This window comes from Bos indicus, chromosome 5 (assembly GCF_029378745.1).
Source record: "Bos indicus isolate NIAB-ARS_2022 breed Sahiwal x Tharparkar chromosome 5, NIAB-ARS_B.indTharparkar_mat_pri_1.0, whole genome shotgun sequence".
NCBI lineage: Eukaryota > Metazoa > Chordata > Mammalia > Artiodactyla > Bovidae > Bos > Bos indicus.
The window spans coordinates 31,421,174-31,493,262 of NC_091764.1; the positions used below are offsets into that span (position 1 = coordinate 31,421,174).

At 39.0% G+C, this 72,089-nt stretch overlaps 3 protein-coding genes across 3 annotated transcripts; all 3 read right to left on the reverse strand.

The window, feature by feature from the left end:
* Window positions 1-7,888: 7,888 nt before the first annotated feature.
* LOC109558364 (olfactory receptor 8S1-like) lies at window positions 7,889-8,827 on the reverse strand. The gene has a single exon (XM_019959804.2). The coding sequence runs from the start codon at window positions 8,825-8,827 to the stop codon at window positions 7,889-7,891; it is 939 nt and encodes a 312-aa protein (XP_019815363.2).
* A 28,492-nt stretch (window positions 8,828-37,319) lies between these two features.
* Window positions 37,320-38,258, reverse strand: LOC109558365 (olfactory receptor 8S1-like). Its single transcript, XM_019959806.2, has one exon. It carries the CDS (start codon window positions 38,256-38,258, stop codon window positions 37,320-37,322), a length of 939 nt encoding a protein of 312 aa, XP_019815365.2.
* A 17,794-nt stretch (window positions 38,259-56,052) lies between these two features.
* Window positions 56,053-56,976, reverse strand: LOC109558700 (olfactory receptor 8S1-like). The gene has a single exon (XM_019960039.2). It carries the CDS (start codon window positions 56,974-56,976, stop codon window positions 56,053-56,055), a length of 924 nt encoding a protein of 307 aa, XP_019815598.2.
* Between the last annotated feature and the right edge of the window lie 15,113 nt (window positions 56,977-72,089).

Below are 72,089 nucleotides of genomic sequence, written 5' to 3' on the forward strand. Positions count from 1 at the left end.
TGATGGACATCTAGGTTGCTTCCATGTCTTGGCTATTATAAACAGTGCTGTGCAGGCAGATTCTTTACCAACTGAGCTATGAGGGAAAGCACAGACATTACTTTGTCCTCAAAAGTCTGTCTAGTCAAGGCTATGGTTTTTCCAGTGGTCATGTATGGATGTGAGAGCTGGACTATAAAGAAAGCTGAGCACCGAAGAATTAATGCTTTTGAACTGAGTTTGGGTAAACTCTGGGAGCTGGTGATGGACAGGGAGGCCTGGTGTGCTGCGGTCCATGTGGTCGCAAGGAGTCGGACCAGACTGAGTGACGGAACTGAATTGAACTGAACTGCACTGATTTGTTGTTGTTGTTGTTCAGTCGCTCACTCACGTCTTACTCTGCAACCCATGGACTGCAGCACACCAGGCTTCCCTGTCCTTCATCACATCTCTGAGCTTGCTCAAACTCCATTTGAGTCAATGATGCTATCCAACCATCTTGTCCTTTGTCGTCCCCTTCTACTCCTGCCTTCAATCTTTCCCAGGACCAGGGAGGGTCTTTTCTAATCAATCATTTCTTTACATCAGGTGGCCAAAGTATTGGAGCTCCAGCTTTAGCATCAGTCCTCGCAATGAATAATCAGGATTGATATCCTTTAGGATTGACTTGTTTGATCTCCTTGCGTCCAAGGGACTCTCAAGAGTCTTCTCCAACACCACAGTTCAAAAGCATCAATTCTTTAGTGCTCAGCCTTCTTTATGGTCCAACTCTCACATGCGTACATGACTATTGGAAAAAACATAGCTTTGACTAGACAGACCTTTGTTGGCAAAGTAATGTCTCTGCTTTTGAATATGCTGTCTAGTTTGGTCATAGCTTTTCTTCCAAGGAGCAAGTGTATTTAAATTTCATGGCTGCAGTCACAATCTGCAGTGATTTTGGAGCCTAAGAAAATAAAGTCTATCTTTGCATTCACTTTTTCCCCATCTATTTGCCATGAAGTGATGGGACTGGATGCCCTGATCTTTGTTTTTTCAATGTTGAGTTTTAAGCCAGCTTTTTCACACTCCTCTTTCACTTTCATCAAGAGTCTCTTTAGTTCCTCTTCACTTTCTGCCATAACGGTGGTGTCATCTGCATATCTGAGGTTATAGATAGTTCTTCTGGCAATCTTGATTCCAGCTTGTGCTTCATCTAGCCCAGCATTTTGCAAGATGCACTCCACATATAAATTAAGTAAGCAGGGTGGCAATATACAGCTTTGATGTACTCCTTTCCCAATTTGGAACCAGTCTGTTGTTCCATGGCTGGTTCTGTTGCTTCTTAACCTGTATACAGGTTTTTTAGGAGGAAGGTAAGGTGATCTGGTATTCCCATCTCTTTAAGATTTTTCCACAGTTTGTTGTGATCCACATAGTCAAAGGCTTTCATGTAGTCAGTGAAGGACAAGTAGATACTTTTCTGGAATTCTCTAACTTTTTCTGTGATACAGTGGATGTTGGCAATTTGATCACTAGTTCCTCTGCCTTTTCTAAACCCAACTTGTACACCTGGAAGTTCTAGGTACACTTACTGTTGAAGCCCAGCTTGAAGGATTCTGAGCATTACCTTGCTAGCATATGAATGAGTGCAATTGTGTAGTAGCTTGAACATTCTTTGGCATTGCCCTTCTTTGGGACTGGAATGAAAACAGACCTTTTCCTGTCCTGTGGCCCCTGCTGAATTTTCCAAATTTGCTGGCATATTGAGTGCAGCACGTTCACAGCCTCATCTTTTAGGATTTGAAATAACTCAGCTGGAATTGCATCATCTCCACTAACTTTGTTGTAGTAATGTTCCTTAAGGCCTGCTTGACTTCACACTCTAGAATGTCTGGCTGTAAGTGAGTGATCACACCATCGTGGTTATCCAGGTCAATAAGATCATTTTCGTATAGTTCTTCTGTGTATTATTGGCACTACTTAACATCTTCTGCTTTTGTTAGGTCCATACCATTTGTATCCTTTATTGTGCCCATCTTTGCATGATATGTTCCCTTTGTATCTCTGATTTTCTTATAGAAATCTTAGTCTTTCTCATTCTATTATTTTCCTCTTTTTCTTTGCACTGTTCACTTAGGAAGTCTTTCTTATTCTCTCCTTGCTATTCTTTGGAACTCTGCATTCGGATGGGTATATCTTTGCTTTTCTTCTTTGCCTCTTGCTTCTGTCCTTTTCTCTGCTATTTGTAAGGCCACCTCAGACAACCATTTTGTCTTGTTACATTTCTTTTTCTTGGGGATAGTTTGGTAACTGCCACCTGTATAGTGTTATGAACCTCTGTCCATAGTTCTTTAGGAACTCTATCAGATATAATCCCTTGATTCTATTTTTGACTTCCACTGTATAATCATAAGGGATTTGATTTAGTTCATACCTGAATGGCATAGTGGATTTCCCTACTTTCTTCAATTTAGGTCTGAATTTTGCAGTAAGGCGTTCTTGATGTGAGTCACAGTCAGCATCCAGTCTTGTTTTTGGTGACTCTGTAAAGTTTCCCCATCTTTGGTTGTAAAGAATATAATCAATCTGATTTTTGTATTGACCTTCTGTTGATGTTGTGTGTAGAGTTATCTCTTGTGTTGTTGGAAGAGCATATAAGCCATGATCAATGTGTTCTCTAGGGAAGACTCTCTTAGCCTTTGCTCTCCTTAATTTTGTACTGCAAGGCCAAAGGTGCCTATTACCCAGGTATATCCTGACTTCCTACTTTTGCTTTCCAGTCCCCTATGATGTAAAGGACATATTTTTTGTTTTATTTCTAGAATGTCTTATAGGTCTTCATAGAACCGTTCAACTTTATTTTCTTTGGTGTTAGTGTCTGGGGCATAAACTTGGATTGCTGTGATATTGAATGGTTTGCCTCCAAAAAGAGCCAAAATCATTCTGTCATTTTTGAGATTGTACTCAAGTACTGCATTTTGGACTGCTTTGTTTACTCTGAGGTCTACTCCATTTCTTCTAAGGGATTCTTGCCCACAGTAGTAGATATAAAGGTCATTTGAATTAAATTCTCCTATTCCTGTCCATTTTGTGTGATGTGCTTAGTTGCTCGGTTGTGACCCACCAGGCTTTTCTGTCCTTGGGAATTCTCCAAGCAAGAATACTGGAGTGGGTCTCCATGCCCTCCTCCAGGGGATCTTCCAAATCCAGGGATCAAATCCAGGTCTCCCAGATTGCAGGTAGATTCTTTACTGACTGAGCCACAGGGGCATCCCCAAACTACTAGAGTGGGTAGCCTATCTTTTTTCCAGGGGGTCTTCCCAACTCAGGAATAGAACTGGGGTCTCCTGCATTGCAGGCGGAGTCTTTGCCATCTGAGCTACCAGGGAAGCCCTTGTCCATTTCAGTTCACTGATTCCTAAAATGTCAATGTTCACTCTTGTCATCTCCTATTTGACCACTTCCAATTTACCTTGATTCACGGACCTAACATTCCAGATTCCTGTGCAATATTCTTCTTTACATCATTGGACTTGACTTTACCTGCAGACATACCTACAACTGGGGGTCATTTCCACTTTGGTTCAGCCTCTTCATTCCTCTGGTGCTATTTCTCTAATCTTCTCCAGTAGCATATTGGACACCTACTGACCTGGAGGGTTCAGCTTTCAGTGTCATATCTTTCTGCCTTTTCATACTGTTCATGGGATTCTCAAGGCAAGAATGCTGAAGTGGTTTGCCATTCCCTTCTCCAGTGGACCCCGTTTTATTAGAACTCTCCACCATGACCTGTCCGTCTTGGGTGGCCCTACATGGCATGGCTCATAGTTTCATTCAGTTACACAAAGCTGTGATCCATGTGACCAAACATATCTAACCTGTGGTGAATGGGAAGAGAAACTTGTATAAGGGAATGCATTGGCATATGCAAATTGAAGTAGAAGGGCACAATGTCAAGCACAGGAAGTGTGCAGGTACTTTGCCGTTGTGATGTCGTTGGTATATTAAAGAAATAAAATGAGACTTGTGTTAGGCACATACCATCTCAAGGCCAGAATCTTTATGGCATTATTATTATTTATTAATGGCTTTATTAAAGGACATATCTCCTTCACCAAGTAGGTAAATTGTGCCAAAAACCAGGCCCAGGTTATGAGTATGACAGAAACTGAATTACGAAGAAGGCTAAATTCATGCAACTCCTATGTTAAGTTCAGGGTCCCACTAGGAAAAGACTAGGACCACAACACTTGGGATGAGGATACCTGGGCAGATATGCTTGAGACACTGAATCCCTGAAGGGGACCACAGAACTAATCTACTAATGCTTGCTGGAAAAAACCAGTTTCTCTTTGCTCAGAGGCTGTAGTGGTTAGTTTTGTGTCAATTTAACTGGTATATGGATCCCAGCTGTTTAATCAAACATCAGTCTAGATGCTCCTGTGAAAGTATTTTTTAGATATGACATTTAAACTGTTGATTTTGACTAAAGCAGATTACCCTCCATAGTGTGGACAGGCCTCAAAAAACTGAAGACTGTAAGAGCAAAGACTGAGGTTTCCCAAAGAGGAAGGAATTCTCAGGACTGGAACATAGAAACCCTGTCTGAAATTCCAGCCTGCTGGCCTGCCCTGTGGATTTTGGCCTCAAAATTACAACATGAAGCCTTACCTGAATCGAATACGCCAGCTTGCTCTACAAATTTCAGATTTGTCAGGCCACACAAGTGTGTGAGTCAGTGCCTTAGAATTCACCATGTCTATGTCCGTCTCTCCTATTGGCTGTTTCTTTGGAGACCCATTGCTAATGCAGAGACCAAGCAAAGCTTTGCTTTGAGTAGATGCCTTGGAAGATGTTACCTGTCCTCTGCCACCTCCCCCATGGCTTTGAGACTTATAAATGGCTGGTTGCTCAGTTGTGTCCAACTCTTTGCAGTCCCCTGGACTATGGCCTGCCAGGCTCCTCTGTCCACGGGATTCTCCAGACAAGAATACTGGAGTGAACTGCCATTCCCTTCTCCAGAGGGTTTTCCTGACCTAGGGATTGAACTCAGATCTCCTGCATTGCAAGCAGATTCTTTACCATCTGAGCTACGGGCAAGATCCTTGAGACTTATAGCTGGTGTTAATTCCCATCATGACTGGAGTGGGGGAGATACTGCCTTGATATGAAAGGAAGGGAATTATTCACTAAAGTATTTGCAGGACATGGGTGATATGGACCTGTAAGAAGTATGAGAACATTCATGAAACAAATGTTTTTGGTTGTTTAGTTTTCCTATTGATTTCAGTTTAAAATACATATGTAAAGTGATTAAGTGCAACCATTTGAAAGGGACAGCTTGGTGAATTTTGATAAGTGTACACTTTGTAAACACTACAGAGACCAAGTCCAAAACCTTTCATCTGCCTGAAAAGATTCCTCTTGATACTTCCTGGTCAATCCATTCTCTATAGGAAACTGCTGTTCTGATTTCATCGTGAATGAATTTATGAAATTATTACTTTTCCTGACTATTTTAAAATGTAAGTTTTATTATTAGTCAGTATGGTAAAGCCAACAGAAAGGAGACAATTTTTTATTGAAAAGATAATTTATTACTTATAGGACTACACGGGGAGCCCTTGGACTGGTCAGGAGGCAGAGAGAGTGAGAGGAAAATGTAGGCAACAGGCTTTATTGTGTTTTCTGTAGGAAGAGATGAATGAGGCAGTGTAAGCAAGTTTAGAATGGAATAATTTGAATGATTTCAGTAGAATCTGGGTTTAAGGGGCTGTCTCTTGTTGTCTGGTACCTGGCCCTGAGGTGATTAGAGCATGTGGATAGTGGCCTGCAGGTGATTGCTGAATAAAGGAGGCAATTGAGGGTATGGGTTCTTGATTAATTAGATTACATCTGAAAAATGTGTTGATCAGATGAGTTGTTTGTTGTCCCTAGGACCTAGCTAGCCCTGGGTGGACAGTCTCTCCAGGGTCAGCAAGATTTGAAGATGTCAAAGTATCAGGAAAAATAAAATGTAATGTCCAGTTATAAGATGAGTAAGTTTTGGGAATCTAGATGTATGGCAAAACCAATACAATATTGTAAAGTGAAAAAATAAATAAATAAAATAGAAGACAGCATGGTGATTATAGTTAATAATACTATATTTTATACTTGGTTGCTAATAAAATGTATCTCAAATACTCTGACCTCAAAAAATGAATGATAAGGATGTGAATTGATGGAGATGGTAAACATTTTGCAACATGTAAGTGTATCAAATCAGCACATTGTACACATTTAACTTATACAAAATTATATGTCAATTATATCTCAGTAAAGCTGAGGAAAAGAAATTTAGAACATAGAAACACGATCAATTCACTGTCTTTAACCTCATATAAATAAACTCATAAATAAGTACCCATTGTATCTGGCTTCTGTTACATAGTGTCTGTGAGATTTATTCACTTACTGTTTGCAGTTTTAAAATTTTGCTGTATTATGTTTCATTGTATAAATATACTACATGTATGAATTTTTATCTGTTCTCCAGGTGATGGACATTTAGGTTTATTATACATTTTGGCTGTGATAATAAAGTGTTATGACTATTCTATTAATGTCCTTTCTGGATATGTTTACTCATTTCTCTTCATATTTACCTAAAAATATAATTAATGAATCTTAGAGTAGACATATAGTGTGCAATTAGTAAATACTGCCCAATATTTTTCTGAAGTGATTGAACCTATTTACCATTCCACTACCAATATATGTGAGTCTGATTGCTCCCTGCCTCATCAAGTCTTGAATACATCCAGTATTTTAATTTTAGGATTAGAATCATTCCATTTATATAAAGTTCAAGAACAGAATATACAAATAGCTCTACAAAAAACAGAAAGCTATGTTATAAAAAACATAATGCCTAGAGTAAAACCCAATATATGAAGACAACATATTCAATAGGAGGAAAAAGACGGAATCACTAATGGTTCTATGGAATCAAGTCTAGAACTATGGATTTCCAGATTGCTTGTAAATTCAATGTTTTTCTTTTGTTGATTGCATAAAACTGGAAGGGGAGAGTATATCTAAAAATACATCCTATATTAATTTAAGCATCTTTTATATCATTTAGTTAATTATTTTACTGTATTCTTATTTGCTCTAAGTACTTATCAAGTTCAATCCTGAGGATTTTCTATTTATCTTCTAGTAGTAAATGTATCTTTTTCTGCCTGAAGCATATTTTTTGTTTACTTAACAGTGGCTAGTATATAGAAATAGTACTGATTGTATTAATATTAGTTTTTTGCCTATTAAATTCTTTAGAGTGCCAATAAGTTTATTGGAGGAGTTTTTAGGCTTTCCATAGAATTATGTCATCTTCAAATATTCATATGTTTTACTTCTTCCTATGGATATTTAAATATCGGATCTAATCTTCATATAAATACATTGTATAGAAATTGCATAATTCTGATAAGTAATATGAGCTATAATAACTTTTTTCTGGTTATTTCAAATGTCATTCTCCCAATCTGACATTTTATTATGAAGCATTTATCAAATATAGGAAGAATGATCTGAATCTTTTTTTATGAAGCATTTTAAGTAGAAATTCTTGTGACTTCTGTGCCTTTTGAGAAATCAAATAATCTCTGTTTTTTTCTCCCTAATAATCATGTTGTATTATTGATGGGCTTTGTGTAAGTGTTTCTTCACATTGTGTCCCACTTCAGTACAGCATAGAATTTCCAAATAGGGTCTCAAAAGTGAGGGTTCCTTTGTAATCATTACCTGGGATGTTCAGGGAAGCTGTGGGTTCTTTCCTGAATCCTACTTGACTCTGTGTAGGGGGAGAGGTTGGAAACAAAACAGGACGGAACATAAGAAGAAATTTAGTCTTTCCAGGTATGCTGGGTAAATGTGACTTAGTTCAACCTGTGCAATAGTGCAGATATTTCCCCAAAGTCCTTTTCACAGCTCCCTTTACCTCCTTGTTTTTGAAGCTGTAGATAAGGGGATTCAGCATGGGTGTGATCACACTGTATTGTAAGGAAGAGAGCAAATCCAGGAAGGAACCAGAGGAAGGCATGAGATAGCGAAGCATACCTGAGCCAAAGAACAGGATCACTGCGATGAGGTGGGAGGAGCAGGTGGAGAAGGCCTTGCTTCTGCCTGTGATGGAACTGATGCTCAGGATAGTGGAGACAATGCGAGCATAGGAGAAGATTATTGGGAGGAAGGTTCCAAATCCATGGAGTAAGATTGAGCAGATCAAGATACTGATATTGATGGAGGTATCAGAGCAAGACAGAGGGAAGAGGGAGGGCAGCTCAGAGGTGTAGTGGTGGATGGTTTGGGCCTCACAGAAATCCAGGTTAACAGCCAAAAGCACAATGATGACTGCATCAAGAGAGGCCAGACCCCATGAGATCAACACAAGCCTCACACAGAGCTGGTTGCTCATCACCTGGCTATAGAGCAGCGGGTGGCAGACTGCGGCATAGCGGTCATAGGCCATGGCAGAGAGCAGACAGACTTCGGTTCCTGGAGTGATAAACACAAAGAAGACCTGAGCCAGACAGCCCTCTATGGAGATGGTCTTCTTCTCAGACAGCAGGTCCTTCAGGAGCTTGGGCAGAGTAACACAAGAGAAGCAGAGGTCTAGGAATGATAGATTACTCAAGAAGAAGTACATGGGCGTGTGGAGGTGGGAGTCAGCCCTGATCACCAGCAGCATCGTCAGGTTCCCCATCACAGTCAGGAGGTAAATCACCAGGAAGAGCACAAAGAGCAGAGCCTGGATGTGGGGGTCGTCTGACAGCCCAGTGAGGATAAACTCGGTGATGGTGCTGTGGTTCCTCAAGGCCATTTGTGGAGGCTGTTTCCTTGAAGGACAATAGAAAGAGAAATGAGATCACTTGTAATTGTCCCTTTCCTTTATGTCATCATCACTTTTCCTCACCATCCCTCCCTGCTCTCCCCGAATACTGTGTTACAACATCTCAAACTTGTCCTCACTGTGTGTCACTGTATCTTGATTTTTTTATTTTTGCTTTTATGTCAAAGTCTTCACATACTTCAGAGAATCCTATTCTTTTTCCATAGGGTTTTAACTGAAAAAAATGATTGTATCTGGTTCATCTACTTATATCTAGTATTTCATTTCAGTTCAATTTTCTTATAGTTTAGAAATCCTTATAATCATTTAGTTTTGAGAACCATTATCTGCAGCAGTTGTTCTAAATCTTCTCTCCTTGTTCCCCAATCATTATTTCTTTGCTCATTGTCATCTCAGTTCAGTTCAGTTCAGTTCAGTTGCTCAGTCGTGTCCTACTCTTTGTGACCCCATGAATCCCAGCATGCCAGGCCTCCCTGTCCATCACCAACTCACGGAGTTCACTCAGACTCACATCCATCGAGTCAGTGATGCCATCCAGCCATCTCATCCTTTGTTGTCCCCTTCCCCTCCTGCCCTCAATCCCTCCCAGCATCAGAGTCTTTTCCAATGAGTCAACTCTTCACATGAGGTGGCCAAAGTACTGGAGTTTCAGCTTTAGCATCATTCCTTCCAAAGAACACCCAGGACTGATCTCCTTTAGAATGGACTGGTTGGATCTCCTTGCAGTCCAAGGGACTCTCAAGAGTCTTCTCCAACACCACAGTTCAAAAGCATCAATTCTTTGGTGCTCAGCTTTCTCCACAGTCCAACTCTCACATCCATACATGACCACAGGAAAAACCATAGCCTTGACTAGACGGACCTTTGTTGGCAAAGTAATGTCTCTGCTTTTTAATATGCTATCTAGGTTGGTCATAACTTTCCTTCCAAGGAGTAAGCGTCTTTTAATTTCATGGCTGCAATCACCATCTGCAGTGATTTAGTAGCTTTTAAATTTAATAGGATATTAATTTTTAATGAGATTTTTATGTATAGGGTCTCTACTTAATCGCTTTCAATTTATTCTCACTGTGATTTTGTCATTTATTTTGGCAGTCACTCATGTCCATTTTATTCATGATGAAACTGATATTCATGAAGATTTTATAATGCCACGTTGAGAAACAGTATAAGAACCAGGAAATAAATTCATTTATTTTGGCTAAGTCAGATCTAATTTTAGTGCATAGCATTACAGACTGTTTTCCTACTCTTATAGTTGGAGTTCATCTATGTTTTCCCTTAACTTTTCAAAGTTTTAAGTTACTTTTGATATCAGATTGGTTTGTATTTTCCTCTGTCTATGCTTATACTACTTTTCTCCACTTCAAATGTCCTCCTTTTAAATTTAGTTGATCTATGTTCTGATGGCCCTTCCAGCCTGAGCTTTTCTCTTGTAGCCGGTCTTGATTGCTCCCTTCTGCTCTCTGTTCGAATACTAGGTTCCCTGTGTTATGTCAGAATCTGAAATCTTTTCTCATTTGATGTTTAACACGCATCTCAGTTTTCCCCTCCAGACTGTGAACCCCTTGTGAACATGGATCCCATCATAATAGCAGCAATCATAAGCCACCAGTTCTTATACTTCATTTCCATTCTGTATTAGCTTCAGTTATGCCTTTTGTATGAGTCTAGAAACTTCTATATGGTATTTCATGGGTGCCTCAGACAAGACTCCCACACCTCCAACCATAATTTCCTTCCCTTTTTTTCCAAATGTCCAGATAGCACTAATGCCTGGCAGAAGTTCTGCTACTGAATTTCAAGGATGCTGTTATCAACATGGATCATGTTATCTCATGTCACTGCAAAATTCCTGATGATATATCACTCTTTAGAGGGCACAGACCTTTTGCAATAATGGAAGAAGCTCCTTCAAGTTTTGATATGGGTGATTATTTCTTTATTGCTCTTTTAGAGTTGGGTGAAATGTTACTACAGTTTTTTCTTAACCATAACTTTCATCCTCTTGCCCTTAGTCTCACTTAGTTGTTCATGAGGACCAGGATGGTGAGCAGTACATTTGGGAAGGGATGCTATACTCTGGATAATTTTGAATCCTAATTCATAGTTCTATGTACTAGGGCATGTCTCGAATATGAAGATTCCTGCCTGTCTTGGTCATTTTAGGCTGACTGACCAGTTTTCTTCTTTTGTTTAGCACTCTACCATCTAACTCAAGGTAACTTTCTGAATTCACAAAAATGTTAAAATTGCCTTTTTTTTTTTTTTCACAGAGCACCTGTTTTTGGTCACTCTGTCCTTGCCAGCAATCTATGATCATAAACTGAATAATCAGGAGAAGCTTAAATTCTGATCACATTAACAAAGCTATTAGCTTAAGCCCATCTTAAATTAGTGAAAGTTATCTGGGGATCTGGACAAACAGTGCAGTGCTTACCTTTGTGTATCTGTGGAACCTGGATCCAGTATTAATGAAGCATTGGCAACTAAAGAATTTACTTTTGAGGATGCTGCATGGATAAATATGTAAATATTGTTGAAAGCAAAACTTTCTCATGAAACCTATTAAAGCAAATTAAAATAATGAATTGGACTTAGTTTTTTTGTTTTTTTTTTGCAAAGCTTAACTAATTTAAAGTACCTCAATTATTTGGATATTTTCAACCTATCCTGAAAATTGTGTTCATCATTCCACCTTTATTTAGGGAGGTCAGGGAGATCTGACCACAGTGTCCATGGCAGACTCAGGGCCTCACAGTAGGTAAGAATATGTCTGGAATCTCTTGTATTTAGTCAGTGTGGTATTTCTGGAGAACTCTTCTCTCTTCTCTTGCATCCATACTTACTGTGCATGAAGACATCAGCTACTGCATGATGTGATTTAGAGGGTATCACAGAGAAAGGAGGCGACCTAAATTCCCCATCCTAGACAACACCTTACACAGAGGTAGTCAGTTTCTTTAAACCCTGATAAAGTCTTTCCATTCAATTCTGGATCAAAGCATTCAGTTACACGTTTTCATTTACTTACCAAGTGGACGATACTGGCTTCACTTCATGCTGAACTGTGAGAGGCTGAGTCTGATTTTTTACAAGAGTGAAAATATGAGAAAACTGTGGAAAGTGAAGGGTGGAGCAGTTGATCATGGTGAAGCGTAAACTTTGTGAAAAGAGAATTTCAGAGATGTTCTAGACAAGCCTTGCCCACAGTAGTTGTTTACAGACGTTTTTGGAATGAACTCATGCATTACTGGTGTGTGTGTATAGGGTCAGTCTGGACAGATTGGCTCAAGGGACCTCAAAGCTTAGGGGCAAATTCAGACTTTATGTGCACGAGGGAGGTATTTGATCAGCAGAGAAAGATAGAAATGTTAGAATTAGTCAGAGACTGAAGACAACTTCATCCACTGGAGATTGTTCTCAGAACTATCTCCTCCTATGCTCCCTCACACTATTCACACTGTCTCCAAGGGAATCAGATCTGTTTAAGTAGCAGAAAATATTTCCTGCCATCACCCTAATGGAATTCTTGCCAATTAGGGGGGAATTAGTGGCCCTAGAAATCCAGTATCTATCTGTGACACCTCATTCCAGGCGTCAGCTTTCTGCAATGAGAGGATTTATGCCCAGGTTGTAAGATATACTGGCCCTCAGTGTTATGCATGGAGGGAAGAGAGACCTTTCTGATAAGCTGTGCAAGGCAGCGGAACAATTGGAACAATTGCACCTTTGGGAGAATAGTGATACCTGGGTACCCTCCAAGGAAGGTACCATTCCAAGGAGTGGGAAGTTACCATCTCTAGCTCAGCAGCCAGGGATGGGCATAGTAGGAACCTCAGACTTTTAAATGAATGGAATGTGTCATCAAGTGACTGGTTAGGAGTGGAGGAGAGGATCATCAGCAGATTAAAACTCATAGAGAACTTTCCAGGAATGAAAATATGGGACCATCAGGAAATGAAGGAGGATATTACTGGGTTTTTGATATTTTGGGTGGGAATAGCTCCAGAGTTTTCTGTCTTTCCTTTCACAGGCTGACACATCTGTGGTAAAGTCTCTCCATAGGAGAACTGTCACAGGAGTTTGATACTTGATATACCAGATGGCCTTTTCTTTTTTCTTTTTGTTGCCAATGAATAATGGGCATTTGAGTAGTTCAACTTCTCAATATTGGAAATATCACAGATTCTGGATTATTTTTCTGTATATCTTAAAGAAGTATCATTCTGCAATACTGGCCACTATATGAAAGGAGAAAAACAATCTCACTAAAGAAGCTCAAATTCTGTACAACTCACATACATTTCTTGAAAATCTTCTCTTATGACATCAAGTGCAGTAATGTGCCTTCTTTTCATTTATTTCCTTTGTGATTCTGAATGCTATTCTAAGGGCACCACTTAAAGAACTTTTTATGGAACCAATCAGAAGGCCATCTGTGCTCATGCAGTCACAGAGGGGTTGGGTCAGGCACCCAGGGGAAGCTAGGCCACTGCCCTGTATTCTCTGAAGTCTCGGTCTGATGCCAAACTTTGGACTCACTAAGCTCACAGTTTTCAGTTAACCAGAAAGTCAACTTTATTAGGAGACACACAGGATGCTCTTCAGGGCCATGGTTGAAATTTCTCACAGAAGGCAATCATTGAAAGCCTGGACGAAGCTATTATTAGGTGTTAGTCACTAATCGTGTCTGATTCTTTTGTGACCCCATGGACTGTAGCTCACCAGGCTCCTCTGTCCATGGGATTTTCCAGAGAAGAATACTGGAGAGGGTTGCCATTTCCTTCTCCAGGGCATCTTCCCAACCCAGGGATCAAACCTGGGTCTCTCATACTGTAGGCAGCTTCTTTACCACACGAGCCACCAAGGTTAGCTGGGACTGAAAAGGGGAGAATAAGAAATGGATTAAAATAACTAATCTTCTGGAAAAGGGACATTTTCCTAATTACCACATGGGACTGTGAAGGCCCTTTCGGAATTCTCAGTGGCTTGGGGGTATGACATATCACTGAACTCCAGGTCATTTTCTAGTGTAGATGAGAGTTTTTCTTTATACATCAAGATTGTCCTTTACCTTGATTAAATGAGAGGAGATAACCCCACCTAGGAAAATTATTGGGCCTTGGTTTTGTAGAGTTTCTATAGTCCAAGCATACAATGAATTTTTAAATACTATATTCAGTTCAGTTCAGTCGCTCAGTCGGGTCCGACTATTTGCGACCCCATGAATCGCAGCACGCCATTAATAGTTCAAGAATATAATGAGTTAGTATTAATAATTTCTGTCATATGCTATTAGAATGTCTAAAGTCAATTTAGACATTTCTTTTTGATTTCTTATCTGAGATATGTTAGATCACATTATCAACATTTGAATGGATTTGCATACAACTAAAAAATACAGAGGACATACATGTCCCTTAATTTAATTAACACCATGTACAGTCAACAGGTATTTATTCATTGAGTACTTCCTCATTTTGTTGTTTTGTGCTTGGTACTGACAGATGACGGGCTTCATGATAAATAATACATATCTCTTGTCATTCATTTAAGCCCTCCTAGATGGAAAGTAGGGGCTTCCCTGATAGCTCAATTGGTAAAGAATCCGCCGGCAGTGTGCCTGGGTTCAACCCCTGGGTTGGGAAGATTCCCTGGAAAAGAGACAGGCTACCCACTCCAGTATTCTGGCCTGAAGAATTCCATGAACTGTATAGTCCATGGGTTGCAAAGAGTCAGATATGACTGAGTGACTTTCACTAACTCACTGGATGGAAATAGGCATTATTTTTGCAATTTTGTCCTTTGGGAGACATTAAATCCAGTGATAACTCATTCTTTAACATTTGACTTCGTGTTAGCAAATTGATACCTCATTTCTAAGAAGCAAACATTTCCCCTTGTAATAGCAGTCAGTTGGGCTTGAAATTTGTGTTGTTTGGAAAATGTTGCTCATGACTATTGCATCTGTAAATAAGAGGTATACATGAGATGAGAGCCTTTAATGTTTCCAACATTTTTGAACTTGATGCTATTTGTGAGAGAAGAACTCTTTCTATGTAGTTGCCAAGGAAACAGGTGGTTGAGTGATGGCAGTTTTATGTAGCCTTATTGGGAGTAGCTTCCCTGATAGCTCAGTTGGAAAAGAATCCTCCTGCAATGTGGGACACCTGGGTTCGGGAAGATCGCCTGGAGAAGGGAAAGGCTACCTACTCCAGTATTCTGACCTGGAGAATTCCATGGACTACACAGTTGCAAAACTCTATTAGTCTTTGCCCTGCTTCATTCCGTATTCCAAGGCCAAATTTGCCTGTTAAGCCAGGTGTTTCTTGACTTCCTACTTTTGCATTCCAGTCCCCTATAATGAAAAGGACATCTTTTTTGGGTGTTAGTTCTAAAAGGTCTTTTAGGTCTTCATAGAAGCATTCCACTTCAGCTTCTTCAGCGTTACTGGTTGGGGCATAGACTTGGATTACTCTGATATTGAATGGTTTGCCTTGGAAACGAACAGAGATCATTCTGTCATTTTTGAGATTGCATCTAAGTACTGCATTTCGGACTCTTTTGTTGACCATGATGGCCACTCCATTTCTTCTGAGGGATTCCTGCCCGCAGTAGTAGATATAATGGTCATCTGAGTTAAATTCACCCATTCCAGTCCATTTTAGTTTGCTGATTCCTAGAATGTCGACATTCACTCTTGCCATCTCTTGTTTGACCACTTCCAATTTGCCTTGATTCGTGGACCTGACATTCCAGGTTCCTATGCAATATTGCTCTTTACAGCACTGGACCTTGCTTCTATCACCAGTCACATCCACAGCTGGGTATTGTTTTGCTTTGGCTCCATCCCTTCATTCTTTCTGGAGTTATTTCTCCACTGATCTCCAGTAGCCTATTGGACCCCTACTGACCTGGGGAGTTCCTCTTTCAGTATCCTATCATTTTGCCTTTTCATACTGTTCATGGGGTTCTCAAGGCAAGAATCCTGAAGTGGTTTGCCATTTCCTTTTCCAGTGGACCACATTCTGTCAGATCTCTCCACCATGACCCGCCCATCTTGGGTTGCCCCACGAGCATGGCTTAGTTTCATTGAGTTATACAAGGCTGTGGTCCTAGTGTGATTAGATTGACTAGTTTTCTGTGAGTATGGTTTCAGTGTGTCTGCCCTCTGATGCCCTCTTGCAACACCTACCATCTTACTTGGGTTTCTCTTACCTTGGGCATGGGGTATCTCTTCATGGCTGCTCCAGCAAAGTCCAGCCACTGCTCCAACAACACAAGAGAAGACTCTACACATGGACATCACCAGATGGTCAACACCGAAATCAGATTGATTATGTTCTTTGAAGCCGAAGATGGAGAAGCTCTATACAGTCAACAAAAACAAGACCAGGAGCTGACTGTGGCTCAGATCATGAACTCCTTATTACCAAATTCAGACTTAAACTTAAGAAAGTAGGGAAAACCACTAGACCATTCAGGTATGACCTAAATCAAATCCCTTATGATTATACAGTGGAAGTGAGAAATAGATTTAAGGGCCTAGATCTGATAGACAGAGTGCCTGATGAACTATGGAATGAGGTTCATGACATTGTACAGGAGACAGGGATCAAGACCATCCCCATGGAAAAGAAATGCAAAAAAGCAAAATGGCTGTCTGGGGAGGCCTTACAAATAGCTGTGAAAAGAAGAGAAGCGAAAAGCAAAGGAGAAAAGGAAAGACATAAGCATCTGAATGCAGAGTTCCAAAGAATAGCAAGAAGAGATAAGAAAGCCTTCCTCAGTGATCAATGAAAAGAAATAGAGGAAAACAACAGAATGGGAAAGACTAGAGATCTCTTCAAAAAAATTAGAGATACCAAGGGGACATTTCATGCAAAGATGGGCTCAATAAAGAACAGAAATGGTATGGACCTAACAGAAGTAGAAGATATTAAGAAGAGATGGCAAGAATACACAGAAGAACTGTACAAAAAAGAACTTCATGACCCAGATAATCATGATGGTGTGATCACTGACCTAGAACCAGACATCCTGGAATGTGAAGTCAAGTGGGTCTGAGAAAACATGACTATGAACAAAGCTAGTGGAGGTGATGGAATTCCAGTTGAGCTATTTCAAATCCTGAAAGATGATGCTGTGAAAGTGCTGCACTCAATATGCCAGCAAATTTGGAAAACTCAGCAGTAGCCACAGGACTAGAAAAGGTCAGTTTTCATTCCAATCCCAAAGAAAGGCAATGCCAAAAAATGTTCAAACTACTGCACAATTGCACTCATCTCACACACTAGTAAAGTAATGCTCAAAATTCTCCAAGCTAGACTTTAGCAATACTTGAACCGTGAACTTCCAGATGTTCAAGCTGGTTTTCAAAAAGGCAGAGGAACCAGAGATAAAATTGTCAACATCCACTGGATCATGGAAAAAGCAAGAGAGTTCCAGAAAAACATCTATTTCTGCTTTATTGACTATGCCAAAGCCTTTGACTGTGTGGATCATAATAAACTTTGGAAAATTGTGAAAGAGATGGGAATACCACACCACCTGACCTGCCTCTTGAGAAATCTGTATGCAGGTCAGGAGGCAACAGTTAGAACTGGACATGGAACAACAGACTGGTTCCAAATAGAAAAAGGAGTACATCAAGGCTGTATATTATCACCCTGCTTATTTAACTTCTATGCAGAGTATATCATGAGAAACACTGGACTGGAAGAAACACAAGCTGGAATCAAGATTGCCGGGAGAAATATTAATAACCTCAGATATGCAGATGACACCATCCTTATGGCAGAAAGTGAAGAGGAACTAAAAAGCCTCTTGATGAAAGTCACAGAGGAGAGTGAAAAAGTTGGCTTAAAGCTCAACATTCAGAAAATGAAGATCATGGCATCCGGTCCCATCACTTCATGGAAAATAGATGGGGAAACAGTGGAAACAGTGTCAGACTGTATTTTCTTGGGCTCCAAAATCACTACAGATGGTGACTGCAGCCATGAAATTCAAAGACGCTTACTCCTTGGAAGGAAAGTTATGACCAACCTAGATAGCATATTGAAAAGCAGAGACATTACTTTGCCAACAAAGGTCCGTCTAGTCAAGGCTATGGTTTTTCCTGTGGTCATGTATGGATGTGAGAGTTGGACTGTAAAGAAGGCTGAGTGCTGAATAATTGATGCTTTTGAACTGTGGTGTTGGAGAAGACTCTTGAGAGTCCCTTGGACTGCAAGGAGATCCAACCAGTCCAACCTGAAGGAGATCAGCCCTGGGATTTCTTTGGAGGGAATGATGCTGAAGCTGAAACTCCAGTACTTTGGCCTCCTGATGTGAAGTGTTGACTCATTGGAAAAGACTCTGATGCTGGGAGGGATTGTGGCAGGAGGAGAAGGGGACGACAGAGGATGAGATGGCTGGATAGCATCACTGACTCGATGGACGTGAGTCTGAGTGAACTCCGGGAGTTGGTGATGGACAGGGAGGCCTGATGTGCTGCGATTCATGGGGTTGCAAAGAGTCGGACATGACTGAGCAACTGAGCGACTGAACTGAACTGAACTGATACAGTTGCAAAGAGTTGCAAAGAGTCAGACAGGACTGAGCAACTTTCACTTTCCCTTTCACTGTTGGGCATAGAAGAAAGGATCAGATCAGATCAGTGGCTCAGTCGTGTCCGACTCTTTGCGACCCCACGGACTGTAGCCCACCAGGCTCCTCTGTCAATGGGGATTCTCCAGGCCAGAATAGTAGAGTAGGTTGCCACGCTCTCCTCCAGGGTATCTTCCGAACCCAGGGATCGAACCCAGGTCTCCAGCACTGCAGGAGCATTCTTTACCATCTGAGCCACCAGGGAAGTCCAAAAATTAGTACATTTGGCCTTTTATATCCTTGGTTCCACATCAGCAGATTCAACCAAATGGGGATTGTATACTACTGTAGTAGTATCTAGTGAAAAAAATCTGCATGTAGTTCATGCAGAACCCATGTAGTTCAAACCCATATTGTTCAAGGGTCAACTGTAATACCAGGAAAGAATGAAGGGTATTAAAATAAGATTGCCAAGGACAGATACAAGGGGAATAGCATCACCTAAAGAGGTAATTTAAAAAGTGGAAACTGCGAATAGACTGGTGGAGTTGTCTTTAGAATCAGAAGAGAGAGCCAGGAGATTCAAAAAGCAAAGTCTCCGAACTTTCCTGGTGGTCCAGTTGTTAAGACTTCATCTTCCACTGTAAGGAGTGTGGGTTCAATCTCTGGTCAGGGAGCTAAGATCTGGCATGCTTTGTGGCTAAAATAGCAAAACAGAACAGAAGCAATTTTGTAGCAAATTCAAGAAAGACTTTTAAAAAGTGGTCCATATAAAAAATGTGTTTTTTTTTGAAAAAGCAAAGTTTCAAGAGAAAGACATTATCTATAGTGCCAAACTGTATCAACACAATTAGGATGGAAGAATCTAGAGGCATTAGTTGAAGAATTATCCCTTGAGACTAAGTCCATTGCTTTAAATAAGTTTTTTCTGGTGTTCCTCACCCAAATTATTTTATTATCTATCATCAACTGGCTTAAAGCTCAACATTCAGAAAACTAAGATCAAGGAGATCAGCCCGGGGATTTCTTTGGAAGGAATGATGCTGAAGCTGAAACTCCAGTACTTTGGCCACCTCATGTGAATGAGATGGCTGGATGGCATCACTGACTCGATGGATGTGAGTCTGAGTGAACTCCGGGAGTTGGTGATGGACAGGGAGGCCTGGCGTGCTGCAATTCATGGGGTCGCAAAGAGTCGGACACGACTGAGCGACTGATGTGATCTGAACATGGGCAGATGTTCAGATGTAGAAATGAAAATGTAACCAAATGCAGGTTTGTGTACCCAACACATAGTGAGGCTAAACAATATAGAAACACTGGAGTTTGGAGCAGAGAAAAGTTTATTGCAGGACTGTGCAAGGAGATTGGTGGCTCATGCTCCCCAAACCCTGAACCCTTCAAAGGCTCTCAGCAAAGCATTTTTTTTAAAAAACTTTATTTTATTTTTAAACTTTACATAATTGTATTAGTTTTGTCAAATATCAAAATGAATCCACTACAGGTATACATGTGTTCCCCATCCTGAACCCTCCTCCCTCCTCCCTCCCCATACCATCCCTCTGGGTCGTCCCAGTGCTCTAGCCCCAAGCATCCAGTATCGTGCATTGAACCTGGACTGGCATCTCATTTCATACATGATATTTTACATGTTTCAATGCCATTCTCCCACATCTTCCCACCCTCTCCCTCTCCCACAGAGTCCATAAGACTGTTCTTTTTTTTTTTTTTTTTTGCACTCTTCCAAGCCTTTACATATACTCACACAATTCACTATCCCCATTTACAGATAAGGAAACTGAGGCACAGGTGATAGCAACTTGTCCAAGGCTATCTAGTTGTAAGTGGCAGAGTCAAGTTCCAAACTCAGAAAGCTGGGCTCTAGAATTCATATCTTTTTTTTTTTTTTTCAGCAATAGTCATCATTTATTTAAAACATACAATGTGTCAGACATTGTATGTACTGGGTAGACACATTTATTTATTTATTTAATTTTTCAGCACTTTATTTATTTTTTTTTTTTTGATAAATTTTACACCTTTTATTTCCATACCTCATTTTACTGTGCTTTGCTTTAGTGAACTTTATAGATACATTTTTTTTTCCTTGTTAATTTTCTGTTTAGTTGATCTATCCGTAAGTGTGAGTGGGGTATTAAAGTCTCCCACTATTATTGTGTTATTGTTAATTTCTCCTTTCATACTTGTTAGGATTTGTCTTACATACTGCGGTGCTCCCATGTTGGGTGGATATATATTTATAATTGTTATATCTTCTTCTTGGATTGATCCTTTGATCATTATGTAGTGACCTTCTTTGTCTCTTTTCACAGCCTTTGTTTTAAAGTCTAATTTATCTGATACGAGTATTGTGACTCCTGCTTTCTTTTGGTCCCAATTTGCATGGAAAATCTTTTTCCAGCCCTTCACTTTCAGTCTGTATGTGTCCCCTGTTTTGAGGTGGGTCTCTTGTAGACAACATATGTAGGGGTCTTGTTTTTGTATCCATTCAGCCAGTCTTTGTCTTTTGGTTGGGGCATTCAACCCATTTACGTTTAAGGTAATTACTAATAAGTATGATTCTGTTGCCATTTACTTTATTGTTTTGGGTTCGAGTTTATACACCAATTTTGTGTTTCCTGTCTAGAGAATATCCTTTAGTATTTGTTGGAGAGCTGGTTTGGTGGTGCAGAATTCTCTCAGCTTTTGCTTGTCTGAAAAGCTTTTGATTTCTCCTTCATACTTGAATGAGATCCTTGCTGGGTACAATAATCTGGGCTGTAGGTTATTTTCTTTCATCATTTTAAGTATGTCTTGCCATTCCCTCCTGGCTTGAAGAGTTTCTATTGAAAGATCAGCTGTTATCCTTATGGGAATTCCCTTGTGTGTTATTTGTTGTTTTTCCCTTGCTACTTTTAATATTTGTTCTTTGTGTTTGATCTTTGTTAATTTGATTAATATGTGTCTTGGGGTGTTTCTCCTTGGGTTTATCCTGTTTGGGACTCGCTGGGTTTCTTGGACTTGGGTGATTATTTCCTTCCCCATTTTAGGGAAGTTTTCAACTATTATCTCCTCAAGTATTTTCTCATGGTCTTTCTTTTTGTCTTCTTCTTCTGGAACCCCTATGATTCGAATGTTGTAGCGTTTAATATTGTCCTGGAGGTCTCTGAGATTGTCCTCATTTCTTTTAATTCGTTTTTCTTTTATCCTCTCTGATTCATTTATTTCTACCATTCTATCTTCTAATTCACTAATCCTATCTTCTGCCTCTGTTATTCTACTATTTGTTGCCTCCAGAGTGTTTTTAATTTCATTTATTGCATTATTCATTATATATTGACTCTTTTTTATTTCTTCTAGGTCCTTGTTAAACCTTTCTTGCATCTTCTCAATCCTTGTCTCCAGGCTATTTATCTGTGATTCCATTTTAATTTCAAGATTTTGGATCAATTTCACTATCATTATTTGGAATTCTTTATCAGGTAGATTCCCTATCTCTTCCTCTTTTGTTTGGTTTGGTGGGCATTTATCCTGTTCCTTTATCTGCTGGGTATTCCTCTGTCTCTTCATCTTGTTTAAATTGCTGAGTTTGGGAGTCCTTTCTGTATTCTGGCAGTTTGTGGAGTTCTCTTTATTGTGGCGTTTCCTCGCTGTGTGTGGGTATGTAGAGGTGGCTTGTCAAGGTTTCCTGGTTAGGGAAGCTTGTGTCGGTGTTCTGGTGGGTGGAGCTGTATTTCTTCTCTTTGTTCAGTCGCGCTATGGGGAGGGAGGGAGGGATGCTGCAAACAAATGACACTGGCGTGCGCTCGCAGTGCCTCAGCCACACTGGGTCTGCCCCCGCTCACGGCGCGTGTAGCCTCCCTGCCCACACTGCTCAGGCTCTAGGTTGTTCCGCCGGGAACAATCCGAGGCTGGCCCTGGGTTGCATGCACCTCCCAGGTCCAAGCCGCTCAGGTTCAGGCACTCAGGTAGTCCTCAGAGGCGCAGACTCAGTTGGGGCTGCGTTTTGTGCTCTTCCCAGGTCCGAGCAGCTCAGGTGATGAGGTGTTTGGCGAGCGCCAATGCTGCGACTTATCGCCTCCCCGCCACTTAGTTATCTGGGTGTAAAACCGGCGCACCTTCTCAGGCAGATGTTGACCGTCCAGACCCCCAATAAGTTTTAGTTAGCAAAGAAGCCAGTTTTATAGATAATGTCTCTCTGGGGCTGAGATTGCCCCCTTCCGGCTCTGGCTGCCTGTCACCGGAGGGGAAAGGTTTGCAGCCGGCTACCTCTGTTTAGTCCTTTGTTCCGTGCGCGGGCTGGCGGTGTCTTAGGTTAGGGCTGGCTTTTCGCATGGTAGATATCCCACAGTCTGGTTTGCTAGCCCAAATTATTTCGCTCAGATAGTGCTCAGGGTATTCAGGCCTGATTCTTACTCTCAGCGATGCAGCCCGCGCCGCGCCTCCCTGCCCAGCCCCCGCTTGCTAATGGCGGATGCAGGCGTCTGCGCTGCTTCTCCGCTGGAGGAGTTACCGTAGGGCTTGCAATCTGCGAGTTTTAATTGTTTATTTATTTTTTCTCCCTGTTATGTTGTCCTCTGTGCTTCCAAAGCTCGGCACGGATTCGGCAGTGAGAAGGTTTCCTGGTGTTTGGAAACTTCTCTCTTTTTAAGACTCCCTTCCCGGGACGGAACTCTGTCCCTCCCTCTTTTGTCTCTTTTATTGTCTTTAATATTTTTTCCTACCTCCTTTCGAGGAGTTGGGTTGCTTTTCTGGGTGCCTGATGTCCTCTGCCGGCATTCAGAAGTTGTTTTGTGGAATTTACTCGACGTTTAAATGCTCTTTTGATGAATTTGTGGGGGAGAAAGTGTTTTCCCCGTCCTACTCCTCCGCCATCTTGGCGCCTTCCCCATAAGACTGTTCTATACATCAGTGTCTCTTTTGCTGTCTTGTACACAGGGTTATTGTTACCATCTTTCTAAATTCCATATATATGCGTTAGTATACTGTATTGGTGTTTTTCCTTCTGGCTTACTTCACTCTGTATAATAGGCTCCAGTTTCATCCACCTCATTAGAACTGATTCAAATGTATTCTTTTTAATGGCTGAGTAATACTCCATTGTGTATATGTACCACAGCTTTCTTATCCATTCATCTGCTGATGGACATCTAGGTTGCATTTTTAAAGGCAAGGTGAAGGAGAGGCATGGTGGTAGCTGCAAACTTCTTGGTGCAGGAATCGTTTGTTCTTTCATCTGTCCACGTAAGTCAAGTCCTGTAAATAGTAAAAAAACGAATCTTATTCTCTATTCTGCAGCTTTTTATCTCTATATGAATGTGATCTTGGAGAGGCAGAAATGAGCAGTGAGCAGTGGCTTGAAGTGAGATCATAATTCCCTCCCAGGAATTGGACCTAGGTAGCTGGATGAAAACCAGAAATCCTAGCTTAGCCAGACCACCAGGGGCTAGAGGCTAGAAGCAAAGTTGCCCCCATTGAAAAATGCATTTCTCAAGAAGGAAAACTGTAAAAGCAAGTATAAAGTTTGTTATTAGGGACATAGCACAACAAGTGGGAGAGCACATAGAGAAACATTTTGTTTAGTTAAGACAGAAGCAAGGCAGAGATACACACTCTGGAGAGTAAGGATGTGGGCTTCCCCACTAATGAGGAGGAGCACAGTAAAGAGGCAGTTAAGTCACTTACATAGGGCAGTTCTTCCGGGTCTTTGTTTATCTTTGGCCAATTATCTAGTTTCTTTTTCCACCCCTAACTGTCTCTAGGGCCCTCTCCAATATGTGTGCACAACTTTTTTCCAAGATGGATTCCAGCCCAGGGGCCTTTGGTCATGGCTTGCCATCACTGACTCTGGGTGATGCCCCCCTCTTTAATACACAGAACTGTACAAAAAAGATCTTCATGACCAAGATAATTATGACGGTGTGATCACTCACCTAGAGCCAGACATCCTGGAATGTGAAGTCAAGTGGGCCTTAGAAAGCATCACTATGAACAAAGCTAGTGGAGGTGATAGAATCCCAGTTGAGCTATTTCAAATTCTGAAAGATGATGCTGTGAAAGTGCTGCACTCAATATGCCATCAATTTGGAAAACTCAGCAGTGGCCACAGGACTGGAAAAGGTCCATTTTCATTCCAATCCCAAAGAAAGGCAATGCCAAAGAATTCTCAAACTACCGCACAATTGTGCTCATTTCACACGCTAGTAAAGTAATGCTCAAAATTCTCCAAGCCAGGCTTCAGCAATATGTGAACCGTGAACTTCCAGATGTTCAAGCTGGTTTTAGAAAAGGCAGAGGAACCAGAGATAAAATTGCCAACATCCACTGGATCATGGAAAAAGCAAGAGAGTTCCAGAAAAACATCTATTTCTGCTTTATTGACTATGCCAAAGCCTTTGACTGTGTGGATCACAGTAAACTGTGGAAAATTCTGAAAGAGATGAGAATACCAGACCACCTGACCTGCCTCTTGAGAAACCTATATGCAGGTCAGGAAGCAACAGTTAGAACTGGACATGGAACAACAAACTGGTTCCAAATAGGAAAAGGAGTATGTCAAGGCTGTATATTGTCACCCTGCTTATTTAACTTCTATGCAGAGTACATCATGAGAAATGCTGGGCTGGAAGAAGCACAAGCTGGAATCAAGATTGCCGGGAGAAATATCAATAACCTCAGATATGCAGATGACACCACCCTCATGGCAGAAAGTGAAGAAGAACTCAAAAGCCTCTTGATGAAAGTGAAAGAGGAGAGTGAAAAAGTTGGCTTAAAGCTCAACATTCAGAAAACGAAGATCATGGCATCTGGTCCCATCACTTCATGGTAGATAGATGGGGAAACAGTGGAAACAGTGTCAGACTTTATCTTTTTGGGCTCCAAAATCACTGCAGATGGTGACTGCAGCCATGAAATTAAAAGATGCTTACTCCTTGGAAGGAAAGTTATGACCAACCTAGATAGCACATTCAAAAGCAGAGACATTACTTTGCCAACAAAGGTTCGTCTAGTCAAGGCTATGGTTTTTCCAGTGGTCATGTATGGATGTGAGAGTTGGACTGTCAAGAAAGCTGAGCGCCGAAGAATTGATGCTTTTGAACTGTGGTGTTGGAGAAGACTCTTGAGAGTCCCTTGGACTGCAAGGAGATCCAACCAGTCCATTCTAAAGGAGATCAATCCTGGGTGTTCTTTGGAAGGAATGACGCTAAAGCTGAAACTCCAATACTTTGGCCACCTCGTGTGAAGTGTTGACTCATTGGAAAAGACTCTGATGCTGGGAGGGATTGGGGGCAGGAGGAGAAGGGGACGACAGAGGATGAGATGGCTGGATGGCATCACTGACTCGATGGACATGAGTCTGAGTGAACTCCGGGAGTTGGTGGATAGGGAGGCCTGGTGTGCTGCGATTCATGGGGTTGCAAAGAGTCAGACACGACTGAGCGACTGAACTGAACTGAGCCTTTTTTTGCATGTGCAGGTTCTCCTTTGGCTCAGGGAAGGGAATTATGTGACCTTTTGTTCTTTTACTCAAACTGGGGTTAACCCCTCTCTTGTCCTTGCCATAAGGTAATGTTAAAGTATCCACAAGAAACAAAGCCTGGCTATTTTACCCTGTTTCTGTTACTTCTACAATAAGAAGATACAAGAAGTTGTTACTTCTTTCTGTTGTTACTTAAAATGCCTAACATGGAGCCCACCTATTTCCTGTCTCAGAAAATGCAAACAGGAGACTAGTTGTAAGAGTCCCGGCCTGAAGCTCACATGTCACCTCCCTCAAATGAAAGAATGTTATACCTTTAAAGGTCAGAGCCTTGAGAATGGGCTCTCCTGTATGTTTCAGGCTATAGGCAGCATTCTTTTACAAAAGGTGCCAAGTCAGTATGACTAAGCACAGGCATCAGAGCACAAAAGTTAAAGAAACAGGTCAAACATGGAGTTAGATTTGTTCTTTGCTATTACAGCTGGACTCCTAGTTAAGTTTATGAGAAAGAATAATTCATAGAATCAGGCTATGTTTGAAGCAGAATCCAAATTCCATACAGGTTAATGTTCTGAATACAGAAATGGGGACGGTGGATGGGACTTGTGAATGAAATGAAAGAATAAATTGGCAAAGCTATTGAAGGCACAATCGTAAGAGTTGCTAAAATGATTTGCCATAGGTTCAGGATACAAAGAAATTAAATGAAGCTCTGATGAGTGATAGGGTGATGAAAGGAATGGGCTAAAGAACTGAAATATTTAGAGATCTGTAATGTTAGTAAAAATATGAGAGGCTGGAAGATAGAAAATTGTAATCAGAGATTGAAGATTAAAGAGATGAGACCACTCAGATAAGATGGATGGTCATATTTTGAGGTCAGCATATAAGCACAGAGCTGAAATCAAGTTGAAGGACAGTAAAGAGTTGTATGTTATAGAATTTGAGCTCAAGTTATTATATGACTTATTAATAAATGCTAATGTTTCCTATTATGTCAGGGACTGAGATTTGAGAGGAAGACTTTGAGCTCAGTACCAAAGAGAGAGAAGGATGAACAATGGCAAATATTGGTGAAGAGACCACTTTTTCTTGATTAGAGTAAGGATAATGAGGATTGAAGAGTTTCAAGAACTATTTAGTAGATAAAGTTGGAAGGACTTGGTGGTAGTTGGTATGGGAAGTGAGGGAGAAAGAAGAGGAGGGTGATTACTAGGTTTTCCAACTTGGGAGCTGAATGGATAGTATCACTAATGACTGAGATACCAAATTCAAGAAATTAATTTAAGGGGAAAATAATATAATTTAAACTTGTTGATACAGGAACATCAATGGGATGTAAAGAGTGAGATATCAAGAATCCAAATGAATAAAGGCATAAACTCTAGGAAGGATTCTAGTCTGGGATGCATGCTTTGGCATTAGGCTGGAAATTAAACCACAAGATTGGCTCTGAACTCCTACCGAGAGTGAGTAGAATGAGGTAAACCATGAACAATGAACAGAATCTTAGAGTATGCCAACATTAAGGGATGGGCAGAAGAGCATTTCTAGTGGCCATAGTCAAATATAGCTGAGAGCTTTGGAATAATAAATGTTGCAAAAGACTATAGGATTTTGCACTTAAGCTATTTTGAAGCTAGAACTGCTTTAGGACTTGTGGTTAGGTGGTGAATATATATTAGGTTTATCACATTTCACCCTGGTAGCAAATAACCTCAAACCCTCAATGAATTAAAACAAGTATTTATTTCTTGCTCATGAATATGGCATCCATCTTGGATTGGTTCTGGTTTGCCTGAGCTCATTTGGGATTAGATTCAGTTCAGCTTTGTGTGTCTCTCATTCTGGTACCCAGGATGAACATCAGTAGCTACCCAGTGGCTATTTTTGTGGCAGAGGGTAAGCATTTAGGAAGCAAACTGAAAGGCACAGTCCCTTAAATTTTCTAAGAGTGGTACACTGTCAGTTCTACTCACATTTCACTCGTCAAAGCAACCCCAAATGGCCAAGTCCCATTCAGTAGGAGTTGGGAAATCATGCCAATTCTAAAAGTAGAGGGAGGTGAGTGTCAGTACTTGATGAAGAGTAAACCTGTCTAAATACAGTTAGTAAACATGGGTAAAGGGGAAGGTCAAATACTCTTTAAAGAAGTTGAAAAATAGCCAATAATCATTAACAATTAATATGGGCTTCCCTGGTGGCTCAGACAGTAAAGAATCTACCTGCAATTTGGAAGACCTGGGTTCAATCCTGGGTAGGGAAATTCCCCTGGAGGAGGGAATTGCAACCCACTCCAGTTTTCTTGCCTGGAGAATCTCAATGGACAGAGGGTCCTGGTGGGCTACAGTCCATGGGGTTGCAAAGAGTCATACATGACTGAGTGACTAAGCACAGCACAGGAATATGGGTCAAGTACTATTTTAAGCTTTTAACGTATAAGAGTATACTTTAATCAATATAACCACCCTATAAATAGGTAATATCATCAACCTATTTTATAGATTAGGAAACCAAGGCAGGAAAGGTTCAGCATCATGCTCAAAGTCATTTAAATAAAAATATCAGAGCATAGGATCATGAGTGAGTGACAGTCACTCAGTCGTGTCTGACTCTTTGGGACCCCATGGATTATAGCCTGCCAGGCTCCTTTGTCCATGGAATTCTCCAGGCAAGAATACTGGAGTGGGTTACCACTGAGTTTCGGTTAAAGCAAAAGACTGCTGCCTAATCCCCAGAGACAAAGACAGCATACTCACCTTTCTCCTACTCTAAATCAGGGAGTCTTATTATCTTTTAAGTGCTTCTTGAGGTTCATCAGCAGAAAAAGTCTTGGCTTTTATTTCTGTGACTGAAATAATTTTCAGTTATCTGTATGCACACCACAAAGTTCATCATCTTTGTTTCTTGGCTATAAATGCAAGATGTTTTCCATAATATCAGTACCATCATACCTTTGCCTGATGGGCTGTGTATGTTATTTTTTTTTAATCTGTAGCCTCAGGAGTGGAACTATATAACTTTATTTTTTATGTATGACAATAATTTATCTTTCAAGCTGTCATTTAGGTGTGATACAGAAGCTTAGTTGAGTCATTTGATTATGAATGCAATGACATTTAGTAATTTCTCATTTAAAATTTAAAACTTATTATAATTCATGATTTTCACCTTTTGTCTCTTTCCAGGGGTCAGTGTTATGCTCCTGGTCTGGCACGGACTGTGATGTTATTGAGGAGTAGCATCTGTTTCTCAGTGTTTATCTTTGTCCTGTGCTGTTCTCCTACTCCACAAGTAAGTCATCCTTTCTTGTCCTCAGGCATTTCCCCCACCCTTCTCTCTGGGAAACCTATCATGATGTGAATCTTCCCCATTCATTTTCTGGCAAGACTGGGCATTCTGATTCTTCTCATTCAACTATATCTTATTCCCCTCATGGGACACTTTGCAGGCATTTGCTGTCTCATATTAAGCTTATAGCCTTGAACCTCTAACAGGGAGCCATTCTCCCTGTCCTTTCCCATGCATTCTAAGATCAAGGAAAGTCAGGAGAATGTCTCCTGCTCACTTACATTGTGGAGGGACCTATAAAAATCAAAATGGAGTCTAATAAATGCTTTCTGCTTCTGTAACTCAGTTTGCCCCTTGCATGATTATGTAGATCACATAGTTTTGGGGAAATGGAAACTTACAACAATGCTAGGAACTTAAACTTATCTCACTCACCCTGCTTCTTGCAATTACCCAGTCCCTGTAATCTTGCTTAGCCATGCTTGTCTGTGTAAAGGTCAGGCAGTTCCCCCCCCCACCCCCCCACCCCCATCCTGTGTGCCTCAAGTATCCAATAGAAGATATAGAATGCAAACCCGGAATTGGGATCCTATAAAGGAACTGTACACCAACAGTCGGGGCTCAGAGCTTGGAGTGTTGACTCCTCTGGGCCACCAGTGTAATAAACCTGAGCTCTCCAATGCTCTTGAGTGTTGCTTGGTTTCTTAACAGCCAGTTTCTGCAACAACATCTAATAATTCATACAGCCTTTTCTGGTCTTGGTTGGAGTATAACTCCTTTGTCCAAGGGATTCTTCAGGCAAGAATACTGGAGTGGGTTGCCATTTCCTTCTCCCGGGGATCTTCCTGACCCAGGTTCAAACCCTGGTATTTTGGCATCATATGCCAAGTCTTTACCATCTGAGCCACCAGGAAAGCCCCCTTGGTTGTTATACAAGACCAGAAAAATCTCTGTAGTTAATTCTCAAAGGGATTTACATCTTTCTGATCTACACATAGAAGGAGGACTCTGTTCTCCTTCACATTTACATCTCCAAACTTAAAGAAGGGGGAATATTTAGTATACACAAATGTCTCAAATATTGTCCAAGGATGGAATGACAAGAGACCCATATTCTAAATACTGCTGCTGCTGCTGCTAAGTCGCTTCAGTCGTGTCCAACTCTGTGCGACCCCATGGACAGCAGCCTACCAGGCTCCCCTGTCCCTGGGATTCTCCAGGCAAGAACACTGGAGTGGGTTGCCATTTCCTTCTCCAATGCATGAAAGTGAAAAGTGGAAGTGAAAGTTGCTCAGTCATGTCCGACTTCTTGCGACCCCATGGACTGCAGCCTACCAGGCTCCTCCGCCCATGGGATTTTCCAGGCAAGAGTACTGGAGTGGGTGCCATTGCCCAATTCTAAATACTAACTCTCCTGAAATTTCTCTTTTCTCTCCTTCCCTGTTTAGTAAGGGAATGCCTGGTTGTGTTCTCTTTAAAACGTTTTTGACCTTTTCAACTTAAGATTCCAAAGATTTTTATGTCTTTCTCTGTTTTCTCTATGCTTGGGCAAGAGGTGTGGATTTAGGGGAATAAGTGAATTAAAGCATAAGTTGGAAGGAAATATCACAGTTCTGTTAGTACTTTTCAACACATCCTCTCAAATGCTTTCCAGTGTTCATTGCCACTTGATCTGCTCACTAGATTCATGATGGTGATAGATCAATTATTATAATATCATAACAGCAATCAAGCTTATCACATAAATGCTCATTTCCCTAGCTATTCATGCAATGACTTTCACTTCTTTCATATATCTAATTGCTATAGATAGCATTTGCTTTTTATAACCTGTTGACAAAATTGATTGAGAAGTCCTGTTTCTCTTCTGTTTTTATATTTTATTCTCTTCTGTTTTTCTTTACAATTTTGCCATTTCTTATAGACAAGAATGCTAAACTTTTGGAGGGATGTATTTACCTCTGCAGACTGTTTTTCAGTTCCAAAATTCTTTGAATGGATTAACTTATGCTGGGAAGGCTGGAAACTGGAGTTCATTTTGGTTGACAATTTAGTAACACAAATCAAATTAAACTATACTGAAACCAAACCAAACCAAACCAAATGAAATTTAGAGTAGCTCACCTTAGAGTGGTGGGAGAATGGACAGGTTTTAGATGTGCTAAGACATCTATATGTGTTTTCCTGCTCAATCCCACCTCTTCTTTTTTCTATTTGTGTCCTCTCAGTTCTGTTCAGTTCAGTTCAGTCTCTCAGTCGTGTCCGACTCTTTGTGACCCCATGAACTGCAGCAGCCAGGCCTCCCTGTCCATCACCAACTCCCAGAGTTCACTCAAACTCATGTCCATCGAGTCGGTGATGCTATCCAGCCATCTCATCCTCTGTCATCCCCGTCTCCTCCTGCCCCCAATCCCTCCCAGCATCAGAGTCCTTTCCAACGAGTCAACTCTTTGCATGAGGTGGCCAAAGTATTGGAGTTTTGGCTTTAGCATCATTCCTTCCAAAGAACACTCAGGACTGATCTCCTTTAGAATGGACTGGTTGGATCTCCTTGCAGTCCAAGGGACTCTCAAGAGTCTTCTCCAACACCACAGTTCAAAAGCATCAATTCTTCGGTGCTCAGCTTTCTTCACAGTCCAACTCTCACATCTATGCATGACCACTGGAAAAACCATAGCCTTGACTAGATGGACCTTTGTTGGCAATGTAATGTCTCTGCTTTTTAATATGCTATCTAAGTTTGTCATAACTTTCGTTCCAAGGAGTAAGCGTCTTTTATTTATTTATTTTTCATTCTTATTTTATTATTATTATTATTATTTTTTTACTTTACAATATTGTATGGGTTTTGCCATATATCAACATGCATCCTCATCAAAAAATGGGCCAAAGAACTAAATAGACATTTCTTCAAAGAAGACATACAGTAAGTGTCTTTTAATTTCATGGCTGCAATCACCATCTGCAGTGATTTTGGAGCTCCCCCAAAATAGTCTGACACTGTTTCTACTGTTTCCCCATCTATTTCCCATGAAATAATGGGACCAGATGCCATGATCTTCGTTTTCTGAATGTTGAGCTTTAAGCCGACTTTTTCACTCTCCTCTTTCACTTTCATCAAGAGGCTTTTTAGTTCCTCTTCACTTTCTGCCATAAGAATGGTGTCATTGCGTATCTGAGGTTATTGATATTTCTCCTGGCAATCTTGATTCCAGCTTGTGCTTCTTCCAGTCCAGCGTTTCTCATGATGTACTCTGCATGTAAATTAAATAAGCAGGGTGACAATATACAGCCTTGACGTACTCCTTTTCCTATTTGGAACCAGTCTGTTGTTGCATGTCCAGTTCGACATAAATTTGAATGAGACTGATGACTGGACTAAATACTGGGTAGTGTTGGAGCAAGAGAAATTGCACCATTGCTAGTGATGTTGTCTTATCTTTTCACTCTTTTCCTTTTGGGGGTTGATGGATACTTTCTGGGTGTATGGAAAAATATATGAAAGTCAATTAATTTAAAGTATTGTTTATTTCATTCACCTAAATGTGGAATAAATCTAATCCAATAAATCAGAATTAAGGTAGAAAAGCCTAACCTTTCTGAAAATTTCACTAATTTCTGTCCCTAAACCACTATTATCACATTAAAGATGATTATCCCTGGGCCAAGGTTGGGACTGTGATTTCCTGGCTTATTTCCTCTCCCACATTCATCCTTACTACAAGCAATGCAGTCCTTCTTAACAGGGCTCTTAAATTTTTTGTTGGATTGCTCTCACGGATATGAGATTTAGTATAGATATCTCGGAGCAGAGTGCCAAAAAGTGGCTTGAAGTACTTTAGACTCTGTATCTCTTAAGCCCCTTCATTCTTTTTTTTTTTAAATTAATTATTTTAGTTGGCGGCTAATTAGTTTACAGTATTGTGAGCACCTTCATTCTTTGATCACAGATGTATTTTCACATATGGGGGAAAGTGACAATTTAGGAGATTAGGATTAACATATATTGTTGTTCTTTATTTGCTAAGTCATGTCTGACTCTTCTGTGACTGTGTGGACTGTAGCCTGCCAGCCTCTTATACGCTACTATGTATAAAATAGATAGTTAACAAGGAACATACAATAGTATACAGTAGTATAGCACAGGAACTATACTCAGTATTCTGTAATGACCTAAATGGGGAAAGAACCTGAAAAAATGAGTATGTGTATATGTATAACTGATTCACTTTGCTGTACACCTGAAACTAGCACAGCCTTGTAAATCAACTCTACTCCAATAAAAAGAAAATTCTTTTCACAGTCTGTCATGAAATACCTTGCAAACTCACCTAGCGGTTTGCTACGCCTTTTACATAGAATTTTCAGATTCTTCAGTGTCAGGCAAGATTTTTGGAAGGCCAGAGATAGGAAGCATTCTAAGAGCGGGAGGTCATATGACTATTCTGGTTGGGGACTTCACCTGGCCTTTTATTTTTCCACCAGTGAACCAGGAAATGAAGTGTCAACCTGTTTTAAAGGTCTTTAAATAAATTAAATTTATTTTCATTTATTTACTTTTTGACCACTCTGCATGGAATGCTGGATCTTAGTTTCCCGACCATGTGCCCTGCAATGGAAGTGCAAATTCTTAACCACTGGACTGCCAGGGAAGTCCAAAGCATAAATTAAAGGGTAACCCAAGATGATGACTGAATTAAGAGGCACTATGGAGAAGGAAATGGCAACCCACTCCAGCATTCTTGCCTGGAGAATCTCAGGGACAGGGGAGCCTGATGGGCTGTCGTCTGTGTGGTCGCACAGAGTCGGACATGACTGAAGCGATTTAGCAGCAGCAGCAGCATTCTCTATTTTATGACCAAGATTTAAGAATTTGTTTTCTAAGTGTTAATGGAAGGGGTATCAATGTTATTATGAGTCTGTTAATTCATTAGCACCTGTCCTGATTTGTGAGGAAGAACACTTTCTCATTGACTCCAGCAATGGCTCTTTAGGTCTTTCATGTATTCAGTTCTGGGCTTCTTTCAGATCTCAGAGAAGAAGCTGTTTATGCTTTAGTATCCAGTAAAATAGCTATTAGAAGTTTCCTCTGGGTCTCCTACCCAAGTACACAAGGATGAAGCATCCATTGATACAGCAGTATAGGCTCAGTTCAGTTCGGCAAAATTTAGAGACAAGCCCTCCTAAACAGTGGGAGCAACAGTCAGGAAAAAGGGAAGAATGAGTTCAATAAATGGGCTGTCCCATTGAAATACAATACTTGAAATTGTGATGTACATGTACACTTGGCCTGGTTGTAATCTGTCAGTCCAAATTAGTTACATAGTTCTTCATTAATTTTGTTAAGAAGTTGTAAAACTTAACATTGCCTTCTTCAAAAACACATCTTCCTACCATTGTGTGAGAGACAATGGTGATACGCCTCCACAAGTAGTAGAGATCATACTTGGGAATATGTTTTTGGTGTAGTTTAATTTTCTTATTTATTGAAGGTGTAGTTAACAAGGTGTAGTTAACATTACTGTATTCTGCACTAAAATTTTTTTTATAAGGTAGAACTCATGTTAGGTGTTCTTGAGACAGTATTAAAAGAAATGATTAAGTGTACTCATCTTAATGGTACAGCTTGATGGATTTTGATATATGTATGCACCTCAACACAGATCAAGATACAGAACCTTTCATCAGTTTAGGAATCTCCCTCATGCTGCTTCCCAGTCAATCCATTCCCCATTGATAGCCATTATCTTGATTCCACTAATAAATGTATTAATGTTACTTTTCCAGTCAGTCTTTAACATCGTGTGAAAGTGTTAGCTGCTCAGTCATGTCCGACTCTTTGCGACCCTGTGGACTGTAGCCTTCCAGGCTCCTCTGTCCATGGGACTTTCCAGGCAAGAATACTGGAGTGGGTAGCCATTCCTTTCTCCAGGGGATCTCCCCAACCCAGAAATTGAGCCTTAGGTCTCTTGCATTGCAGGCAGATTCTTTACCATCTGAGTCAACAGGGAAGCCCCTTTAACGTCATATAAATGAAATGATAAAATATGCACTCTTCATGTCTGGCTTCTGTTACACAATATCCATGAACTTCATCTATTTGTGTTTTCCAGTTTTTTAAATTGCTATATAGTACTCCATTGTATAAATATATTATATGTACAAGTTTATTTACTCATTCTGCAGGTGGTAGATGTTTGGGTTTATTACATATTTTGGTTACAATGAATAAAACTGTCACAAACATTCTAATAATGTCTTTTCTGGATAATTAAACTCGTTTCTTTTCATATATATGTAGGAGTATAATGAATAGATCTTAGATATGTGGTTTTGATTTACCACAGATTTCCCCTAAATGATTGAACCAGTTCACATTCTCACTATCAATGTTTGTGAGCTCATTTTTGCCACTTCCTCATCAAGACTTGAAGACTTTGAGTATTTTAGATTTTTACTATTTAGAATGGTTTCATTTATATACAGCTTAAGAACTCGCTAAACTCATATTTCCCTTCCTTTTAGCTTTGTTTTGTGTTGTGCTGAAGTGGCACAGACAAGGCTGAGGATGAAACCTTATATATAAGGATAGCAAAGCAAATGGATGGAAGGAACCTGAATCACTGATGATTCTATTTAGTTCTAGAACCATCTATCTCCATGAAAGTGAAAGTGTTAGTTGCTCAGTCAAGTCTGACTCTTTGTAACCCTGTGGATTGTGGCCTACCAGGCCGCTCTGTCCATGGAATTCTCCAGGCAAGAATACTGAAGTGGGTAGACATTCCCTTCCAGGGAATCTTCCCAACCTGGATCAAACCTGGGTCTCCTGCACTGCAGGCAGATTCTTTACCATCTGAGCCACCAGGGAACCCAATAGCTATTGATAATTCAGTGATAAATATTCTTTTTTTGTTGTTTGTTTAAAAATTTTATTTTTTGTTCATCATGAATTTTTGCAATAATTTTTTTCATATAAATTTATTTATTTTAATTGGATGCTAATTACTTTACAATATTGTATTGGTTTTGCCATAAATATTCTTATGGTTTATGTTAATGTTCATCACATATTTGTCATTTGAAGATGAAAACACACTTTATAAAGAAATCTTACATTAAGTATCTTTAATAGCAGTTCATTTTTGCTGTTTTGTTCATATAGTTTTAAGGGTTCATTGTTAAGTTTAATCCTGGGATTTTATGTTGATGTTGTAACAGCAATGAATAATTTTCTATGTTAACATATTTTTTGTCTGTTCACTAGATTTTGGTGTATAGAAACTATTTTTGTATCAATATATTAAGATTTTTGCATCATTTAAGTCTTGAATACTAATAAGTTTTCATTTCTAATGGAATTCTTAGATTTTCCAGATAGAAAATTTCATCATTGCCAATATTTGTAGATCTTGTAGATCTTTCCTCAAACAAAATTTAAATCTTATATCTATCCTCATCTAGCTATAGTAGGGGGAAATTACATGGTCTTATTAAGTAATATGGTAATTATTCTTTTATTGCTAATTACTTTAGCTGTAATTCCTCCAATCTGATTTGATCACAAACCTTCTGGTGGGCTCTTGATTAAAGTTAAATATTTTTAAATGAAATATAAAGTCTCTTTTGAATCTTTCATTATTAAGCATTTCAGATTGATTTTTTGGTAAATTTTATTCTATTTTTTTTTTTTTTTGAGAAATCAAGCCACCTATGTGTGTTAACTTTTCACCCTAATTAATTTCTTGTCTTTTTAGTGTGCTTGTGGAAGAATGCTTTCATATTCTTTCCCAATCAATAGAGCATAGACTTTTCAAATGGAAGTTTAAAATATTTGCCTCTACTTTTCAATAACAAGATATGGTGCTCAGGCAAGCTCTAGGATCTTTTGTGTACCCTATTTGACTCTGTGTTGAGGCAGACAGGGGGCTTCCCCAATGACTCAGTGGTAAAGAATCTGCCGGCAGTGCAGGAGACACGGGAGACATGAGTTCTAAAAGAGATGGACACGACTGAGCGAGAGCAACGACCTCGAGAAGGAAGAGACAACATAAGAGAAAGCTCAATCTTTGCAGTTTTGATGAGTAAATGTAACTTACTTCAATGCCTAAAATATTGCGGATATTTTCCCAATGTCCTTTTCACAGCTGTCTTTACTTCATTGTTCCTTAGGCTGTAGATAAGGGGATTCAGCATGGGTGTGATCACACTGTATTGTAAGGAAGAAAGCAAATCCAGGGAGAAACCAGAGGGAGGCATGAGATAGCGCAGCATACCTGAGCCAAAGAACAGGATCACTGCGATGAGGTGGGAGGAACAGGTAGAGAAGGCTTTGCTTCTGCCTGTGGTGGAGCTGATGCTCAGAATGTGGAATATAATACGAACATAGGAGAAGAAGATTGGGAAGAAGTTTCCAAGCCCAAGGAATATAGTGGAGAAGGACAAGATACTGATATTGATGGAGATATCAGAGCAAGACAGAGGGAAGAGGGAGGGCAGCTCACAGGTGTAGTGGTGGATAGTTTGAGCATCACAGAAGTCCAGGTTAATAGCCAAGAGCACAATGATGACTGCATTGAGAGAGGCCAGGCCCCAGGAGCCCCACACCAGCCCCTTGCAGAGCTGGTTGCTCATCACCTGGTTATAGAGCAAGGGGTGGCAGATGGCGGCATAACGGTCGTAGGCCATGACTGAGAGCAGACAGGCTTCATTTCCCGCAGTAAGAAACACAAAGAAGACCTGGGCTAGACAGCCCTCTACTGAGATGGTCTTCTTCTCAGACAGGAGGTCCTTCAGGAGCTTGGGCACAGTGACAGAAGAGAAGCAGAGGTCTAGGAATGATAGATTACTCAAGAAGTAGTACATGGGCGTGTGGAGGTGGGAGTCAGTCCTGATCACTAATATCATTGTCAGGTTCCCCAGTAGTGTCTGGAGGTAAATTCCCAGGAATAATACGAAGAGCAGAGCTTGGATGTGGGTGTCGTCAGACAGCCCAATGAGAATAAACTGGGTGATGGTGCTGTGGTTCCTCAAGGCCATTTGTTGAGATTATTTTCCTGTAATAAAATAAAGGAGAGGTGAGATCGCCTATGATTGTTCCTGTTTCCTTCACAGCATCAGCCTTTCTGCTTACACATTTCCCCCTGTGCTGTTTGGGTGCTGTGTTGAGACACTCAGTATATCCTTCACTGTACCTCAGCAAGAAGTTTTATTCTATTTTGTCAATCGTATTCTTGGATTGCCGTCTTCACATACTTAACAGAGCATCTCATTCCTTTTTTATAGGGATTTAATTGGAAAAATAAATGTAACTGGCTTCCTTGTACATTCATGGTAGTGAGTTTCCACCTGGGTTTTTCCTGTTTAGAGAGCCTTATAATCTTTTGGTCTTAAGAACCATTATAGTATGGATTTGCAGCAGTTGTTTTAAACTTGTCTCCTTTCCATATCTTTATGTTTTAGGTCATAATCATCCAGTGACTTCTAACTTCCTAAGCAGCTCATTAAATTTCCATTAACTTTGTGTGTACAGAGTATCTCAATCACTATCTCAGTTTTTTTCTCAAAGTGATTTTGTGATTTATTTATGGCAGCTGATGATATCCATTTTACTGTTGAAAAATGTGATATTCAGGGAGCTTTTGTAATGCCATGTTGACAACAAGAAAAAACCATTGCTTTTTCTAAAACCATTGCTTTTTCTAATCTACCAGGTTAGGCTTGATCCATAGGTACTTAGGCCATTTTTCCTGTTCCGGTATTCAGAGTTCTTTCTTATACATCTTTAACCTACTTTTAAACCAAATTGACTACTTTTTTTTTTTTTTTTCCTTCATCTATTCAGACATTTAATGAATGGGTCTTGTAGCCACAAGGCTTTAGTGGATTCAAATCAAGGTTTTTTTTTTTTTTTTTTTTAATTATTAATTTCTGAACAAATTGACTACTTTTGATATCAGAAAAGTGTATTTGTTTCTGTGCTTCTATTATTCTCCATTCAGATGTTCTCCATTTTAATCTGTGGATCCAAATTCTTAACTGACCTTAAATCCTGTCTTTTTCTTATAGTCTCTCCTGACAGCTCCCTCTTCTAAACTCACAACCTTCTATTTAAATCACTGACTCCTTGTTTTCAGTGGCCTTATGTCATAGTCTGAATTCTGACTTTTTTCTCATTAATGTTAAATATGTTTTCTCAGATTTCCCCTTACGGCTATGAGCTCATTGAGAAAATGGACCACATCTTAATAGAAATCACAAATTAATTATTTCTAGCTTCATCTTCACACATTTTGTGTTAGCTTCATTATACCTATCACATTATTTGAAAACCTCCATATGACCTCTCATGCATACTTCAGATATGACCTCTTGAATATTCCAAGCACAATCCCATCCTTTTACTCTATGCCCCTAATACCACCTCAGTTGTGTCTGACTCTTTGCAACCCCATAGACTATACAGTCCATGGAATTCTCTAGGCCAGAATACTGGAGTTGGTAGCTCTCCCTTCTCTATGGGATCTTCCCAACCCTGGGATCAAACCCAGATCTCCCACATTGCAGGTGGCTTCCCTGGAGCCACCAGGGAAGCCCAAGAATACTGGATTGGATAGCCTATCCCTTCTCCAGCAGATCTTCCCCACCAAGGAATCAAACCAGGTTCTCCTGCATTGCAGGCAGATTCTTTACAAGCTGAGCTACCAGGGAAAGCCATCCTAATACTACCAATCACCTGTAATACTGATCCCTGGCAGAAGTATTGGGAATATTATCCATCAGAGTTGCCATACTGCCTATCCATGCAGTCTGTGTTTATCTGAAGAATATGTCATCTTCTGCAACATCCTCTGATAATCTCTCATTTTTATAGAAGCAACAAGTACTTTAACCATCACTGCAACAAGGTACTTGCATTTGTGTTGTGGGCAATTTATGTTTTTATTTCCTATGAGGTCAGAAAAGAAGTATGTGTGTGGTTTTCCTTTAACTGCTTCTTGAATCCACTTGTGCTAGGTGTAAGGGTTTATCCAAGAAGACCAGAATGGTAGTAGATTATGTGAATGATGATGCTCACCTGAATCCAAATAATTTTGAACCTGCATTTGTAGGGCTATGTAGTAAAGCACCGTTCTGTATGAAGTTTTCTTAGGAGTCCTAGGTTTTAAAACATGATTTAGCAGGTTTCTGCTTTTGCTTGTCAGCTCACAATATAACCCTATGTAGCTTTCTGAACTTACAAAAAATTTATATTGCTTTTTCATTGAGCACCTATTTCTGATCCTGCCAATAATCTATGACCCCATGTTAACTCACCAAGAGATGCTTCAGCTATGATCCCATTAACAAACTCATCAGTCAAAGCTTAGGCCCATCTTAGACCGACGTGTAGGTTACCTTTGTCCTGGAAAACAGGGTCGTGTTTACCGTTGTGTGCCTGTGGGATATTGGCTTAGTTCCAGTGATTGTGAGGCAGAAACAGCTGGAGAAATTATGTTTGAGGATCCTGCATGGATACATTTGTAAACATTGTTGATAGAAAACTTTTTATATAAAATCTACTCAAAGCAAAGTAAAATGATAAAAAGGATTTATTCTTCATAAAACTTAGATATTTTCATGTATATCTCAATGATCTGGATATTTTCAAGCCATCCCCCAAATTGCTTCAGTCTCCACTTTCACTCACAAGGAGACCAGACCACAGTGTCTTACCACCGCAGTGGCAAGCTCAGGGTCTCTTGTTGATTGAGAATATTTCCAGAATCATTTCTATTTCTTTAGCATAGTATTTCTGGACAGATTTTTCTCTCTTATCCGATGTCCACATTTAGTGTGCAGGAAGACATCAACCACTGTATCAAGTGATTTAGAAGGTATCACAGAGAAAGGAGCCCTCCCATCCCCTCCTAAGTAACACCTTAAACTGATGGGATAAATTTTTTTGAATGACCCAAAGCAAAGCCTTGCAGCTCATTCTAGGTCAGGATATCAGGAAATAAATATAATCTTTAATTACTACTTGGAACAAAAAACATTGTCTTTGTTTCATCCTTTTGTATGAGAGACTGATGTGAGATTTATACATGGATGAGAACAGGCACAATTAAAGTGAATGAAATGGTGGTTGATCTCAGCAAATGGTAAAAGATATGAAAGGAGGATTACAGAATTGTCCTAGAAAGGTCTAACCCACACTATTTAAAGATATTTCTGGAATGAACAAATGAGTGAAGTGTGTGTAGTAGGTCAGCCTCCAAGATGGCCTGAGGGATCCCAGGGCAACTTTCAGACCCAGGAATCTGAACTGGGAAAAGGATATCAGTACAGGAAGGAGAGAACCAAAGGTCAACATGACCCAATTGAATTATTCTCAGCTCTGTTTCCTCCTTGGGAATAGTACTCCTCTGAACTATTCATACCTACTCACTGGTAACCAGATCTGAAGGTTTAAGGAACAGAAATATTTACTGCAGTTTATCAAACTAGAGTCAGAAAAAGCAGGGGAATAAGTTCCTTCAACAGCCTACAATCTGTCTGTAATATTCTGATTTCTCTCTGCAATGTTTTGTGATTATGAAGTATAAGAAGATTTAGGCCAGGCTGTAAGATGTCCCTGTACTCAATGTTATGCAGAGAGGATAGAGGTCATTCTGTTGATTTGTGCAGGTTTGATAGACTAATGCAACATTTGGGGGAATAAAGATGTCTAAGCTGGGAAAGATTGAAGGCAGGAGGAGAAGGGGATGACAGAGGATGAGATGGTTGGATGGTATTACCGACTCAGTGGACATGAGTTTGGGTAAACTCCGGGAGTTGGTGATGGACAGGGAGGCCTGGCGTGCTGCAGTCCATGGGGTCACAAAGAGCCGGACGCTACTGAGTGACTGAACTAAATTGAACTGAACTGAAAGCCCTTCCCAGGGCTGGAGATGATGTCAAGAGCCAAGATATTTTCATCTCTAGTCAGGGAAGAGGGATGAAGGAACAGGATCCTTGGCTCTAGAACAAGTGGAATAGGTAATGAAATGTGAGGAGGTAGAGATGTGCGAAGGGATAGACAGCAGATTTAAAACTTACACACAGGAATCTCCCTGGTGATCCATTGGCTAAGACTCCATGCTCTCAATGCAGGGGGCTAAGGTTCAATCCCTAGTCAGGGAACTAGATCTCACATCCTGCAACTGAGAGTTCACATACTGCAACTAAGATCCAGTGCTGCCAAATAAATACACAAATAAGAATAATAAATATTTAAAAAATAGTTGAAAAACCCTACACACAGATATTCCAGGAAAAAGATAAAGGTATCCTCAGAGAATCAGGGAAGAATTACCATACTTTTTGTTTTTCTGGAGATGACTCTTCTGACTTTTCTGCCTTTCCCATCATTGCTGAGCATCATAGGTAAAGTCTCCTCAAAACTGACCTCCTCTCAAAGGAGTTTGATGTTTGGTATATCAGACAGCTCTTAGAGAGTTCTGGGCATTAGAATAGTTCTCTTGTTAGAAGCAGTATATAAATCATACAATCAGGACTGTTCTCCCAAAAACCTTAATTTAGGGTGGTGTCATTCTGTAATGTAGGCAAAGGTGAGGACAGTTTCTCTAAAGAAGCTCTAATTCTGAACAACAGACAAATATTTCATTAAAACTTCTCACATGATCTCAGGTGGAGCAATGTACCTTCTCTTCATTTCTTCTGTGATTCTGAGTACTCATCTAAGATCATCACTTAAAGAAAGCATTCTTTAATGGAACCAATCAGAAAGCCATTTTACTTAGATAGCCATGGGTTATGTTGGGTACTCGGGGAAGTGCGGGCACTGCCCTGTATTTCCTGAAGTCCCAGCCTGAAGCCTAGCTCTGGACTCAGTAACTACACAGTTTCCACGTAACTGGAAAATTAAACTTAGTAAGACGCATAGGGGATTCTCTCCAGGGAAGTATTTGAAGTGTCTGGATTAAGGCAATTATTTAAAGCCAAAAAGAGTGTTTTATTAGAATTGTGAGGGTTGAAAAAGCAGAGTACAAGAATAGGACTTTTAAACAAATTTCCATCTGATGGAACATTTTCCTAATGGCTACACATAGCTGAAAATGAGCTTTCAAAATTCTTCAGTAAACTGAGCTGTGACATATTACTGAGCTCCAGATCATATGTTAGTGAATACTTAAATTTTTTTCATTTTAACCATAGACTTGTCCATTATAGTGACTGAGAGGAGTTAACTCCATGCTAGGAATATTATTGGGCCTTGAATTTACAGTATCTTTTTTTTCAGAGTAATATCCTGTTTTTATTTAAAAAGTGATATTCTGTTTAACATGAATCATGTTAAAGTTTATTCTTTAACAGGTTTATTGAAATACAATTGGCAAAAATTATATAGATTTAAGATGTACATCTTGATTATTTTTAGGACCTTACTTAGTCCTGCCCCTGCCAGATCTATTAATGTATAATTGACAAATAAAATTTTTGTATATTTAAGACATACAAAGTGAAAATAATTGAATCTTAAGTTTATAGAATTCTATATTCAAAGTATATAATGAATTATGTAAATATGATGATAGTAATATATAGATAGTAATCCAAGCATATAATGAATTTCTTTTTTGCATGTGAACTGTCCTGCTTCTCCAACATCATGTATTGCTGATGATAGAAGAGACTATCTTTTCTCTATTGTTTGTTCTTTGCTCCTTTGTCATAGAGTAACTGACCTTTATGTGTTTAGGTTTATTTCTGGGCTGTCAGTTCTATGCCAGTGATCTGTGTATCTGTTTTTCTGTCAGTACTGTGCTGTTTTGATTATTGTAGCTTCATAACATAGTTTAAAATTGGGGCATGTGAAACCTCCAGTTTGGTTCTTTTATTCTCAAGATTGCTTTGGCTTTTGTGGTTCCATATAAATTTTAGTATTTTTTGTTATATTTCTGTGAAAAATCTCCCTGAGATTTTAATACGGATTGCATTGAATCTGTAGATTGCTTTAGGCAATATAGATATCCATGAGCATGAACTCTGTTTCCGTTTCTTTTTTGTCTGCTTCAGTGTCTTTCAACTATGTCTCATAGTTTTCAGTGTCAAAGTCTTTGACCTCCTTGATTAAGTTTATTCCTAGATATTTTATTCTTTTTGTTGTTGATAATAAAGTGTTTAAAACATATTCTCATATAGAGTTGCAATTTTTTAAAAATGTATATTTATTTATTTTAATTGGAGGTTAATTACTTTACAATATTGTGTTGGTTTTGCCATACATCAACATTAATTTTATAATTCTATTTATCACCTTACCGTTTTATGTTCTTTTGTCTTCTGTTTCTGGTAGAATAGCTCTTTTCAACTTTTCTTTTTTTTCTTAGGCAGGTCTTGCGTTGATGACTATCTCAGTTTTCATTTGTTTGGGAATGTCCTTATTTCTCCTTCATATCTAATTTTGCATTTGCTGAATAGAATATTCTTGGCTGACAGTTTTTATCTTTCAATATTTTGAGAATGTCATTTCACTGCTTCCTGGCCTGTGGCATTTTTGCTGAGAAATTTGCTATAGCCTACTGGGGGTTCCCTTGTAAATTATCATCCTTTTTCCCCTGGCTGACTTTAAAATTCTTTCTTTGTAATTGACTTAAAATTTATTTATTTATTTATTTATTTTTGGCTGTGCTGGGTCTTTGCTGTGCGGGCTTTTCTCTAGTTATGCTGAGGAGGGGTTACTCTCCTGTTGTGGGGTGGTTCTGGGGTACACGGGCTTCCATGGTTGTGGTTTCTGGGCTCTAGAGCACAGATTCAGTAGTTGTGGCACATGGGCTTGGTTGCTCCATGGCATGTGGGATCTTCACGGACCAGGGATCAAACCCATGTCTCCTGCACTGGCAGGCAGATTCTTTACTACTGAGCCTCCAGGGAAGCCCTGTCAATGACTTTTTAAATTAAAAGTATAAAGTGCAAGGAAATCCAACCAGTCCATTCTAAAGGAGATCAGCCCTGGGTGTTCCTTGGAAGGAATGATGCTAAAGCTGAAACTCCAATACTTTGGCCACCTCATGCGAAGAGTTGACTCATTGGAAAAGACTCTGATGCTGGGAGGGATTGGGGGCAGGATGAAAAGGGGACGACAGAGGATGAGATGGCTGGATGGCATCACTGACTCGATGGACGTGAGTTTGAGTGAACTCCGGGAGATGTGATGGACAGGGAGGCCTGGCTGCAATTCATGGGGTTGCAAACAGTCGGACATGACTGAGCAACTGAACTGAACTGAACAGTTGATTTACAATATTATATTGGTTTCAGGTGTAAACATAGTGATTTGATACTTTTTTAGATTACATTCCATTTAAAGTGGTTATAAAATGCTGGCTGTATTCCCTGTGCTATACGTTACATTGTATCTTATTTATTTTATATCTAGTAGTTTGTACCTCTTAATCTTCTCCTGTCTTGCCCTTCCTCCAGCCCCTTTCACCAGTGGTAACCACTAGTTTGTTCTCTGTATCTGTGAGTCTGTTTCTATTTTATTGTATTCTTTTATTTATTTTTTTTTAGATTCCACATATAAAGGAAAACATAGAGTATTTGTCTTTCTCTGACTTACTTCACTAAGCATAATACCCTTAAGGTGCATTTATGTTGTTGGAAATGGCAAAATTTCATTATTTTTCATGACAGTAATATTCTATTGTATATATGCCTTATCTTCTTTATCCATTCATTTGTGGATGGATGCTGAGATTGCTTTTATATCTTGGCTCTTATAAATAAGGCCACTATGAGCATTGGGATGGGCTTCCCTGGTGGGCAATGCAGGAGACATGGGTTCGATCCCTGGGTCAGGAAGATCCCCTGGAGAAGGAAATGGCAACCCACTCCAGTATTCTTGCCCGAGGAATCTCATGGATAGAGGAGACAGGACTGAGCATGCATGCATGCACAAAGTTACAGTGGTGCTGGGATGAGAGGTGTTACTTGGAAACAGTGGTCTGCTTTAGTCCTTTGCTGGCCTCTTGTTCCACACGTAACTCATCCCCTCTAGTCATCTCTCTCTTGGAAATCTATCATGACATACTAATAGCTCATCATTTTTCATTTCCTAGTAATACCAACCATGCCGCACATTTTTGAATTTGGGTGTTCTTCTGTGGCATTCTAAGACCAAGAGAAGCTCAGAAGATTGTGCCTACATGTACTCAATCCACACTAATTTTTCAGATCTCTGGTGATTGCATTATATTTTGTGTGGACTTCTCAGTAGGCTTATCATGTTCCTGATCCCCCTGTAGGAAGGAAGACTGAATTCTTTACTCTTATACCTCCAAACTTAGTAGAGGGTGAATCTTTAGTATCTATATAAATAGAATTGGGTGGTAATATATAGAGCCCTCCATGCTTACTATGAATTTTCCTGCATATCTTTCCAATTCTCTCCTCAGTTTGTTTCATATCTAGTTGTATATTCCTTCAAATATTTTTATATGTTTAAACTCAGAATCCAAAGATTTTTGAGTCTTTGTTCTCTAATTCTACTGAATGGGCAGATGGGGAAAACTTTGGGTAATAGGTAAATAAAGCAGAGTGGTAAGAAATATCACAGTTCTGTTAGTACTTTTCATGGCATCCTGCCTGGTATGCTTTCCAGTTGTCGTGTATCTAACCTGACTCAGTACTTTCATGATGGCGGCTGACATACAAGATTATCATGATTGTCTATTTGACATACAAGATTATCGTATTGAAATCTGTTTCCCACTTAAACCTCCATGCACTTTCATTTCTTTCTTTCAGTGTGTATTAAACTGAAAACTGACATAGATATTACTGCAGCCTGGGAGACAGCATTTCAGATAGCTCTGAGAAAGTGCTCCAGGGAGGTGAGGGGAGGAGCTAGGATATATGAGTTTTGCAACAAAGGGCAGGTAATCGGTAACATCAAAAGATTACTATTAAGTAAAGAAATTAGATCTATCAGGTTAGGGAATTTAGCACTTTTCTATTTATGGGAAGATGCAAGAATCTAGGCTTACTGAAATCATTCTTTGATATGTGCCTCAGCTATTGTGGTTATTAGCATCTTGTGTTTCTACAAGCTGAATTTCCTTAGGGCTCACCCTGGGGAGTGACTGCAGTCTGATGGCTGCTAAATGGCAGGTATTCTTTCCTTCCTGAGTTCCCTCAGGGTCACCAGCTCACCAACCATGGTGGCTGGGATTGCTGATGACTGTATCATCCTTTGTTTACTGATATGGCAGGAAATAATTCCACTTCTCAACTCCCAACCAGTTTGTCAACACAAAATACCTTCTACATAGAAATTTCAGATTCTCCCCTATCAGGGAAGATTTTGGGGAGATCAGAAAGAGGAAGAGTTCCAACACCATGGATTTCCTTGACCATGCTGGATGGAGACTAAACTTAGTCTTTTATTTTTGCAGTAGTGGACCCGAGAATAACGTTTTAACTTGTTTTAAAGGTTTTGCAGAAAATGTTAAAAAGCAACTGAAGATGATTGTTGTGTTTGGAGGCATTATTCTCTACTTTATGCCCAAAATGTAAGAATTTGTTTCCTAAGTGTTATCAGAGCAGGTACGAACATTATTATGAGCCTTTTAATTTACTAGCAGTTGTACTAGCTTGTGAGAAAACTTTCTTGTTGACTTTAGAAATGGTGGTTTATGCCACTTATATATTCAATTCTGGTCTCAGGGAAGAAAACGATTAAGTTTTAATACCCTGAAAAATATCTCTTCTAAGAAGCTTCACCTTGGTCTCCTAACCAAGTACACTGAGAAAGCAGCACACACTCAGTTCAGGTTTTGCAAAATGCAGAAGCAAGACCAGAGCAGGAGAAGAGAGAGGAACAAGGATTCAGTCTATAGGACCTGTCTGCAAGGTATACGGTAGATGCAGTCTGCCAAGCCAAACTTTCATCTAAGTCCTCCATTACTTTATTCAGTAGCTGTAAAGCCTAACAATTGCTATTGTTTTTGCCATATTTTTAATCTGTCTATCTGTAGGAAGGAAACCTATGCTTTCTTTACCATTTTGCTGTGCTTATCTACTTTCTTAATTATCTTCTTTGTTTAATGTTATTTACTGAACTGATTTCTGAAATTTTAATATATTTATCATTCTCCCATTTCATTTTATAGTAATAGCAGATGCTAATGGTAACTATCCAGCAAATGCTTTCACCATTACAACTTCTATGCATACTGGCCCAACCTAAAAATGTCAGTCTCTGAACATGTTTCCTTGTCCAGAGGAACAAGGAAATACTACTACATTGCATTCTACTTTGTTCCCAGCATCACAGCTACACATCTCTTACCTGTGGTAAATTGGGAAGAGATACTTATAGAAGGGAATGCTTTGGCATATGCAATATCTTTAGTAATTGAAAGATGCAGGCACAATAACAATAACAATTGTAAGAAGTGTGCATTTAGTTTGCTGTTGTGGAATGTAATTGGTGTGCTAAAGAAATAAAATGACAGCCTTGGATTAACCAATTACAAACCTAGAGGATGATATGAAGTTCAAAAAGCCTTTCTGAGCATTTTAAAGGAAACCCTGTCTCCTGTAATCAAAGAGTAGACTTTGGTGAAAATGGGCCCAGGACCTGACTAATAGAATAGCTGAATTCAAAAGAGCACTTTATTTACAGTTCAGCAAATATCCTATTCCATATACAGGGTTTTAATAGAAAAGGAGCAGGACCATGAGACTTGTGGTAGGGGGACATCTGGATGAATATGCTTCAACTTCCTGAATCATCAGAGCCCGTAGAATTGACTTACTACTCTCTGCAAGATTATAGAAGTTTTTCCCTTGCTTGAAGACCATGGAGAAATTGAACCTGAGGCAGATGTCTGGTAAGATGTTATTTACCCTCTCTTATCTCCCCCAGTGACTTCTAGACCAATGGCTGGGATCATGCCTCATCGTGGTTGGATTGAGGAAGTACAGCCCTGCTATGGGAGGAAGGGCATTGTTTACCAAACCAACTGTAGGATATGGAGAGTATGTACCCACGAGAACTGAGAAAACATGTCTGAGAATGGATCTTTTAGTTTAGTTTCCTGTTTGTTAAGGTATAAAATATACAAGTAGACAGAGGTGGCAGAATTAGAGGAGGAAAAAAGACATTTAAGAGTAAAATATACTTCACAAATTCCATACCCTTTAAAATCTTGAAAAAGATTTTTTGTGAATTAATTTTAAATTTCCTGTGGTAAGTGAAAAATTTTAATATATGTACTTAATACTTATGGGAGCTACTGGTAATGAAATTTTATGCACATCCTTTTGGCTTTATTGATAAATTAATATGCAGGTCATTTTGGGGAGATTTATATACTAGACTTCCCAGGTGGCTCAGTTGTAAAGAATCTGATATCAATGCAGGAGATACAAGAGACATTGGTTCAATCCCTGGTTTAGGAAGATCCCCTGGAGCAGTAGATGGCAAACCACTCCAGTATTCTTGCCTAGAAAATTCCATGGACAGAGGAGTCTTGTGGGCTACAGTCCATGGGGTTGCAAAGAGTCAGACACACGTACTGTTACATATACTAGCTACAAATTTTCTATGCAGTAAACATAGTTTATACATAAGTTGTAAATATTTTTAAATAAATTTTGAATTTATCCAACTAATTTGTTGAAATAATTCAAACAAATTGAAACTGCTAGGACTAAGTATACCCAAAATTTATAGTTTTGAGACCAAACTATAATAGTTTTCCCCCTACTATATAGATGGGACTTTATCAGTCTTATCCCTCAGTGTTTATGTGGGGTTATATTTCCTAAAACTATACAAATGATACATTTTAATCTTTGGGAAGATGATTTTACAAAGAAATTACTTTTTTCTATTATTGTTTATCTCAATCATCTTCAATATGCTTAATCATCAATATGCTTAATCCTTACTAGTCACTTGTGTTATTTCATTTTGTTTTGTTTTTTTTTTTTTTCATTTCCTTTGGTATATCAATGGTTTTGTTACTGGCTTCTAAGAATTCAGTTATGGCTAAGGATGTTAACCATTTATCATGAAATGCAAATTAAATGCCATATTTTATTACCTAAAAATACATAAGTAAAGGGTGAAGTGCAATCATTTAAAGATAGTACTTGATGAGTATTTACATTCATATATACTTATGTAACCACCACACAGATCAGGATGCAGTAACTTTCATTAGCTAGAAAGGTCCATAATGCCTTTTCCTAGTAAACCTATTCTCCACAGGCAAGCACTGTCCTGGCATCACTTATTAGTTATTATTCTCTAGTCTCAGACTTTATGTAAATAAAATCATATGTGTCTGGCTTCTGTTATCCATGTGTTTTCCAAAGCCTGTTTTTGTAAAATATTCCTTTGTATGAATATACAATGTTTATCCATTAAATATACAATATTTTATTTATGCATTATATTTATTATTTATTTAGAAATTATTTATTAATTTATTAACTTATTATTTATTTATTTATCCATTATTGAATATACAATAGTTTATTTATCCATTCTCCAGTTGATAGACATTTTGGTTATTTGCCTTTTTTAGCTGCAGTGAATAAAGTTGTCATAAATAGCCCAGTAATGTCTTTGCTGTATATATACATTCATAATTCTTTGGTACATACCTGGCAATGTAATTCTTGGGCCTTAGAGTAGTTGTATGGTTTTGATTTAACACATACTGCCACACAGTTTACTGAAGTGCTGAATAAGTGTATATTGAATCCAATTCCTCCCCCTCCTCATCAAGACTTGAATACTTTCAGTATTTTCAGTTCTAGCATTTAGAATGATTCTGTTTATATGAAGTTCAGGAACAGGCTAAACCAGTACTTCCCCTTCCTTTAGCTTTGTGTTGTGATGGATAAGAACATGATATTTAGAGTAGCAACAGCAGGGGCACTTGTGAGGATAAAAATCAATAGAGAATGGCATAGCAAATGAATGGAAAGAGCAAGCTTTATTAATAATTAACTAGAATAATTAATAGAATCATTAATAATTCTGTTGAGCTACTGAACCAACTCTGAAGTGCTCTGTCTCCAGATCTCATATTAAATCAATGATAAGTAGTGTTATGATTTATGTTACTATTAATCACATTTTGTTACTTGATGATGAAAGCATGCTTAATGAATACATTTGTAAATCAAATCTATTGATTTAAGCATACTTTATGTCATTTACTTAGTTTTGTTGCTTCTTCATATGGGTTCTGAGTGCTTATTGTTGAACTTAATCCTGAGGTTTTTCTATTGACCTTGCCATAGCAAATGGATGTTTTTCTAATATATATATATATATATATATTCAGTTTATTGCTGGTATATAGAGAAACTACTGATTATATGAATATATAAGCTTTTTTTTTCTGGTTCCAAATAGGAAAAGGAGTATGTCAAGGCTGCATATTGTCACCCTGCTTATTTAACTTCTATGCAGAGTACATCATGAGAAACGCTGGGCTGGAAGAAGCACAAGCTGGAATCAAGACTGTGGGGAGAAATATCAATAACCTCAGATATGCAGATGACACCACCCTTATGGCAGAAAGTGAAGAAGAACTCAAAAGCCTCTTGATGAAAGTGAAAGAGGAGAGTGAAAAAGTTGGCTTAAAGCTCAACATTCAGAAAACCAAAATCATGGCATCTGGTCCCACCACTTCATGGGAAATATATGGGGAAACAGTGGAAACAGTGTCAGACTTTGTTTTTTTGGGCTCCAAAATCACTGCAGGTGATGACTGCAGCCATGAAATTCAAAGACGCTTACTCCTTGGTAGGAAAGTTATGACCAACCTAGATAGCATATTGAAAAGCAGAGACATTACTTTGCCAACAAAGGTCTGTCTAGTCAAGGCTATGGTTTTTCCAGTGGTCATGTATGGATGTGAGAGTCGGACTGTGAAGAAAGCTGAGCGCCGAAGAATTGATGCTTTTGAACTGTGGTGTTGGAGAAGACTCTTGAGAGTCCTTTGGACTGCGAGGAGATCCAACCAGTCCATTCTGAAGGAGATCAGTCCTGGTGTTCTTTGGAAGGACTGATGCTAAAGCTGTAACTCCAATACATTGGCCACTCATGCAAAGAGTTGACTCATTGGAAAAGGCTCTGATGCTGGGAGGGATTGGGGGCAGGAGGAGGGGGCAGGGGGATGACAGAGGATGAGATGGGTGGATGGCATAACCGACTCGATGGACATGAGTTTGAGTGAACTCCGGGAGTTGGTGATGGATGGGAGGCCTGGCATGCTGCAGTTCATGGGGTCACAAAGAGTTGGACAAGACTGAGTGAACTGAACTGAAAGCTTTTTGTTACCTTAATAAACTCTCTTGGAATAGTAATAATTAGAGATTTCTTAGATTTTTGGGTAATCATTATTACCTCCAAATATTTGTAGATCCCCTCTTCCATAATTAAATATCATATTTTAATATCAATTTACTGCACTGGAGGGAATTACATAACCTTGTTAAGTAATATGAGTGATAGTGTTGTCTTCTTTTAACTGCTCTTGTTGTGTCCAACTCTTTGCGACCCCAGGGACCGCAGAGCGCCAGGTTTCCCTGTCCTTCACCATCTCCTGGAGTTTGCTCAAACTCATGTCCATTGAGTTGGTGATGCCATCCAACCATCTCATCCTCTGTTGCTCCCTTCTCCTCCTGCCCTCAATCTTTTCTAGCATCAGGGTCTTTTCCAGTGAGTTGGTTCTTTGCATCAGGTGGTCAAAGTATTGAAGCTTCAGCTTTAGCATCAGTCCTTCCAATGAATATTCAGGGTTGATTTCCTTTACTATTGACTGGTTTGATCTCTTTGCAGTCTAAGGGACCCTCAAGAGTCTTCTCCAGCACCACTGTTTGAAAGCATCAATTCTTAGGTTCTCAGCCTCCTTTATTTTTTTTTTTTCTTTTTTTAATTTTATTTTATTTTTAAACTTTACATAATTGTATTAGTTTTGCCAAATATCAAAATGAATCCACCACAGGTATACATGTGTTCCCCATCCTGACCCCTCCTCCCTCCTCCCTCCCCATACCCTCCCTCTGGGTCGTCCCAGTGCACTAGCCCCAAGCATCCAGTATCGTGCATCGAACCTGGACTGGCAACTCGTTTCTTACATGATATTTTACATGTTACAATGTCATTCTCCCAAATCTTCCCACCCTCTCCCTCTCCCACAGAGTCCATAAGACTGTTCTATACATCAGTGTCTCTTTTGCTGTCTCGTACACAGGGTTATTGTTACCATCTTTCTAAATTCCATATATATGCGTTAGTATACTGTATTGGTGTTTGTCCTTCTGGCTTACTTCACTCTGTATAATAGGCTCCAGTTTCATCCACCTCATTAGAACTGATTCAAATGTATTCTTTTTAATGGCTGAGTAATACTCCATTGTGTATATGTACCACAGCTTTCTTATCCATTCATCTGCTGATGGACATCTAGGTTGCTTCCATGTCTTGGCTATTATAAACAGTGCTGCGATGAACATTGGGGTACACGTGTCTCTTTCCCTTCTGGTTTCCTCAGTGTGTATGCCCAGCAGTGGGATTGCTGGGTCATAAGGCAGTTCTATTTCCAGTTTTTTAAGGAATCTCCACACTGTTCTCCATAGTGGCTGTACTAGTTTGCATTCCCACCAACAGTGTAAGAGGTTTCCCTTTTCTCCACACCCTCTCCAGCATTTATTATTTGTAGACTTTTGGATCGCAGCCATTCTGACTGGTGTGAAATGGTACCTCATAGTGGTTTTGATTTGCATTTCTCTGATAATGAGTGATGTTGAGCATCTTTTCATGTGTTTGTTAGCCATCTGTATGTCTTTTTTGGAGAAATGTCTATTTAGTTCTTTGGCCCATTTTTTGATTGGGTCGTTTATTTTTCTGGAGTTGAGCTGTAGGAGTTGCTTGTATATTTTTGAGATTAGTTGTTTGTCGGTTGCTTCATTTGCTATTATTTTCTCCCATTCTGAAGGCTGTCTTTTCACCTTGCTAATAGTTTCCTTTGATGTGCAGAAGCTTTTAAGGTTAATTAGGTCCCATTTGTTTATTTTTGCTTTTATTTCCAATATTCTGGGAGGTGGGTCATAGAGGATCCTGCTGTGATGTATGTCGGAGAGTGTTTTGCCTATGTTCTCCTCTAGGAGTTTTATAGTTTCTGGTCTTACGTTTAGATCTTTAGTCCATTTTGAGTTTATTTTTGTGTATGGTGTTAGAAAGTGGTCCAGTTTCATTCTTTTACAAGTGCTCAGCCTCCTTTATAGTCCCATGTCATGTCTGTACATGACTAATGGAAAAACCATAACTGTAATTCCTCCAATTTGATATTATATCATGAAGCATATATTTGAATATTATTTAATGTTAAATAAATAATAAGTAATATGAAAAGCATGTTTATAGGTTTATAACTGAGTCACTTTGCTGTATAGCAGAGATTGGCACAACATTGTAAATCAACTATACTTCAATAAAAAAGAGTCATTAGAATTTTTATTATTAAATATTTGAGGTCAAAATTGTTGAATTTTACTTTTATGCTTATTAAGAATCTATCAGGGTGAACATGAGATTATTCTCACTTGAACTTATTGATTTGAGGAATCAAAGCAATAAGAAGTTTACTTGGTCATGGGTTATTATTTATATTATTATTATTTCAGTATACTTTAAGATTCAGTGGATCATTTCATTTTGACTTGTCTAAATATTCATGAGACGGTGGTAATTTTTCATATTTTGAATCAGTTACTTTAGTTCTGAAAAGCATTAACAATTTTCCATATTATTTTAAAAGCATTCAAGTTTGCCAAAACTTACCTGAAAAACTATCAGTGCTTATTGTCCTTTTGTGCTTATTCTAATGTTTTTTGTTTTGTTTTACACATCAAATAGCTCAATTTTATTTTTTTGGTTATATTTTCTTAAAATGAAACAAAATCCTGCTTTCAGTTTGTTTAGACAAATCTTAGTGTTACCTTATAATTTTTATTCTTAACATCAGTGTTGTACTCTTAGATTCTTTTTCTGTTTTCTTCAATATATTTACATAATTATGTCAAAATTGATCTTTTTGAATAGTGCCTCGATTTATTTATTGCTTCTATTTTTCTCTTTTCTAATATATTAATTTGTGCTTTTAGTCCCTTTATCCTCCTTTTCTTATGATAAGTTTAATTATCTTTCTAATGATTGCATTTAAGCATTCAGAAACTTACAATTTTTTTCTTATTAATGAATTCATGTAAGGATAGATTTTATTTCTATTGATGGCTGCGTTGGCAATGTTTTTAACTTTAGTATATAGTGTTCTCATGTTCATGATAGTCTATGTAGACTGTTGACTTTTTTGTTAACAAAGGATTTTGCTTTTCAAGAGTTTTACTTCAAGAATTTATAAGTAGTTGGGATTTGAAAAGGTTAACTTCTGTTTAACAAATATCTCCTTTGTTTTTAGTTCTCTCTGCAGCTCTTTATAGTTAGATGCTGAAACTCCTGTGTCGTTGTATCTTTTTTTCTTAACCTCATTTTATTTTGTTTGTCTTATTTATCTACTTTGTGGAAGATGGTTTTCACACTCTCTTTCAACCAACGGCATGGACTTTCCAAATAGGGAACCAAAATCAAGAGCCACTTCCTTGGACTAACAGGATTAGGTGTTTGGGTGAGCTCTGGAATCTTTCTTCAGAATTACTGACATCGTGTGATTAGAGGAGATGAGGGCAAAAGAGCAAAGGCAATGGAATACAATCTTCGTGATTTTGCTTCCAGTTGTCTTTGTTCACTGCCTGAACATTATAGATATCTCCCCAATGTCCTTTTCACAGCTGCCTTCACCTCCTTGTTCTTTAGGCTGTAGATGAGGGGATTCAGCATGGGTGTGACTGCACTGTACTGTACGGAGAGGAGTAAATCCAAAGAGGAGCCAGACGGAGGCATGAGATAACAAAGAAAACCCGAGCCAAAGAACAAGATCACTGCGATGAGGTGGGAGGAGCAGGTGGAGAAAGTCTTGCTTCTGCCTTTGGTGGAGCTGATGCTCAGGATGGTGGAGATAATACGGGCATAAGAGAAGAAGATTGGGATGAAGGTTCCAAGCCCATGCAATAGGCTGGAGCAGAGTAGGATATTGGTAACAATAGAGATATCAGAACAAGACAGGGGGAAAAGGGCAGGCAGCTCACAGGTGTAGTGGTGGATGGTTTGGGCCTCACAGAAATCCAGGCTAATAGCCAGGAGCACAATGACAAATGCATTGAGAGAGGCCAGGCCCCATGAGATCAACACCAGCCTCACACAGAGCTGGTTGCTCATCACCTGGCCATAGTGCAGGGGGTGGCAGATTGCGGCATAGCGGTCATAGGCCATCACTGAGAGGAGACAGGCTTCAGTTCCTGAAGAGAAAAACACAAAGAAGACCTGAGTCAGGCAGCCCTCAACAGAGATGGTGTTCTTCTCAGACAGGAGGTCCTTCAGGAGCTTGGGAAGAGTGACACAAGAGAAGCAGAGGTCCACAAATGATAGATTACTCAAGAAGAAGTACATGGGCGTGTGGAGGTGGGAGTCAGCCCTGATCACCAGCAGCATCGTCAGGTTCCCCATCACGGTCAGGAGGTAAATCACCAGGAAGAGCACAAAGAGCAGAGCCTGGATGTGGGGGTCGTCTGACAGCCCAGTGAGGATAAACTCGGTGATGGTGCTGCGGTTCCTCAAGGCCATTTGTGGAGGATGTTTCCTTGGAATAAAATAGAAATTGGGTGATATTGCCTATGATTGTCCCCATTCTCTACAGCATCATCTTCTCTTCTTAAACATCCCTCCCTGAGTTGTCTGAACTTGTGCTTACATATCTCAAAGCTGCCCTCACTTTTCTTGATAGATCACAAATTTAGGTCACAGTCTTCACATACTTTAGAGAGTTCTATGGAAAAAGGAAGAGAGTTCCAGAAAAACATCTATTTCTGCTATATTGACTATGCCAAAGCCTTTGACTGTGTGGATCACAATAAACTGTGGAAAATTCTGAAAGAGATGCGAATACCAGACCACCTGACCTGCCTCTTGAGAAACCTGTATGCAGGTCAGGAAGCAACAGTTAGAACTGGACATGGAACAACAGACTGCTTCCAAATAGGAAAAGGAGTACTTCAAGGCTGTATATTGTCACCCTACTTATTTAACTTTGTGCAGAGTACATCATGAGAAATGCTGGGCTGGAAGAAGCCCAAGCTAGAATCAAGATTGCCAGGAGAAATATCAATAACCTCAGATATGCAGATGATATCACCCCTATGGCAGAAAGTGAAGAGAAACTAAAAAGCCTCTTGATGAAGGTGAAAGAGGAGACTGAAAAAGTTGGTTTCAAGCTCAACATTCAGAAAACTAAGATCATGGCATCTGGTCCCATCACTTCATGGGAAATAGATGGGGAAACAGTGTCAGACTTTATTTTTTGGGGCTCCAAAATCACTGCAGATGGTGACTGCAGCCATGAAATTAAAAGACGCTTACTCCTTGGAAGGAAAGTTATGACCAACCTAGATAGCATATTCAAAAGCAGAGACATTACTTTGCCAACGAAGGTCCGTCTAGTCAAGGGTATTGTTTTTCCAGTGGTCATGTATGGATGTGAGAGTTGGACTGTGAAGAAAGCTGAGTGCTGAAGAATTGATGCTTTTGAACTGTGGTATTGGAGAAGACTCTTGAGAGTCCCTTGGACTGCAAGGAGATCCAACCAGTCCATCCTAAAGGAGATCAGTTCTGGGTGTTCTTTGGAAGGACTGATGCTAAAGCTGAAACTCCAGTACTTTGGCCACCTCATGCAAAGAGTTGACTCATTGGAAAAGACTCTGATGCTGGGAGGGATTGGGGGCAGGAGGAGAAGGGGACGACAGAGGATGAGATGGCTGGATGGCATCACCGACTTGATGGACATGAGTTTGGGTGAACTCCGGGAGTTGGTGATGGACAGGGAGGCCTGGCGTGCTGCGATTCATGGGGTCGCAAAGAGTCGGACATGACTGAGTGACTGAACTGAACTGATTCCTATTCCACAGAGACTTACTGGAGAAATAATATTTCTGGTTCACTCTAACATTAATGTTATTCAATTTTCCTTACATGCTTTAAATTTCAGAAATTCTTAAAATCCATTGTACAACATTTAAAAAAACCATTGTACAATATGTGTGAAGTAATTGTTCTAAACCTTTTCTCCTCTCTAATATTTTTGTTCAAAATAATCCAGGGCTTCTTACTTGTTAAACATCACATTAAATTTTAATAGATTTTTTAAAATACGAAGCATTTTCTCATGTCTTGTCTCTGTTTATGCTGAAAGAAATTCTATGAAGTATTTCAGACATGGACACTTATCTTCATTTTACCCCTTGGAAATATGATATAGAGACATTAACAACCAGTAGAAGAATCAGGAAATAACTTCCATAGTATTTCCCCTAATTCTCATCCCAATATCTAGGTCTGGTCCACAAGAATAAAGATCACTTTTCTTATCTTTAAACAAAAATTTTTTTTAATGTGGTAAAAGTCTTACTATAAAAACACTATTTTAATGATATTTAGCTATACTAAATACCATATTTCAGTGGTACTAAATCCATTCACATTGTTGTGCAACTTTCACCATTATCCATCTCCAGAATTGTTCACTTTCCTAAACTGAAACTGTGTTCCCATTAAAAAATTAACTCCTCATTCTCCACCCTGCTTCCAGCCCCTGGCATCTACCAGTGTACTTTCTGACACTATGAATTTGACTGTTCTAGGTATTTTGTGGAATCAAATCCATTTCTCCTGTCTTGACATTCAGAGTTCTTCTTCCTCTGTCCTTAATCTATATTTTAGCCTTTTTGACCCCTTTTGATACTAGAAAGGTCTTATATTTCTCTCTTTGACTACATGGTTTTCTTTCAGATGTTCTACTTTTTTATTCCACTGATTCAGACTCTCATTCACCTTCCAGCCTTACCTCAAATCCTGCTATTTCTTCAAAGCAAATATAGTTAAAAACCTGATCATGTTAACAAAGTTCAAATTCATCTTACACGCATGTCTAGGTTACCTGTGTGCTTGGACAGGCAGGGCGCCGTTCACCTTTGTGTGATTTCAGCTAGTGGTGGTGATGCAGAAACAGTTGGAGAATTTACTTTTGAGGAACCTGCTTGGATAAAATTGTGAATATTTTTCAAAGCAGATGTCTTCTTGGGATCTACTCAAGCAAAGTGAAATGATACATTTGTTCTATTCTTTTCAGGAACTTGGTTATTTCATGTATTTGTGAACAGGGCTATCCTGAAAATTGCTCCCACTTTTCTACTTCCATGAACAAGATGGATCTGACCATGTAACTTGGGGAGTTCAGTGTCTCAACCAAGAAGAGTGTAGCATTTCTGAATAATATTTTTCTCTCATGTTCTAACTTATGCATTTTGTGTGGGTGAAGCGACTATTTGGATCATATGATATGGGGAATCACAGAAAAGGGCCTCACCCTTCCTCATTCTTCTAAATACGATCTCTAACTAAACTAAAAGAGAAGATGGTCAGCAAAATTAAAACACATAGAAATTTCTAGGAAGGAAAAATAGAGGGGGGATATCAAGATATTTTGGAAGATATTACCATACTCCTGGCTATTTCTGGAAAGCCAGTTCCTGTGTTCAGGTTTTCCCATTCAAGTAGACACATCATAGGTAAAGTCTTCCTATAAGGGAGCGTATGTCACAAGAATCTGACTCTCCACAGCAGATAGCTTTTTCTTCTTGCTATAAGTGAGAATTGGCTATTAGAATGGTTCAAGCTTTAAAAACACTGGGATTGCCACAAGATTAAGATTACCTCTTGACTCCCTTAACCTAGAGCGGTGTTATTCTGCAATACAGGCCACTGTGGAAGGACAAAACCAATTTCTCAAAAGAAGCTCATATTCTGAACAGGTATATAGTTCATTAGAACTTCCTCACATGGTCTCAGATCCAGTAACCTGCTATATCTTCATTTATTTCGTCTGAGATTCTGAATACTTCTGAAGAATACCACTGAAGGAAAAAATTCTCTAACAGACCCAATGAGAGTGCCATCTGTTCTTATACAGCCAAGAGCTGGGTTGGCACCCAGGGGAAGCTGGGTCAATGCCCTGTACTCTCTGAAGCTTACCCTGAAGCCAAATTCCAGACTCACTAATTGCATGTTTCCCTGTTAGCTAGAAAGGTAAGCTGTAAGAGACACAGGGGAGTATTTGAAATTTCCGAATTAAAGCAATTATTTAAAGTCTAAAAAAAGAACACTTATTAGGCTGATAGAGACTGGAGAGAAATGAATAAGAAAGGCATCTCCCCCCCCTCCCAGCTTTATTGAGATATAATTGACATATAATATTGTGTAAGTTTAAAGTGTACAAAGTGATTGTTTGAAACAAGTATATATTGCAATTTGTTTCACTGTGTGTTTTTTAAAAAAAATCATTCCATGTAACTTAAACAGGTAACTTACTGTTTAGAATTTTAAAAACTTTAAAAAAATGTTATATTTTATATTGAAGTATAGTGATTAATAATGTGATAGTTTCAGGTGTATAGTAAAGTGATTCAGTTATATGTATACATGTATCTTTTTTTTTAACCACATCATGTTAGGTGACATATCCTTCACCTGTCATAATTACAATTTTTTGGTTGGTCTTATGGTGAGACTATTTAAGATTTATTCTCTTAGCACTTTTCAATATATGGTAGAGTGTTATTAAGTACAGTCACTATGCTGCATATTAGATTCCCAAAACTTATTCATCTTAGAGCTGGAAGTTTAGTTTTAGATTATTTCCATATCTTGGCTACTGTGAATAATGCTGCAATAACATAAGAGTGCATATATTTTTGATATCTTATTTTCATTTCTTTTGGGTATATACCCAGAAGTGGAATTTCTGGATCATATGGTAATTATGTTTTTAATTTTTTGAGGTACCTCCATACTGTTTTCCATAATGGGTGAACCAATTTACATTCCCACCAATAGTGCACAAGTGTTCCCTTTTCTCCAACATTTATTATTTGTCATCTTTTAAATGATAACCATTCTGATAAGCATGAGGGGATATCTCATTGTGGTTTTGATTTTCATTTCCTTGATGATTAGTGATGTTGAACATTGGTCATTTGGATGTCTTCTTTGGGAAAAATGTCTATTCAAGTCCTTGGCCCACTTTAAAATTGATTTGTTTGATTTCTGTTATTGAGTTGTGTGAGTTATTTATATATTTTGAATGTTAACATCTTATCAAATATATGGTTTACAGGTATTTTTTCCTATTACTTTGGTTGCCTCCTTATTTTTTTTTTTTTTTTTTTGTTTCTTTGGCTGAGCAAATGTTTTAGTTTGATGTAGTTCCACTTATTGATATTTGCTAGTCGTTTGCGCTTTTGGTGTTATGTCAGCAAAATCATTGCCAAGACCAGTGTCAAGGAGCTTTTTTCTTATGTTCTCTTCTATGAGTTTTATGGTTTCAGGTTTTATAAATTTTATGATCTTTATAAAGATTTTTTCAAATCTTTAATCCATTTTGAGTTTATTTTTTATGTATGGTGTAAGATCCAGTTTCATTCCTTTTCACGTGGCTGTCCAGTTTTCCCAGTTGAAGAGACTATCCTTTTCATACTATATATTCTTGTCTTCTTTGTTGTAAATTGATAGACTTCATATGTGTGGGTTTATTTCTGTGCTCTCTATTTAGTGCCATTAATCTCTGTATTCTTGTTTTTATGCCAGTATCATACTGTTTTGATTACTATTGCTTTGTAATATAGTTTATAATCAGGAATGTGATGCCTTTGGCTTTATTCTTCTTTCTCAAGATAGCTTTAGCTATGCAGGATCTTTTATGGTTCCATATAAATTTTAGCACTTTTTTCTTCTGTTTCTGTGAAAAATGCCATTGACATTGTAATAGAGGTTAAAATCAATATAGATATAGATTGTGTTGGGTACTATGAACACTTCAACAATATTAATTTTTCATGATTATGGACTATCTTTCCATTCATTTTTGTCATTTTCTTTCATCAATGTCTTATAGCTTTCATTGTACAGTTTGTTTTCAGCCTCTTGGTTAAAGTTATTCTTAGGTGTTTTATTCTTTTTCATGTAATTGTAAATGGGATTGTTTTCTTAATTTCTTTTTCTGCTAGTTTATTATAAATGTACAGAGATGCTATACATTTTTTATATATTGATTTTGTGTCCTACAAGTTTATGGAATTCGTTTATGTGTCCTAACAGTTTTTTTTGTGGAGTTTTAGGGTTTTCTATATAAAATATCATGTCATCTACAGATAGAGGTAGTTTTGTTTCTTTTGTTCAATTTGGATAACCTTTCTTTATTTATATATCTAGTTAGTATTTAGCAAAATTTATTTGTTGTTGCCTGGTTGCTTTGGCTAGGAGTTTCAACACTATTTTGAATAAAATTGGTGAGAGTGAGTATTCTTGCCTTGTTCCTGAATTTAGAGGAAAACTTTCAGTTTTTCACCATTAAGTATGATGTCAGCTGTGGCTCGCCATATATGGCCTTTTTATGTTGAGGCATTTTCCATGTATACCTACTTTGCTGAGAGTTTCTTTTTTAATCATGAGTGGATGTTAAATTCTATCAAATGATTTTTATGCATCTATGAGATGATCATATGATTTTTGTTCTTCAATTTGTTAGTGTGGTGGTATATTACATTGATTGATTTGTGGATGTTGAATTATCCTTGCATCTCTGGAATAAATCCCACTTGATTATGGTGTGGGCTTCCCTGGTAGCTCAGCTGGTAAAGAATCTGGCTACGATGTGGGAGACCTGGCTACCTTCCATAGTGAGAAGATCCCCTGGAGAAGGGAAAGGCTACCATCTCCAGTGTTCTGACCTGGAGAATTCCATGGACTATATAGCCTATGGGGTTTGCAAGATTCAGACATGGCTGAGTGATTTTCACTTACCACTTTCCATATAATATTAGAATTAGCTTGCTGAGTTTTGTAAAAATTATTGGTGAGATTTCTTGTGGAATTAAGTTAAATCTATTGTTCAACCCGGAGAGGACTGACATTTTTACTTTATTGAAAGTTCTAACTTAAATATAAAGCTGGCTGAGGTTTAGTCTCAGCTCTCCAACTCTAAAAAAGCTTTTTAGATTCTTATGTCTTCTTGAGTCACTTTTGGGTAATTGCATTTTAATGGGAGTTTAGTTATCTAAGTTTTCAAATTTATTGACATATGTCATTTATATTATCCTCTCAATATGTTTGATATTTATAGTAGGTTATTTAAGTATACTGTTTAATTCTTAAGATTGTTTCTTTGGTGCTTCTCTCTTTTTTCTTGAGTAAACTTGACAGAAGTTTATCTACTTTATGTTTCCAAAGAACAAATCTTGTTTTTTATTTTATTGAGAAGTAATTGACATAACATTATATTAATTTCAGATGTACAGCAGTGATCTGATATTTGTATATATTGCAAAATTATCACCATGGTAAATATAGTTAATATCCATCACCACACATAGAGCTACAATTTTTCTTGTGATAAGAACTTTTAAGATCTACTGTCTTTGACTTTCAAGTAAACAATATAGTATTATTAACAATAGTTACCATGCTGTACATTACATCCCCAGGACTTATTTATTTTATAACTGGAAGTTTCTACCTTTTGACCCTCAAGTCTTCACCTACTTCACCCACCCCTTACCTCCTTATCTCTGGTAACCACCAGTCTGTTCTCTGTGTCTATGAGTGTGTTGTTTATTTTTTAATTTGACATATAACATATAAATTTAAGGTATAGAACATGTTAATTTGGTGTATTTATTATAATAGTGTTGTCATTTTAATGATTATTAGCACTTCTATTATGTTACATAAATATTCTATTTCTATTTTAGTGGTCAGTAAATGGCAACCCACTCAAGTGTTCTTGCCTGGAGAATCCCAGGGACGAGGGAGCCTGATGGGCTGCCATCTATGGGGTTGCACAGAGTCGGACACGACTGAAGTGACTCAGCAGCAGCATAATTAGTTCTAGTCTCTTGCTGCTGCTGCTGCTAAGTCGCTTCAGTCATGTCCGACTCTGTGTGACCCCATAGATGGCAGCCCACCAGGCTTCCCCGTCCCTGAGATTCTCCAGGCAAGAACACTGCAGTGGGTTGCCATTTCCTCCTCCAATGCATGGAAGTGAAAAGTGAAAGTGAAGTTGCTTCCTTAGCGACCTCATGGACTGCAGCCTACCAGGCTCCTCTGTCCATGGGATTTTCCAGGCAAGAGTACTGGAGTGGGGTGCCATTGCCTTCTCCCTCTAGTCTCTTAGGAGGTGTAAAGATTATAATACAATGTTGTTGTTCATGTTCACTCTACTATGCTTTAGATCTCTTGGATTTATTTACTACTATTTGAAAGTTTGTACCCTTAAACAATATTTGTCCTATCACCCCACCCCCCATTTCTTTTTTTTTTTTTTTGGCTGCTGAACTCCCTTTTATTTATTTATTTTTTTTCTTTTTCCTTTTTTTTTTTTTATTTCAGGTATACACGTGCTCCCCATCCTGAACCCTCCTCCCTCCCCCCTCCCCATACCATCCCCCTGGGCCGTCCCAGCGCACCAGCCCCAAGCATCCAGCATTGTGCACTGAACCTGGACTGGCATCTCGTTTCATACATGACATTTCACATGTTTCAATGCCATTCTCCCAAATCTTCCCCCCCTCTCCCTCTCCCACAGAGTCCATAAGACTGTTCTATACATCAGTGTCTCTTTTGCTGTCTCGTATACAGGGTTATCGTTACCATCTTTCTAAAGTCCATATATATGCGTTAGTATACTGTATTTATGTTTTTCCTTCTGGCTTACTTCACTCTGTATAATAGGCTCCAGTTTCATCCACCTCATTAGAACTGATTCAAATGTATTCTTTTTAATGGCTGAGTAATACTCCATTGTGTATATGTACCACAGCTTTCTTATCCATTCACCTGCTGATGGACATCTAGGTTGCTTCCATGTCCTGGCTATTATAAACAGTGCTGCGATGAACATTGGGGTACACGTGTCTCTTTCCCTTCTGGTTTCCTCAGTGTGTATGCCCAGCAGTGGGATTGCTGGATCATAAGGCAGTTCTATTTCCAGTTTTTTAAGGAATCTCCACACTGTTCTCCATAGTGGCTGTACTAGTTTGCATTCCCACCAACAGTGTAAGAAGGTTCCCTTTTCTCCACACCCTCTCCAGCATTTATTATTTGTAGACTTTTGGATCGCAGCCATTCTGACTGGTGTGAAATGGTACCTCATAGTGGTTTTGATTTGTATTTCTCTGATAATGAGTGATGTTGAGCATCTTTTCATGTGTTTGTTAGCCATCTGTATGTCTTCTTTGGAGAAATGTCTATTTAGATCTTTGGCCCATTTTTTGATTGGGTCATTTATTTTTCTGGAGTTGAGCTGTAGGAGTTGCTTGTATATTTTTGAGATTAGTTGTTTGTCGGTTGCTTCGTTTGCTATTATTTTCTCCCATTCTGAAGGCTGTCTTTTCACCTTGCTAATAGTTTCCTTTGATGTGCAGAAGCTTTTAAGTTTAATTAGGTCCCATTTGTTTATTTTTGCTTTTATTTCCAATATTCTGGGAGGTGGGTCATAGAGGATCCTGCTGTGATGTATGTCAGAGAGTGTTTTGCCTATGTTCTCCTCTAGGAGTTTTATAGTTTCTGGTCTTACGTTGAGATCTTTAATCCATTCACCCCCCATTTCTTGTAATCATCATTTTACTCTCTGATTTTAAGAGTTTGGCTTTTATAGATTTCATATAAAAGTGACATCACACGGTATTTGTTATTCTCTGTTTGACTTATCTCACTTAGCATAAGGTGCTCAAAATCCATCCTTATTTTTGAAAATGGCAGGCAGGTTGTCCTTTTTCTTGTGGATGAATAATATTCCATTTTATACATACACACAGATACACACACACACATATAACATCTTCTTTATCCATTTTTCTGTTGATAGACAGATTATTTCCATTTCTTGGCTATTCTTAATAATGCTGCAGTAAACATAGGATTGTATAAATCTCTTCATATTCTACTTTCATTTCCTTTAAGCTTATACCCAGAAATGATATTGCTGAATCAAATGGTAGTTCTATTTTTGGCTTTTTGAGGAGCTTTCATATTGTTTTCCACAACATAAATACCCATTTGATAATCTCTACCATTAATGGCATCAGGCACCCTTTGCAAGACTTAGTAAGAGAGGAGACCTATGATACAACTGTTAGTTATCACTGCTCCTTCCTTGGTTATATAAAAAATTGAGGGCTTAAACCAATGGGAAGGGGTTTTGGGGCCATATTGAGAATTTAGTGTTCATGGTGGGACAACATTTCCTTTTCTTTTTGTGGGGAAGGAAGGGTTACTTTCTTTTTGTAGAATCCAAAATGAATGGGGTCCTAAGAGCAGCACTTACAATAAACAGAGGATGGATGTCTGCAAGCAGAAGAGGCAGATATTATTTCTTTGCTGGACTTCTGCTTTAGCAGTAGACTTTCTGATCTTTCTCCTATGCCTCTCAGGACCAGAAAGAGAAGAACTGGAAAAGCTGACAGGGTGGAAGATGGGATGGTAGAAAAACAGCAGGCTGTTTAATTCCTATTTGGTATGGCAAGGGTATGTGAATTTCTGGGGAGAAGTCAATTGGTCATCTTGGTAGAGACCTGGTTTGGACACACCCAGGTGGCACTAGTGGTAAGGAACCTGCCTGTCAATGCAGGAGACATAAGAGATGCAGGTTGGGCAGATTTCCTGGAGGAGAAAATGGCAACACACTCCAGTGTTCTTGCCAGAGAATCCCTGTAGCTGGCAGGCTACACAGTCCATAGAGTTGCAAAGAGTTAGACATGACTCAAGTGACTTAGCACCCATTTGTCACATGCAAGGAGGTTGTTAGGTTTCTCTGCAACTAGAGCAGAGAGGGTGCTGCTGGGATTGGAGAAGAGGCGGGATATAAGAGTGTGAATGGGAGTCAAGCCTCCTAGGTCAGGGAACTGTGCAGTGAGAAGAATCAGCAAGATCTTCTGAAGAATTCCCACATGCCTCCTCCAGAGTCAATGCCTATATGACTGCTATCCTAAGGTCATTGTTTGGGTTTGGGTTGCTCATTGCCAATGAGTAAACAAGTGATGATCAACAGTGAGAAATAACAACAGGGCTAATTATAAAAGTCACTGCTTTTCCCCCCCTCTGTTTATTTATTTATTTATTTATTTTTGTCTCTAAAACTGGAGGAAATGTGTCTTAAAGGGGTGATAGAGGGGATGTCTCTGGGTCATATTAGGTCTCTTAAAATAGTGAGATCTCAGCTCACACATACATTTGGAGAAAGAGTTGTTGTTCAGTCACTCAGTCATGTCCAACTCTTTTCAACCCCATGAATGGCAGCATGCCAGGTTTCCCTGTCCTTCACCATCTCCTGGAGTTTGCTCATGTCCATTGGGTTGGTGATGCCATCCAATCATCTTGTCCACTGTTGTCCTCATCTCCTCTCATGCCTTCAGTCTTTCCCAGCATCAGGGTCTTTTCCAGTGAGTTGGCTCTTCCCAGCAGGTGGCCAAAGTATTGAAGCTTCAGCTTCAGCATCAGTCCTTCCAATGAGTATTCAGGGTTAATTTCCTTTAGGATTGACTCATTTGATCTCCTTGTAGTCCAAAGGACTCTCAAGAACCTCCTCCAACACCACAGTTCAAAGACATCAGTTTTTCAATGCTCAATCTTCTTTATGGTCCAGCTCTCACATCCATACATGACTACTGGAAAAACCATAGCTTGACTATACAGAACTTTGTTGGCAAAGTACTGTCTAGGTTTGTCATAGCTTTTCTTCCAAGGAGCAAGTGTCTTTTAATATCATGGCTGCAGTCACCATCCACAGTGATTTTGGAGCCCAAGAAAATAATGTCTTTCACTGATTCCATTGCTTCCCCATCTGTTTGCCATGAAGTGATGGGACCAGATGCCATGAAATATTTTTTTGAATGTTGAGTTTTAAGCCATTTTTGTTCACTTTTCTCTTTCACCTTCATCAAGAGGCTCTTTAGTTCTTCTTCACTTTCTGCCGTAAGGGTGGTATCATCTGCATATTTGAGGTTATTGATATTTCTTCCAGCAATCTTGATTCCACCTTGTGCTTCATCCAGCCTGGCATGTCACATCATGTACTCTGCATATAAGTTAAATAAGCAGGGTGACAATATACAGCCTTGGTGTACTCCTTTCCCAATTTGGAACCAGTCCATTGTTCCATGTCTAGTTATAACTGCATACAGGTTTCTCAGCAGGCAGGTCAGGTGGTCTGGTATTCCAATCTTTTGAAGAAATTTCCACAATTTGTTGTTATCCACACAGTCAAAGGCTTTGGCGTAGTCAGTGAAGAAGAAGTAGATGTTTCTTTGGAATTCTCTTGCTTTTTCTATAATCCAATGGATGTTGGAAAACTGATCTCTGGTTCCTCTGTTTTTTCTAAATCCAGCTTGTACATCTGGAAGTTCTCAGTTTGCTTGGTTCATGTTCTGTTGAAACCTAGCTTGAAGGATTTTGAGTATTACCTTGGTACAATGTGAAATGAGTGCAATTGTGTGGTAGTTTGAACATTCTTTGGCATTGCCCTTCTTTGGGATTGGAATGAAAATTAACCTTTTCCAGTCCTGTGGCCGCTGCTGAGTTTTCTAAATTTACTGACGTATTGAGTACAGCAGTTTCACAGGATCATCATTTAGGATTTGAAATAGCTCAGCTGGAATTCCATCACCTTTACTAGCTTTGTTTGTAGTAATGCTTCCTAAGGCCCACTTAACTTCACACTCTAGCATGTCTGGCTCTAAGTGAGTGACCTCACTATCATACTTATCCCTGTCATTAAGACCTTTTTTGTACAGTTCTTTTGTGTGTTCTTGCCACCTCTTCTTAATATCTTCTGCTTCTGTTAGGTCCTTGCTATTTCTGTCTTTTATTGCGCCCTTCCTTGCATGAAATGTTCCCTTGGTATCTCTAATTTTCTTGAAGAAATCTAGTCTTTCCCATTCTACCATTCTATTGTTTTCCTCTATTTCTTTGCATTGTTCACTTAAGAAGGCTTTCTTATCTCTCCTTGCTATTCTTTGGAACTCTGCATTCAAATGGGTATATCTTTCCCTTTCTCATTTACCTTTCACTTCTATTCTTTCCTTGGCTATTGTAAGGCCTCCTCATTTAGCCTTTTTGCATTTCCTTTTCTTTGGGACGATATTGGTCACTGCCTCCTGTACAGTGTTACAAACCTCTGTCTATAGTTCTTCAGGCTGTCTGTTTACCAGATCTGATCCCTTGAATCTATTTGTCACCTCTGCTGTATAATCATAAGGGATTTGATTTAGATCATACCCGAATGGCCCAGTGGTTTCCCCTACTTTCTTCAGTTTAAGCCTGAATTTTGCAATAAGGAGTTCATGATCCTAGCCATAGTCAGCTCCTGGTCTTGTTTTTGCTCACTAAATAGAACTTCTCCATCTTTGGCTGCAAAGAATATAATCAGTTAATTTCAGTTAATTTCTGGTGATGTCCTTATGTAGAGCTGTCTCTTGTGTTGTTGGAATAGGGTGTTTGCTATGACCAGTGTGTTCTCTTCATAAAACTCTCTTAGCTTTTGCCCTTCTTCATTTTGTACTCTAAAGCCAGACTTGCCTATTACTCCAGGTATCTCTTGAATTCCTATTTTTGCATCCCAATCCCCTACAATGCAAAGGACATCTTTTTTTTTTTTTTTTTTTTGGTTAGTTCTAGAAGGTCTTGTAAGTCTTCACAGAACCATTCAACTTCAGCTTCTTTAGCATTACTGGCTGGGGCATAGACTTGGATGACCGTGATGCTTTCTTATTACAACTTCAAAAAATTAGAAATAACAGATGTGTTGTTACTTAGTACATGATTCAGTAAACATGTTTCACTTGTGGAAAAATAAAGTTAAGTGGAACTATAAAGTGTTTTAATCTATTAACCATGTCCATGACTATAATAATTCTCATTATCGCTATACAGAAAATAGCACTGGATGATTGCAAGTTATCATGACTTTAAAACGCAATGTATTTCGAGTAAAATCATAAGTAGCATGTAAAAATGCTCAGGAAATACAAAGTTGCTGTGTCATATAACACGTATTTTATATTTCATAAATTCTTGCTAAAATAATGAGAAGGAAGACTAAAAACCCTTGCATTCTCCAAGCGGACAAACTAGAGAAAACCAGTGCTTTAAAGAAGTTGAGATGCTGGAGAGGCTAAATTTTCTTGTGTTATCTTGAATGTGCAACATTCCCCCTCAAATTCCAACTCTCATGTAATAGAAAAGCAGAGTTCTTGGCATCACCCAAGTCACTCACATGACAGTCACTCTGGGCAGAACATAGCACTTTTTTTTATCTGCAAGGCTTCCCATTCAAAGCACCAACCCCTCCATAAGCCCTAAGATGATAACTTTTCTTTCCCTGAAATTCAACATTTTTGGTGAAATCTTATGTTTTTCATTGCCTTTCTATTCATTTAATTCCAAAAAATAATTCAGTACACATGCAACTTTACTAGTCACTAGTGAAGTCACTCAGTCGTGTCTGACTGTTTGTGACCCCATGGACTGTAGCCTACCAGGCTCCTCTGTCCATGGGATTCTCCAGGCAAGAGTACTGGAGTGGATTGCCATTTCCTTCTCCAGGGGATCTTCTCGACCCAGGGATCAAACCGGGTCTCCCACATTGTAGACAGATGCTTTACCGTCTGAGCCAACTTTACTCGGTATCAGTGAAATGATAGAGAAATAAATTATGATTAAGTACAACTTTTGGCCAAGATAACTATATTTCCATTGATATGCCTTTGAGCAGGATTGAATCTGAACTGTCTTCTCCCATCCTGACCCCACCCTCAAAGTATCTTCATGCGTCTTTCTTATGCTTTTCTGTGGCATCTTTCAGCATCTAAAACAGAGGACCGCTAGAAGCTTTTAGTGTTAACTCACCAGATATCCTGAAGCCTATAGTTCTTTCTTAATTTATCATCTCTTATTAAAAATTTTTATTTATTTCTTATTTTTTACTTAAAAATTGCTTTGTTGAAGTACAGTTGCTTTACAATGTTGTGTTAGTTTCTACTGTACTCCAAAGTGAATCAGCTATACTATACATATACACATATCTTTTCTTTTTTGGATTTCCTTCCCATTAGGTCATCATAGAGCATTGAGTAGAGTTTCCTGTGCTGTACGATGTGTTCTCATTACCTATTTTATACATAGCAGGTTCGTGACATTGTACAGGAAGCAGGGATCAAGACCATCCCCAAGGAAAAGAAATGCAAAAAGGCAAAATGATTGTCTAAGGAGGCCTTACAAATATCTGTGAAAAGAAGAGAACCAAAAAGGGCAAAGGAGAAAAGGAAAGATATACCCGTTTGAATGCAGAGTACTGAAGAATAATGAAGAGAGAATAGAAAGCCTTTCTCAGTGATCAATGCAAAGAAATAGATGCAAACAATAGAATGGGAAAGACTAGAGATCTCGTCAAGATAATTAGAGATACCAAGGGAACATTTCATGCAAAGATGGGCTCAATAAAGAACAGAAATAGTATGTTCCTAAGAGAAGCAGAGGATATTAAGAAGAGGTGGCAAAAATACACAGAAGAACTATACAAAAAATATCTTCACAACCCAGATAATCACGATGGTGTGATCACTGACCTAGAACCAGAC

Bases quoted from the DNA above. Each gene is read 5' to 3' on its own strand.
- LOC109558364 (XM_019959804.2), bottom strand. From the start codon at position 8,827: ATGGCCTTGAGGAACCACAGCACCATCACCGAGTTTATCCTCACTGGG.
- LOC109558365 (XM_019959806.2), bottom strand. From the start codon at position 38,258: ATGGCCTTGAGGAACCACAGCACCATCACCCAGTTTATTCTCATTGGG.
- LOC109558700 (XM_019960039.2), bottom strand. From the start codon at position 56,976: ATGGCCTTGAGGAACCGCAGCACCATCACCGAGTTTATCCTCACTGGG.